Source organism: Larimichthys crocea, chromosome XVII (assembly GCF_000972845.2).
Source record: "Larimichthys crocea isolate SSNF chromosome XVII, L_crocea_2.0, whole genome shotgun sequence".
NCBI lineage: Eukaryota > Metazoa > Chordata > Actinopteri > Sciaenidae > Larimichthys > Larimichthys crocea.
This window is the reverse complement of record NC_040027.1, coordinates 17,627,374-17,699,462: the sequence shown is the minus strand read 5'-3', so window position 1 is coordinate 17,699,462 and position 72,089 is coordinate 17,627,374. Positions and strand designations below refer to the sequence as shown.

General features: G+C 41.8%; 3 protein-coding genes across 5 annotated transcripts in view; all 3 read right to left on the bottom strand.

Annotated features, from left to right (window-relative positions):
* The window catches only part of rgl1 (ral guanine nucleotide dissociation stimulator-like 1), a 22,288-nt gene extending 15,821 nt beyond the window's left edge, over positions 1-6,467 (bottom strand). Inside the window, exon 1 of the mRNA XM_010730185.3 lies at positions 6,309-6,467. Coding sequence (XP_010728487.2) covers positions 6,309-6,467 — 159 coding nt within the window. The remainder of the gene's footprint in view (positions 1-6,308) is intronic.
* Positions 6,468-15,177: 8,710 nt separating this feature from the next.
* colgalt2b (collagen beta(1-O)galactosyltransferase 2b) lies at positions 15,178-37,988 on the bottom strand. Its single transcript, XM_027289914.1, has 12 exons — positions 37,654-37,988; positions 23,720-23,830; positions 23,519-23,636; positions 22,679-22,813; positions 22,391-22,595; positions 21,126-21,245; positions 20,683-20,756; positions 20,332-20,438; positions 19,764-19,896; positions 19,509-19,636; positions 19,191-19,397; positions 15,178-16,136 (listed from the first exon to the last, which is right to left on the bottom strand). The coding sequence occupies exons 1-12, from the start codon at positions 37,887-37,889 to the stop codon at positions 15,863-15,865; spliced, it is 1,848 nt and encodes a 615-aa protein (XP_027145715.1). The 5' UTR covers positions 37,890-37,988; the 3' UTR covers positions 15,178-15,862.
* An 8,739-nt stretch (positions 37,989-46,727) lies between these two features.
* The window catches only part of zgc:92140 (uncharacterized protein C1orf21 homolog), a 29,462-nt gene continuing 4,100 nt past the window's right edge, over positions 46,728-72,089 (bottom strand). For 2 of the 3 annotated variants that reach the window (XM_019270275.2, XM_027289915.1), the window contains 5 exons: positions 61,297-61,426; positions 52,732-52,817; positions 51,200-51,267; positions 49,775-49,835; positions 46,728-48,242 (listed from right to left, as the gene is read on the bottom strand). In XM_019270275.2, coding sequence (XP_019125820.1) covers positions 48,198-48,242; positions 49,775-49,835; positions 51,200-51,267; positions 52,732-52,817; positions 61,297-61,387 — 351 coding nt within the window. In that variant the 5' untranslated portion in view covers positions 61,388-61,426 and the 3' untranslated portion in view covers positions 46,728-48,197. Of the gene's footprint in view, positions 48,243-49,774; positions 49,836-51,199; positions 51,268-52,731; positions 52,818-61,296; positions 61,427-68,997; positions 69,131-72,089 lie in introns of those variants that run through there. The other variant, XM_010730183.3, reaches the window with a different exon arrangement.

Sequence of the window (72,089 nt, the reverse complement as noted above, 5' to 3'; positions counted from 1 at the left end):
AAAGTGTAGGACTCTGTTGAGATAAACTTGAAAGGACATTATCTCTACTGCGGGCGTGAGAGGGTGAGACAGAGACAGACAGCGGGGGAGAGTTCACAGCACAGCCTGAAACTGAGAAGATCCATACTGGCTGAAAGACAAGCGTGATGCAATAAGACCGTCTTGTACTAGTTTTCAGAAATTTTATATTTCAGACCGGAAAGAAACACTCTGGTTTTTATTTTATTGCCGGAGACAAGTAAACAAAGGAGATGAGACTCATCATTTCACCCAGCGAGAGGAGTATCGGCTGTGGCTGGAGCCAAACTCTCCAGTGGAAAGTCATTGCGTAAAAAACAAAAAACAACAAAAAAAAATAAAACGGAGAAGATCTTTCCTGCTACCATATCTGGACCGAATGTGTCAATACTTTCATACTTCCTGTATTATGTATGAATAAGCACACAGTGTGTGTTTCGCCCTGTGTTTGTGTGTGGTTGGTGGGTTTGTGTTTCCGAAGCATACTGCCCAGCAGAGGGCAGAGTTCATAAACCGCCGTGTTTATCCAGAGTCAGCAGAGGTTTTTTAGCCAGATCAGGCCAGTGCATTGAAGTGAAGAGGTTGCATTTACGTCGCAGGGTCAGGATAACTCAATAAAACCGAAGAATGAGACAATTAAAGTAGTTTTAACAGGTCGTTTAAGCAGTAAATCAGTCGTGTTTATCTGATAGTTCTTTAATGAGGCAGCAGATGAGTGTCTGTGGATGCAATAAGAATGAAAACACAGATAGATAAAGGACATGCCAGGTTCTTCTTCTCATAACACACACAGCTGCGTTCGCTTTCTCTCCGTTTCTGCGTCTTCTTCAGTCAACTGAACCCTTTGTTCAAACGGCCACATTAAAGCTCTGTCTGCCGCTCTCCTTCTTTCTCTCACTCCTCTCTTATGTCATGTCTCTGCTCCCTCAGATCTATTGTCCTGGCTGTTGTTGAGCTCTCCCTCTGTCTCTCGCTCTCTCTCTCTCTTTCTCTCTCTGGGTGACATCATTAGTTTCCAGTAAAGTCCAGGGCTGCAGACCGAGACCCCTCCTCCTCCCCCACACTCCAACATTAAACACAGCTGACCCTGCAAACCAAGACATACTTAAAGGAAAAGGTGCTCAAAGTTTTATTAACACCAAGACCAACAAATCCTGTTTACGCACAGAGATGTTTACACTATATGAATTGTTGTAACAGACTTATTTCCTCTTATAACAGCCTCCTATGGGGTCAGATCAGTTGGACCATTGCACTAAAGCATGGGTAATCCCCTCTGGAGGTACAATGGCTGAGTTAAGGTACTTTCAGGTGCCTCTGCTTTTAGAAGAGTTACGATAAATTAGAGTCCCAGTGCACACACACAAACAACTCCACCCTTCATAGGGCCCCATCCCTGACCCCCCCTAGATCTAATCCCTGCTAAGCTTTGAATGAATCAGTCTGGACTGGCTCGGTTGTCTGTCTGACCCCTTGCTAATGAGAGATGGACCATCTGTTGCCCAACAGATACACGCTAACCTAAAGTTGTCACATATGCAACAAAAACAACACTCAGCATCAATGAAACCAGTAGCACGCTGGTGACAACTGCTGCTGTGCAACACTGGGAATCACACCAGTAAAACTACACAGCAGGCCAAAAAAAAAAATCCATGACATCAGAATGTGCAAAATCTCACTTTATTTTTACTTCATATATTTGCATATGCATTTAAGTTCCCGCCACTTCATTCCTGTCACTTATTCTAAATCTGAGGAGTGTCACGCTGCCATCTGCGGTGTTATTCATGTTATACTGAAGTGTGAGGCATGTGCGTTGTAGGAAATGAAACTGCGTAAGTGACCCACGACACAACAACACACATCGAAGCTGCTGCTGCAAAAAAAGAGGCAGTGGCTGTATTGGAGCGCAAAAACAACTGTTGCCATAACACCGACCAAAATATAAGCTCTTTCCTCTGCCACTCTGCCAGTTGTAATATATATCAAAATATATCCTGCTGTACAGATTGTAAAGCCCTCTGAGGCAAATGTACTTTGTGACTTTGGGCTATACAAATAAAATTGATTTGATTTGATTTGTTTAATTTAAACAAATGCAGGATGTATTTCCTGTTCTAAAGTTAGTGTATTTCTTTGTGTTCGACCTCAGTAGAGTTATTATAGTTAGTAATCTGCTGACATACATAATGTTTAAGTGCTGACTGCTCATATTATCAAATGTCACATGGACAACCAGCAGCCACAAACACACACTTTCTTTCACACACACACATCACACAATGTCAGCTTGATCCTAGTCATGCGTCCTGGCTAATACTGCGAGCTCTGGCTGAACGGGAAAAGGAGAAGAGAATTTAGTGTGTATGTGTGTTTTTGTTTGAGAGCACCGTACCACACACACACACACACACACACACAGTCACAGAGCTGCCAAACCATAAAAACCAAATCAAATCAACCCAAAACCAATACCAACCCACCACTAAACGCACACACACACACACACACTGCCCCAAAAAACACACACCCATCTCCATATGGCGCGATGACTTTCTGCCCCAGTTGAGCGAGCAGCTCCTGTTGTGTTGTTGAACTGAGATGGATACTCGGATGACAGGGACAATGCTCACAGTATTGACTTTTCACACCAGCCCCATTATGTGACCTAATTAGGCCCAAGATCACAATATGAAACCTCTGCTGCGCTGCTGGCAACCAGACAACCTGACACGCTTGGGGGTCACCCAAGTGTGTAAACACCATCTCAAAGTGGCGGACTGAATGAAAAGATAACGAAGACCTGGATTTTGATGAAAAGAGAAGTCTGGTTGTTTGTGAATTGTGCAATTTGACACAAAAGCAAGAATAGAAATTACGGGATTGAAGTGCATTACTGTTCCTCCACTTGTGTTTTCTATTGTCAGTGCTTACTGGGTTAATCGTTAAACCTGTTACCTTCCATATACGCCGAGATATGTTGTAGAATTTCATTTCTACTCAGTTTTATATTCATTTACAGGATAAAGCTAAAGAACTAGTTTTAGCTGGTTGAATGAATCACCGCAGTCATCAAAACACAAGACAAGCAAGAATCCAAACTTTGGACGTCACGAAGCATCAGCCTAAAACGTGCACTTTTCTGTTGAAAAAGACAAGAAAGAGGAAGAAGGAGTGCTAACTCAGCTTTCTTCTTTTTTTCAATGGAAAACAAGGCATCATCGAAATTGTCCCTCTTCCTTTGCCCCTTGTTTTCTCTGTTAAACATCACTTCTGCATTTCCAGCAAATGACCCGCTGAGGTTATTGAACTGCCCCGCTGGTTATTATAACCCAACGGGTGTGAGGAAGCAGCTAATATTCCATCTACTGTAGTCTTTTATTGATCAGCCTGCTGCTTAATTTAATTGCCCTATCATTAGCAGAGAGAGAGGAGTGTAAAAGAACACGGCAGACGTCTCAAATGCAGTTATAGCGTAAAATGTACTGCGATAACCCACTGAGATGTGGGTACTTGTAAGCACTCTCACTTCTGTGCAACTGAGTTCAAACCCGGTCAAGTTCTTTTGTTATTCCTTCTTGTGACACATCTGGCACCATTTTTTTTACCATTTTGATCTTCCTGTCAATCTCCACTTTGGTGAACGGTTCTGTGTGTGTGTGTGTCATTGTGGACTGCTGATAATGACTGACACCTCAGCGCTTGTCCCTCATCTCTGATCTGAACTGTGGACCTGACAGCCATCTGTAACCACACAGCAGGGTGATTACAGAGAGGTAATCAGTCCAATCACTGCCTTTATGACTGGCATGGTTTCATAACTTTTTGTAAGTAAGGGAAAGTTTAACTGACAGGTGAGTGAGAGCGCTGCGAGCAATAAACTCGTCCTTCAAGCTAGTGTGTGCTGGCTGATGGACAAAATAACGTTGAGGTTGTGAAATTATGGCTTTTTATCAACAATGAATCAGCTCAGCAGGAGCCGAAGTAGTTGAAAACTTCCAAGATTATCACATTGATGGTTTCGTTTACTCTTACATTACTTTATCGAATTTATATTTGATCTGTATAATCCCCCGTATCGCCCTTTAACCCAGCTGTGATGTCAGTCACTACTTGATACCATAAAAACAGTCACACGGTTCGAGTTTCTGACATAGAAGGATGCATGTAAGCTGAGCCTCACTGGAGCTACAGAGAGTCAGCGTCTGCAAGCTAACCTTCATCTTCATACCCCTTGAAACAATTGGTGGAAACAGTGCTGTGAGGTGGGAAGACACGTCAGCCAGGATGTGATGATGATGATGATCTCGCAAAACAAAACATACATACAAGCATCACACTGTCACAGGCATCTGACAGAAATGTACATATATGAACTATTACTGTAAATTAGGTTAATTTGGTAATTATAATGCGGTTTTGGGGTACTGAACCAACGAATCCATAGCAAAAATTATCATTAGTTGCAAAATAGCTTAAAACAGTCAGTACAGGCAATATTTTTCTATATCGAGTAGTTTTACTTTTAAGTTTTTGTGTCAAATTTCAGGGTCTCTATTTACATAATATGGCAGAAATGGAATACATTATGCATGACTGTGTTTTTATTAGTGTATATTATCACCTAAAAATGACAATCATTATGTTTTTGTCACCTTGAAATTAGCCTCTTCATACCTGAACAGACAAACTCAACACTGGTTCGAGGGGGTGGGGGGCTGTTGTGATTTTTGTGTATTGCTCCTTCATGCTTTGAAGGAGAGGGTGAAATGACTGGGTTGAGGCTAAATGCCACAAATTTTTGCACACTGGACCTTTAATACTTGGAAGTAAACTTTCCTGATTATACTTCCATACTTTTACTCATTTACTATCTTTAATACAGGACTTTTTTTTTTTTCGTAAGTAAAGTCTCTGAACACTTCGTCCACTGCTGAATCAATCCCTTATGGGAATTCTTCAGTACTTATGTTGCTCAGCGTCTTGCTCAAGGGCACTTCAGCAGGTTGGTTTTTCTGATCTCAGTCTCTACTCATTAAATCTCAGCTCGATCAAGCCTCAATCTCGCTTTAGCCTCAATACCGCAAGTGCGCACATGCAAACAATCAGCCACAACTAAGCTGGAATAAGCTCTCGCTGCAGGTTGTTTTCTGGTAATCGTGCTGTTATGAGGAACCTGTGACGTCACGGACGAATCAAATAGAAACAAAGACAAATGTATGCTAACAAATGTAACATTTTTGTCATGTTCTGCTTTTGGCATTTGATTTTCTTTATTTATAAATGTTTTTCTCTTTATTTTAGATAGTGATAGAGAATCGCCCCCTTGTCATGGCCATCGCAGTGGGGTGCACACTCTTCTGGTAAGCTTCCAGCGTGACCTATGTTTTTCTGAAGTAAAGTGACTAATGCCTTTTCTGTGAACTCTGACCAGTCACCAAGGCTGTGCTCACACACACACACATACAGTGACCAATAAGCGGTAGTTACAGTTAATGTGGATTACTGCTTTTCACAAGAGGTCAGCTGTTGTCCTGTCTGTGCTACCAAAGGTTACTGTCTACTTTGCATTATTGCACTATGAGTTATCGCCGTGTTGCATAAAATCTCCTTGAGTCAAAGTCACACTGAGGAACTGAAATTCATCAGAGAAAGAATAGAGAAACGACAAATCAATCAGGGATTGAGCAAACGGATAAGTTGAGGATGTTTTTGATTTACGTACTGCGCTGGCGGTTTATGTAGGAAGTGTAGACCACTGAGTGCAGGATGTGCCACTATCAGTTAGCTGTTCATGTGACCACCACAACAGCTGTGTCCAGAACAGCTTTACTCTTCAGCTGTAGTCAAATACTTTAATGTCTCTCATAATAGCGGGTGTCAACACACATATTTTTCCTTTCCTATCACACTACCCTGTTTCTTACATCACCACAGGCGTCCAACAAACAGACCTTGGAGGAGACACAATCTGCTCCTCGCCGCACATCTTTAACTGTTTATAATTCCAGGCTTATTTTCTCACTGAATTGTTTTCCATTTCACTTCTCCAAACATTTCCAACTTCACTTCCCATCCTTGAATCGAAATCACTGAACCCTTGACACCAAACAACACTTCACACACAGTCCAGACAACAGAAAGCACAGGAAGGTCATTCACGTGGAGGCCAACATCTGCCAGATTGTTTAAACAAAGCTCGAACTACCTGTGCTTCTCAGAAATAAAAACATATTTCAGCAAACAGCAGGAGGGGAACAGACACAATTATTCTGCCATGTACTGACCCAGTGGCGGGGGCTGCTCTCAGGGTAGCGAGGCTGGTACCTCTGCAGAGCGACACCTCCTTCCCCCTCCAGCAGTAAGCTGCAATCCAGGTCTGGACAGTGGTTATGGGGACTCGCAGGCCAGGGCAGCAGGGTTGCCAGAGGGTAGTGGGAGATCATGCTGACTGCCTGGATCAGCGGCAGGGGTGACAGGGATGGCAGGGCATACTCCAGCCTGGACCGCAGTGTGGATGGAGAAGTCTCAAGTGTTGATGATCAAGATGAAGGATGGACTCCTTTAGATCTTGTTTGCCAGATGTTTTAGTCTTCTGTCTCCTGTCTGGTTGTAGACTGATTCTCAGCTCAGAGATGTAATGATGCTCTCAAGTCGTCTCCCTTCCTGTTTCTCTGACTTCTCCCCCCACAAATTCAGTTTCTCTCTTCCCCTCTTCTGTTTTTTCCCTCTCTCTGCTCGTGTGTAACTTGGCTCACCAACAGCTCTCAACCACATGAGTGATTAAAGTCTATTGTCTCTCTCCCTCCTTTCCTTTCTCCCTCCTTCTCTCTCTCTCTCTCTCTCGCCCCCTACATTCATGCCGGCCAGAAAGGGGAGGAGTTATCACTTGATGGCCCAGCCTCCCCCCTCATTTAAAAAGAAAAAAACTACCCACTGACTAAACTGATTGTGGAAGAATGTGAAGAGAAGGAAAGAAGGGCAGGAAAGCTGAGAGAGAGGAGGATGTTATGGAAGAGGTTCTAAGAATTACTAACAATAGCAGATATTTTCCATGATGGATGGACTCTTGACCTCATTTATGTCCTGCTGAATCCCAAACTGCACTCATTAAATCAGATTTCAGATCTTATTCTTATTGTTTTGAATCATTTCCATTGCTCTGTCTTTGCCATAATTTATCCCTATTCCCATTTCAGACCCAGATAATAAATCATTTTCAAATAATAAGTAGTTTAGGCAGTCCAATAATAAAAAATAAAAAAAAGTGATTAACAAGTTCAGATGTTTAGACGTGCGGATGGCTTCGTAAAGTTACTGATTCAGCTCTCCGTTGAGCAGTACGGCTTTGGTGCCATGTGTGACAGCAGGGCAAAGATCAAACCATAATAAATGTGTAACAGTTATGAAGAGCATGAACATGGATGAATGTGTGTGTGTGTGTGTGTGTGTGTGTGTGTGTGTGTGTGTGTGTGTGTGTGTGTGTGATCAAGTTCAGGAATAAGATCCAGTCATGTGTAAAATACGGCCGTTGCAGAGACGAGGATTATCTGGGACCAGGCAGTGCAACAGTCCAACACACACACACACACACACACACACACACACACACACACACACATGCCCATACACACACACACACAGACACACACTGTAGATGTAGATTCAGCAGTTAATGTTGAACAAAGTGTGAAAAAGTTGCTCCCTACAGTTAGAAGCTGCCAGTTGTTGCATCCTGTTTTCTCAGGTAAATAAACAGCCATTGAAAAAACCCCAGTGTCAGAGGAGCATCCGGTGAAGTTGCTTCATCATAGAGGGACGTGAATCAACACACACAAACACACAAACACACACACATACCCCCACACACACACGCACAAATGTGGAAAGTAATGTACTGTAATTATGTAATTATGATGAACCTGACTTACTCATATCTTACTTTTGTCCATTTTATGTTAATCCTACATGCTTAATCCTTCTACTTTACTTCATTTCAAATGGAAATATTGTACCTCTGGAACTACATTTTTTATGCTCTGATAGATTTTACACAAACTACAAATGATAAGATAATAAAATACACCTCAGTGTTAAAAATTAAACCAGCATTTCTCAATCTTTCCAAAAAAGATAAACTTTCACAAATCTATTAGCACTTCCTCTCTAAACTTTTCAGATTACTTTATTTAAACCTTTAAACTGTTCCAAGCCCAAATAGATAAATCCAATATTTCACCAACATATTTGTGTCTTAGAACATTTTCTTCATCTGTCCTTCTTCATTTATCTCCATTCGTCTCACAGCCTCTCAGGTTTACCTTTGACTGCAGTGATTTCGTGGAGGTTGGGAGCCCAAACTAATCTCAACAATCCAACTATATATAAAGTAGTTCCACCTATAATGCTCCTTACACACTGATGTACTGTATTAAGAATGTAACAATGTCATTTTATAATCAGTGGGTCTATTTTCTTCAGGATCTACGTTGAATACACGGCAGAGGAGTCATCCTTCAGTTCTTGGCATCTCAGTGCACAAGAAATAAGACGAGCAGCCTCTGTTGCAAGCCATGATTCAGACCTCCGCACTGACTCAGCATGACAAAATTCCTTTGGAGCAGTGACACACAAAAATGAAACTCCACCTAAAGTATGTTTATATTTAGCACTGACTCATGGATGGAGAGCACGGATAAAAAAAAAACCGCACACATCAAACATTAAAATTCCTCTCTAATCAGACCAGATAAATCAAGTTTAGCTGAAGTGTCTGAAGGAGAAGTCATTTGACCATGACTCTCATGTGTCCCGGTGACTGCTGGTAATGAATGGGAGCATGATAGGCAGGAAGAGGGAGTGAACACGCTGCCTTTTCTTCTTGCTGTCTGGATGGACTTGCAGTGAACCGGCCTCCGCTCTCTGCCTTCCTCTCCCCCTCCTTCCTCCATTTCCTCTCTCTGTTGTTGAGTGTTGTGCTCCTTTTTCTAAGAGACCTTCAGTCACTGCACTTCAACCCAGTTTGGTGGTCCTCACTGGGCTGATATGGTCTGACATGTTGCCAAAGCAGCGACAGATATGAGGAATTGAAATAGAAACTGCCAAAAGGTTGAGTTACCAATATTATTTCTTTCTTTTACCTTGTTTTTCTTTTCACACTAGCACATATATTCCACCCATTTATATAACTTATGCTCATTGTTCAGTAACGTCCACAGTGTTCCCGTCACTTTTCTTACTTGTGTGCTGACGCAGTCACAGTGTGGCCAGCACCAGTTTACACAGCTGGGAAGCTGAAGCTCTCTAAACTCTGACATCTCACACACACACACACTTTTATACACACTACACACTCAAGATCTCTTCAGTCCGGGTCAATACAAACAAAACCTCAGTTTCTTGCTCTCAATTTCCCCCTCAATCCCAAACAGTGGCACACAAAAGGAGAAATCTCCGTTGAACACAATAGTAAATACTGTATAACTGAATCTCATGCTGGTACACGAGAATAAAAAAACACAGTGGTCGTAGAAGTATTCAGATCCTTTCAAAGTAAAAGTAGAAATACTACGACAAAAACATGATTATTCTCACTGATGCACATCGATGGAAACTTCTTCTACTTAAGTACAATTTTAACATAGTTGTACTTCACTTGAGTATTTCTTTTTTATGTTACTTAATACATCTACTCCACTATATTTATGATACTTATAGTTACTTTTTACATTAAAAAAAGTACTACATCACTAATCTACCTGGTAGTATACGAAGTATCTCAAATTGGCTCCACATCAATCAGCTACAACATTAAAATGCTCTTACATGCATTGAAATCAGAAATAATATGATATACCAATAATATAATAACTAATATAATTCAATCTATAACACAATGAAAGAGGCCATTCTGCTGAATGAGTACTTTTGCTTTTTTTGCTTCTTCTTTTTGATTCAAGTCAACAGAGTATTTCTACACTTTGGGTATTTTTTCCACCACAGCTGATGTATTATTGTGCAAGCTGCATTTTTATGTTGTAGCTGATTAAGGTGAAGCTAAAACTACTTTACTGTTTGCTCATTTAGTTTTTTCTCAGGTTTAGTAAGAGAATTAGCATCATTTACTTCATAATAACTATTTGTATTCTGTTCATTCATTTACAACAGGAACTCTATGTTATGGAGCACCTTGCCTGCAAAACAATTAGATAGATATTTACGATTAGCGGAGTGATATGAGCTAAAACAGTGAGGCGTCACATTTGTTGTAAGGGTTCAGTTGTCCTACTGTTGAAGGGGACAGCCACAGCCCTTTAAATAATTGAATTCAGTGAAAGACAAGTCTATAGTTAACACTAAGAATTGCCAATAGTTACAATAATTTAAAAGCAGATTGTGTTTTTTTTTAATGTAAATCTTAATCTGACAAGAAATCAGCTACTATAGCTAAAAGCACAATATTTGCCCCAGAAGTAAACATGAGGTAGATGATGAAGAACGCCATCGAGGCTCAGATTTTACAAATAAGAACATTTTCCTATGAAGTGAGTTTTTTTTCTAGATGATGACACATGCAGTAGCCGAGTTTCCATGTCTCCACACTGCTCTCTGCTGGTTACCATAGGAACACAATGACCTCTTTCTTCATTTTGTTCTTCTTGTTTGATCTTTGTCTGGGGGTTATTTTAGAGCATTACGATAAAGTAAATTGTGTCAGATTAATTAATGTTGTTTGGGATTTTACCCTGACAAAAGCACAGTTAAACAACACGGCCTACTCAGCCTTTTTGTATTGGAAGAATGACCAGCCCCTCGTCCTTTGGCAGGTGGATCTGAGTCATGCATTTTGTCGAAGTGGAAAAAAAAAAAATAATACACACTGCTGCTCCGTTTGCTCCATCGCTAAATTTGATGTAGTATGGCAGCCTTTTATTTGTACAACATTAGACCTTGCCTATTTGCTCTTGGAAATAGATATTGCTTTGGACATTTAAACTACTCTGTGAACTTTTTATTTTAATGGGTTTTTTTTTTACTGTTTTGTTTTATTCGTTTAGTTACTTTTTGCTTGTTTTATTTTGTTTAATTTATCATAGACAGTACAACATCCTCAGTGCTGTACCATTAACTTTAACTAACAGTGCAACACTCGCTGGCCTCGTGCAAACACACACACACACACACACACACTTATTGACTCACTGAGTAGAGGTCTGAGGGAGCTCTTGTTGACACAGAGCAGTTACTCATTATCAGTGTGAGGAAGAGAAAGTGACAAAAGACACTTTCTCTGCATCACTGATCGAGAAAAAAAAGAAAAACAGAACAGAAGGCGGAAGCAGATTCACCGAGTGTGCTATAACAACAATATTTATGTACATTTTTTTCATTTCCTTCTCCTTTTCTGGCTTCCTTTGTCTTTTCGGACACACGTGAGTGCCCATGTGTGACTTATATGTGTGTGGAAATGTGCATATGTGTGAGACCCTTCCCTGTCAAAAGGTTAACGGTAGTGTTAGTCACCAGCCTCTTTCCTGCCCAGCACAGCATCACTGACTCATTTCACCCACTTTCACAATGGCATCTCTTTTGTCACGAAAAGCATCATCAAGTATTACATTATCCTTGCCACATGTTTCCATTCATGACAAAGAATCCGGCTTTTACATGCAATATCTCTGCAGATGTGACTTGTTGAATTATCAGTTAAGATATACAAACATCCACATCCAAACTATGAAGACACTTCATTTAGATTATACCAGCTATTAGATGGAAGTACATGCCAGCTGTACCACAGTGCTTCCCAGCCTGTGAGTTTGGACCCCCATCAACAAAATTTCAAAATAGTTTTACATGTTTGAGAATAAAACATTTTTTATCCAACATAAATGTTTCTATATTCTTGACTTTCAACTTTTAACTTTCAAGTTCAGTCCATTGGTGACATTGCTTAATTTTAGTTGGTCAAAAACATTCAGACTGATGATTCTACTGGATCAAACACTGTAGAGAGACCAAACTGTGGATCTGTTGATTTCTATGATCCATCAGATTGTTTGACATGAGTAGCTCTGTAAAACTGTTTGCATGCTGTATTTCAAAAACTGTTTTGTGACCCCATTAAATGTTTTTTTGTGGGATAGAGGGTGTTACATGTTGTGCAGATTTCTAATCTCTCTGAGGCAAATGTGTTTTGGAGCTATATATATATCATTCATCATTTATCACAGATTTTGAAAGTGATACCCGCTTGCGGTTTCGTGAAGAGCCACTTGTCAGACTGTCAATTGTAGACCCGCATTGTCATCTCTGACACTAATTGACACTGATTGTGGTTAGCTGTGCGTGTATGTGTGTGCCAGTGATTCTGATTGTGCTTCTGGGTGTGCTTCCACTCAGTGGTCTAGTTATGCCACATGCAGCAGACACAGCTGACACTCGTGCCCTCTCTCTTTGTGCAGGGCTTGTATGCATGTTAAAATTGAAGTGAATATCAGAATAATGAAGTCACGGGGGAGTTATTCTTCTGTGTGAAGGCCAAGGTCGGCTCCAGGTGCTGTAGTCTAAAGATAGATATATAAAGATAGAGCCCAGTCCATGCCAGTGGCTCAGAGAGGAGTGTCGTGTGGTGACGTGTTAAGCAGCGGAGGTGCGGAGGATTGTTTTTCCCCTCCCATCCTGTCAGAAGTGACATTGACTGTTTCCTTTCTTTGTAAATAATTGAGTATACGTCACCTGGAGTTTCTCTCACTGTTCACTGGATATCTCCTCTACATATTGTACAGTACAGAACATTTTGTCAAAGCTACGTCTAATAATGCACCTGCAGTTTGATTTGTAGTCACACGACATATGACTTTGACACATAAATGCAGATATCAGAGAGAGAGAGAGAGTTGGACTGATGAATATTTCAGATGCTGTTCCAGTAAACTGAGGCTGTGTGTGCTCTGTTGAATCTATCCTCTTATCTTACTGTACACACACACACACACACACACACACACACACACACACACACGCGAATGCAGGTCAACTATTGAGGCAGACAGTCAGTGTTCCTCTCCGACTCCCATGGCTAGCTTATTATTAATAAAGTATGGGATACTCTGGGTCTGTATTTCATTGCTAATGGTCTTGCTGCAAATCTATAGTGAACACACAATTCCTCAAAGCTAAGTGTGATTTGTTTTTTTTAGCACATTAAAGTCTGAGAATAATGATTCTGGATTAGTTAGGACTATATTTCTCTTACCTGAGTGCAGAATCCGTCCATAAAACACCAGCACTGCTCTGTACAGCAGCCAAATAAAGGAAGCAGAAGAAGAAGAGGAGGAGGATGGAGAAAGAGACTGTGACTGTCCACACAGTAGTTCATCCACAAGCAGCTTTTTTCTTTCTGACTCAGCTTTGTCCGTTCTATTTTAATACAGACTGTATTTGCCCCTGAGGAGGGAGGGTAGGGAATAGAAAATAAGGTTTTATGTTCATACAAATGATGTAGGTATGGACAGTAAGTGAGTTTAGAAAGAGCGAGTATGTGCATGCAGAAAATATATGTGTACGTAATAGATTAAAATATTGTTCTTTGTTGTTTTAGTGCACTAGTTTGCTGCTAAACAATGCAAACCAAAGCAACAATGTGACAGTGTGTGAGTCCATGTACTGCTTAATTTCCCTTCATGAAAATGCAATGTTAATATTTTATTACCTATGATATTATTCAATGTGCCCTGTGATAAACAGGCGACTTGTCCAGGGTGTACCCCAGTCAGCTGGGATGGGCTCCGGCCCCACCGTGACCCTGATGAGGATAAGCGTTTACAGATATTGCTTGGATGGATAATATTATTTATTTTGACCAACAGTGAATCATAATATACACTTGTGTGTATGAGCTGTATTATTTGAGAGGCCTCATACAGCTCTGCCATTCCACACACGACCAGCAGACGGCAGCGTAATCCCTCTCTTGACATTGCAGCATTGTTACCTGAGAAAACAAACCTGCAAGTGAAGCCTCTCTTATGAAAGAACCAACTCGTAGGCATAACAGTAATTAGTTTACTAAGGTCTGCTCAGTGTTGCATGAAGCAGGATTAGTAATAACGTTTTATCTGATCAAATGATACCTGAGAGCGAGTTTGTGCCTCACATCCCAACCCAGCTGCAGGATATTAATATTTAAATAGATTTCCTCTGTGCCTAATAATCCTCTTCACCCTTCCTCTGTTTCTCTCTCTCTCATCCGCTACCTCACCACATCACCTATAACCTCCTCCACCTCCCCCTGGTTACTCGCCTGTTTCCCTCTTCTCCGTCCTTCTCTTTCTGTCAGATCTCGCTGCAGACAGGAACTATAAAACTGTGAGCAGAATTTTACTCAGCCAGTTAGCAGTGGGAGCCAACACACCTACCGGGTATCCTCTACATGATAAAGGCTCAAATCTCGATTTTTATTGGGAGGTCACGGCTCCTTTCATGTTTTACCACCGTTTTGTGAAATGTCACGGGTCTTTTTCAGAAGGTTTAAGGGGGGGAAAAGTCTGTCTTCTATTCTAGGAGGCCGTGTGAACAGCTGGAGTGTGCTTGCTAACCATCCAGTTAAACAATAATACACATTAGTTATTGTGAAATTTGTTCCATTCCCATGCACATTAAGAGTGCTGTGCATTTTTTTGTTGCTTTGCTGTCATGGGTTCGAATCTCACCTGGGATTTCTTATCTTCCTGGGATCTCTCTGCAATGCCAATAATCCTGTAATATTCCAAATTACTGCGCAAAGATGGGTACCATCTGTGTCGTTTCTATGCTGCAGAGTGAGTGAAAACACAGAAATGTAGAAGTTGTTTTATTGGTTCAGCCCTGCGAAGAACAGCCTGTTTCAAGGACATGAATAATTCAATCCAGTTTTTTTTTTCCAAAATATTTAACACATTAAACTCTGAGAGAAATGATCTGAAGTGGACAAGTCATAGATCCTACAGGCTACATGTGATGTACGACTGATGCTTTGAAATGCTAGCAAGACCAGCCTGCTGTTCAAGTGAGATATCTGCAATGACAAAAACACTGAGCCTAATAATCAATGCCCCAGTTGCCCTGCTTTCTGCGTGTGTGTGTGTGTGTGTGTGTGTGTGTGTGTGTCTGACATCATCTGAAGCAATGACACTCCTGAGTATAGTATGTCAGCCTCCCTCCTCCTCCCACACATGTTCAGTTCTGTAAACACAACACGCCATATGTCTATGTACACACACACACACACAGGGCACACACGCACACTTGTTTTCAGACAGCTTTTAGATTTACTTTATTCTTTAGCTGTCCATTAAAAACAATACATCTGTTCGTTTTAAATAACAATAATCTTCTTAAACAATATAAAAATTGATTTGTGAGAATGTTTGTTTTTTTTCTTTCACATCCTGCAAATATTGTTAGCTGTCTTCCATGTGCTGCTTAAGTTTTCTCAGGCTGTAACTGTCTCCACATGCCCAGAGGACGCACAAGAGGAATAAATAAAGCCATTTTCAAAGGCCTAACAGCCCTCGTCCCAGATTCAGCTCTTCTTCTTCCTCTTCTTCCTCTCCTCAGTGTCCCTTCATCAGGCAGCAGAGTAGATCGACATCTTAATTTTGTTTTTTATCCATTTGGACACCAGTGTGTGTTTATATATATAATGTGTGTGAATGAATGTACATCATGTCAGCTTGTAGTTCAAGTGTCTCTCCAAGTGTGTGTACACGTGACGTTCACTGTGTGTACACTGCATCGTAAACACGAGTCCCTCTCTCTCTCTCTCTCTCTCTCTCTCTCCGAGTCTCTGGTCTCTGTATCAGAGTTCATCCCGCGAAGCTCGAGCTGCAGGAGGCGGCGAGTCTCCGGTGACGCTGTTCTGTGCCACAGGGCGGATGCTACCCTGCTGGGCCGTCTTGCGGGCATGCTGCCGGTCCCAGTCTGTGGCCACGGCTTCGTCGTCCCAGATTGTGGAGGTCTCCGTGTCGCTGATGTAGCCTGGCTCTCCGGTGTAGTGGGTGGGGTAGATGAGCAGCGGCTCCACGGAGAAGGCCTTCAGGTCCCGCGGCTCAAAGTGAGACATGTACTCAGTGCTGAGGAGGAGAAGGGAAGAGTTAAAGGAGATGTTATGAACCCTGGAAGCTATTTAATGCTGATTATGACACACGAATGAAACAGCTGATGCCAGTTAGCTAATGAAAGTGCAGTTTTCTGTGACCAATGCTATGCTCCAATTAATTATCAAAATACTTGTCGGTTACTTTTCTGTCAACAGGCTCTCATAATTGTGATCTTCTTTATGCCAAAGGTCACCACAGGGAAGAGGAAGGAAGGCCGAACAAGGACAGAGCGCTCAGTCAGTGCTATTTACATGACTATTCTGCATTTTGCAACGCTTGTGATGCATCAGATCCTGTTAAGTGGAAGTTCTGGTGCTCATACTCAGCACTCATTCAGCACAGACAGCTCATTTACGGGATATCAAACAGGGGAACAGCACATTTCTCTCTATTGCAGCACAATTTAGTCACATTAGGAATTACAATAACCAGAATCACATGATTTACAATAATACTGTTGGAAGAATTTAGTCTTTAGATCCACTTAAGTTTAGCTGAAGCTAATTAAACTAATCCATATAGGCTGGTCATATAGGTCAAATATCTGAAGTTGTAGATAGCTGTCAGATAAATGTAGGACAATGAAAATTGCATTATTTGCCTCTGAAATTAAGAACAATTAGAGCTGAAACAAATTTGATGTTTTCTTTGTCATATATGATGGTAAACTGAAGATTTGTTCCCTTGTTCAGGCAAAACAAGCAATCTGAAGACATCATCCAGACATTATAAAGGTTGTTTTCCACTCTTTTCTGATGATTTATAGACCAAATCATAAGAAAAACAATAGTCAGTTGCCGTCCTAAATAGTATTAATAAGGATTAAAGGACCACTTTGTAAGTTTTAGTGGCATCTCACGGTGTAATCACTGATCGTAACCCTGTCGCCGAATCTTCTTCTTCATAACGTGAAGAAAAAAACTACAGTGACCACGAAAACACAAGTCAATGTTTAGTTTTTGTTCTGGGCTATAGTAGAAACACAGCAGACTCCATGAAAGAGGTATCGTTAGATCAAAAAGTCTCATTCTAAGGAAACATAAACAGAATAATTCTTATTTTCAGATGATTATACAGTAATGAAAACCTAATTATGAATATAATACTTAACTTCTGCCAAATTCTGTAAATAAATCTCACACAATATACCTTTATTATAACTACAGGTACTAGTAAAGTAAAAGCACCTTAAAAGTGAATTTAAGTACAGTAGTTGAGTAAATGTACTCAGTTACTTTACATCACAGTATCCTACAAACAAATGATTTAATCCCAGCAGCATTTTTATGTCATCATATAAACTACCATCATGTTGTGTCACACTTTAAAGAGCTCAACACTCTACTATCAGCCCGTCATGGTCAGCCTGCAGCAGGAGTCGACTGTTTGGGTGACACGTCAGCGGGGTGGAGTCGCACTGGTGCAGACAGAGGTCACCACAGAGGTCAACTCCCTGCTGTCCAATTGCCTGTTTAAAGCCTGTCAGCACTCCACAGGGACGGAGAAACTCTACACCTTTATTAGAGCTCAGATGAGCTGACCTGCTGCTACAAACAAACACACATTTTCCATGAGGTGAGGCCTTTGTCACGTGGTTACTGCCATGTGTTTGTCTTTCGTCTGTTTATGTGCATTCATGAGTTTTTAGGAAGACAGCATGATCTCACCATACAAGCTCAATATGCACAAGTTAAGCACATATCCCCCTCCTGGTCATTTATATAATCTACATGTTTTACATATTTTCCGTGCCACATTTCTGTCCATATTTCCCATTTCTTTCACTTTTAAACAAACTCACCTTCTCTCACTGTTGAACACACACACACAGTGTATTCACTGGTAATCTATACACTGCACACTGGACACGCATCTCCATGTATTTATATAGTAATGCATACACACACTCTCACAGTGTCCATCTCTACCCCACCCCCATTGCTCAGGCCTCTATCAATGGGAATCCTGTCCCCTTCTCCAACCAGCAGGAAGAGCCGTGCTGGCCCACATTCCTCAAAGAGAGAGGAGGAAGGGGGAGGAGAAGCGGGTGACACAGAGAGGGAGTAGGTGTGCTGAAGAGAAAAAAAAAACTAAAATAAAGGTCTGTTGAGGAGAGTGAGGTTAATGTGAAAGAAGTGAAAATGACGAATGAGAGGAGGGGAGAGCCAGGAAAGGTGGAGGTGGAGGGCTGATTTAATAATAAAAAAAAGGTAAAAATGGAAGAGGGAGAGGTGGAGATGGTGGTGGTGGTGGAGGAGAACAGGGCACGGCAGGAATCCCCAAAGGAGAAAAGAAACAGAAAAGCAGGCATTGTGTGAGGCACCGTACCCACTGAACCCCAAGAACAATCCATGCCCTGTGTGTGAGGGAGCATAGAAGAAGAAGAAGAAGAAAAAAGGGGGTGGTGGTGCTGGAAAGAAAAAGAAACAAGGACATAATCAGGGAGAATTAGAGAGGAGAAAAAATGATTGTAACATATAGGGAACATGGGAGTTGAGCTGGATGGAAGTTGTGGTCTACCACCAGAGAACAAACTAGAAAACTGCACACTGTCCCTCAGTCTGAAAGGTCTCCAAAGGGTTTGTGTTTGTGTCTATGTATAGATAATTGCTGCGCAGTAGCTGCTCTGGTCTGCTCTGTTCCCCTCGAGTCTGGTTTTGTGCATGCACAGAATCTATGCATGCCTAAACTTCATTATACTTCAAATTTAGCTCCAACTTTTAAGTCTTCGTGTTTATTCTGGACACGGATTATCTGATATATTCTTATGTACGAATGCACCTGCAATCATCTATTTGTGGTCCTCAGTAAATATTTGTGTCTGTTCATAAACCAAACTGTCCAAAATAGTCTGCGTTTGTGAATATTATACCGAAATACAGTATGTCTTTCTGTAGCTCTGTGGTTTTCTGCTTTACACACCTCAAATAAAACTCCACGTCTCTGTATCTCATCTTCATGTTATCACGTTAAGTGTGAATTTGAAGTGTAAATATTAAGTCAAAGAAAACTGAAGTGAAAACTGACTTTGGATGCTTGTTGAACATGACGGGCAGGAACTCGTCGACAGGCAGCATCCTTTTTAAGGGATCAGCAGCCAGTAACTTCCTGGCTCCTTGCTGCGACAGCGCATATCCAAGTGTCCAATAGGAGTAGTCGGCCTTGACCAGGTTGTTTACACCGTCCACGGACTGCTCCGGCTGCTGCACCTGCATGCGCTTGCGTCCCACATAACTGGAGGATAGACAGAAAGAGTGTGTTGATGAGGCTTCACACAAATAGGTACAAACCTTTAGTGTGTATGTGTATGTGTGTGTGGATGGATGGATGGATGGGTGTTCTTACATGAGGTCCCAGTCCAGCTGGGCTTTGTTTATGTCATCCATTATGGCCTGCATCCGTCGTTTAAACCTGGGCTCAAACCTCACGTCGTCCTCTAAAACAAGAACACTCTTGAGGCCACGCTCCAACACCTGACAGAAAACACAAACACCCATTTCAAAATTAAAGATTAACACAGTTTTTAGTAGACAGACAGACAGACAGACAGTTGAACCTCTTGAACCCGCAATCTTCCCCATTAGAGTGCATTACTCTCACCTGTTTCCATATAGAGTGATGACTAAGAAAGCAACCAATCTCCCCTCTGGTCAGGACGCGACCAGAGTATGGGTCTTTGTAGCGCGGCATCATCTCTATTCCCAACGCCTGCAGCTGGGACGTATTGAGAGCCCTGAGAGAGATGGAGACAGGAATGGAAAAAGCCTCGTCATTATGCAGCTGAGTCTGTCGTCAGTAAAAAAACAGCTTCACAGCAAAACACGGCAAGCGGCGACAAGTAATACATTTTGCCAGACAAACAAAGGCTGGAAGAAGGATTATGACATTCTCCCAAGTGGATTAAAGTAAGCACTGAGGAGGGAAAGCAAGTCAAGTATATTGTGACTGCAACACCAAATCACTGTTTAGACAGGATGTTTGGATATAGATGTCAGAAAAAGTCGCGACAGATGGGAGACAGATGACTGAGCGCCCATCTTTAGCTGACATTCAGCGAGTGCAGTTAAAGTGCATCACGCGTTTCAGGTGCTCTTGTTGTGGTGCAGGATCAAATCGGCTTTCGGTTCAGTTCATCGAGTGCATGCAGGGCCGTGCGTTTGTGACCTACTTGCCGTCCACCGCGTCTGTCAGCGTGGCATATAGACCCAGCGAAGTCATTGTTTTCAACATCCTGGTTCTTCTGTCCAGCCGACGTTTGAGGTTGATCAGGAAAATCTAAGCATTCAAAACAAGAAACAACAAAAAGACAAGAAGACAAAACATTTTAATTTGCTCTGAAACATCATTTCGTATGTTCCTAATGTCTGATAATGATAATGATAAAAAAAACATGGAAGAACAACATGAAAAGTTGTGGAAAGGAGAAAAACTGCTACCAAAATAGGAAGTGGGAGTTGCTGATAAACAGTAAATATACAGTGAGACAGAAAATGAAGAGCTCAGCACATTCATAACTCACTTTATCAAAGCCTATCGTGTCCTGCGGTGATGGTGGGTAGTACAGGTGGTCAGTGGGCTCAATGTCGTGGTCAACTGTTGATAGAGAGAGGAAAGAGGTGAAAGGTTAAGATGGCAAAAACAGGATTATAAAATAACTCACTTTCCTCTGGATCGGGTTAGTTTATTTAATATGGTTTATTTAGAATCTGAGCAGAGGGAAGAGCAGTGAAGGAGGCCAAAGAGGAGGGAAAGTGAGAGCGAGGCGGGGGTTGAAAAAACAGAGACAGGGAGGATGAGACAGTCTGAACGGGTGGGGGGGTTTAAAGAGGGTTGACAGGATGTAATCATGAAGGGTCGCAGAGGTCAAGAAGAAGAAGAAACAAATCTGAGAGGTGAAGTAATCAAGGAGCGACAGATAGTGAAGTCACAACAGCTGGAAAGTGTATGTGTGTGTACACTCACTCAAAGCCTCCGTGATGGTGTGTATGAAACTCTCGCTTTCATCTTCCACGTTCTGCTGAGCTTTGAGAGGGACGGGCAGGAAACCATAGTGCTCTCTATTACACACATACATCTGCACACCTGGAAACACACACACATAAACACACACACATCAACACACATGCACGCAGGGTTCTGTAAATACAACTTCTTGACCCGAACATTTCAAATAAACATGCAGCATTAGGCCCGGGTCCTCATATCTCATCCCACAGACTACATGCTACACAAAAGGTAGGCAAAAACCAATAAGCTGCTTGATGCTCATTAAAGTGTTGTTATGCATAAAGCATAATAGTAAATGGAAATATCCAGCGTTTTTATGTAAAATGTGTTCTGCAACATCATTGAATTATTTAATTTGATTCTGTTTTTTAGTTGTTGACACATTAAATTTGTTGGAATGAAATTAAACTTTTACTTTTGAACATAACATCAGCTCAAATATGTTTATTAAAGCAGGTCTATGTTTTATGTAAGAGTCTGCTTTAGCAAACCACATTTGCTTCAACCCAGAGACTAAATCATCATCAGATGATACCAGATGATTTCTGTATATAAGGCTGTGGCAGTGTTGTACTTGTAAGACCATCAAGACTGAGACAAGACCAAGACTTGGAGGCGTTGAGACCAAGTCAAAGAATAAGACCAGACAACAGCCTACTTAGGTGTCCGAGACAACACAGAGTGAAAATGCAGTTGATTCAGAAACAAGACAGATTATTTCTTATGAGTTCAACATTTGTAAGAAGAAGAATGTGTTATCTTTTCTTCCAGAAGGTAAATAATTACATTTCTTTCATACGTTCTTGTATTGAAGCTATCGTGAGACAGAAGAAATTATGCCTCTTTGTGTCTGAGAGGCTCTTTGTGTTTGTGTATGTGTGAATGTTTTTATGTGTTTACTCTCTAGTTGCCAGGCGAATGCCACACACTCTTGTCATCTATGAAATTGAAAGCTTAATGGTTCTGTTTGTTCCCTACGGATCATTACTCGCATAACACACAAATCAACAAACACTGGTTGGTGGACGCAAACAGTCAGGAGAAACATGTGGATCCATTTTTCCTCTACAGCATTATTATGCAGATTAAAACCAGTTAACTACTAATGAATTAAAGAAGTCACTGGAGGTCCTCAGCTCATCAAAGTGTAGCTGTCATGTGACATCTGCAGCCCTGCTACAAATGTAGTAGTTTGCTGTGAGCTCAGTTCTCAAACTGACCTGCTTGACGTGCCGAGAAAGCAAACACCATGATGTCATCAAACGCCCAGCTGTAGTCTGGGTGAGGAGGGTAGAAAGTCAGGTCCCTGCTAGATTCACGACGCAGGTCTAATAGGAAGGTGCTGTGCACCATGGGAACGGGGAAACAACCGAGCCGCTTCCATTCCCTAATCGGCTGGTAGTCTGGTGTTCGCTTATAGTAACCCTGACAGAGAGGAAGGACAGGCAGGTTTAGACAATGAATGAAGCTGAGTGGATGATGGACGGATGTTTAAGTCCAGACTGTACCTGTGGGGTGATGCCACACCAGAAGTTGGAGTAGAGTGAGCGAGACTCTAACATGGGAGCCACCAGGGTTAAGTTTTCAGCCATCATCAGGCTCAGCACACGGGGGTTGGTCAACAGGTTGTCGCTGTCTACAAACTAAAGGGTCAGAGTGTACAAGTCACTCATCATATGATATAAAATCAGACTAAATGAGGTTTATCTTCAACAAATATGTCCCCAAAATAAGAAAATCACGACCAGATGAATATTTTTGCACTGATATCACAGTCAGAATCATCTCTATGGCATTTAACTAATGACTTTTACAGATGTGAATTCCTGTTTCCAGTTGTAAAACTACTCACAGCATACTGATAGTTCAGGCCGATCACTGACATCATGCTTACATTAAAACAAATGATGGCCAATTAAATGAAATTGGCCATCATCTGTTTTAATTCATGATAAATTCACAAGCTGTGTAGCTTTCAGTTGACTAAATGATAAATGTACTGTACTTTAAAAGCACCTTTCTAGTCTTCCAACCATTCACCCATCAAATCAAATCATCAATTTGGGGTTCAGTTTCTGGAGGAGCTGGAGATCGAACCACCGATCATTTGATTAGTGGACGACCCACTCTACCTCCTGAGTCCTAGTCTAATAACTAGTAACGACTAAGTAAAGACCAGTAACATCCAATAATATAAATGCCAGGTGTCCAGTGTGTCATTGTAAGCAAACTCCTTCCAGTCTCCTTCCAGTCTCTTCCTTATGTGCTACATGAGTGGCAGAGTGTACCATGTGACAGAGCCTTTTCTTTTTCTCATTCATCATAAGATAATAAAGTATTAGTCTCACTAGTATGTAGTCAGCCCATCGTTCTCTGGCAGCTTTCAGTGCCGCCTGCCTCAGCTTCATCACATGGTTGAACCTCGAAGGAGGCCAGTGCTTTGGACCCCACTCATCTGTGTAGGACCTGACACAGAGATGAAAGGTTGTTAATTATATAATAAATCACTGAATCGCTGCTGAATGGTTCCTGTGGAAACCGTGACTCACCTTGGCTCCTCCATGGGTCTCCACTCTACATAGTGGTAGACATGCTGGGCACTCTTCAGCCATTCTCTCAACATGGCAGTAGTGTTGTCCATATTGTGGTCTGTTGCTGCCCTGAAACAACAAAACAGACAAGACAGGATGTCATTCAAGCGAAGCAAACTCTTGCCCTGTCCGGTACGTACACTCATGCTGCCAGTTGAAGTGCATCTGCTAAACACTTGAGATGTAAACAGCTGTCGTGGTGCACATACAAGCCTTTTGGCATGTCAGGATTGTTTTCTGGAAAAATGAAAGGATGTGAAGCTGAAAGGCAGCATGTTTTGGAGGAGGATGTTGAGGCTTCCAGATTCTAATTACTGTCTGACGTTACAACATCCCGCCTCAGCGCTGTAAAGCTTCCTTACTGCCTAATTAACTGCACTGCTGGAGTTCGGACGAAATCTGAGGAGTGCAGACAGACATTAGTCTGAGGCACTCTGGATAATACCAAGCACATGTTAAGATGTTGATTGTAAAGATGAATGCCACTTTTTGAACTATTTCTGTAGGCATGGGAGCAAAATAAATTCCTGAAATTATCTCACTTAATCTGAATGTAAATAGCTATGCACTCAACTTTTATATTTTATATGTATATTGCATAGACACCAGCACACACACACACACACACACTCATACCTGTAAGCAAATGATGTCAGTGTAAAAGTTAGCAGAGTTACAGCTGCTGACTTGTCACTTCTGTGGTTTACAGTGTGCATCACTGTTTCTTCACAGACATTTACACTCTGGGAAGACACTGCGGCTACTGTATGTCTGGGTGAGAGTGTGTGTGTGTGTATACATTTGTCCAAGAGAAATTAAAACCTTTAAAAAGAAAATGCTGTGTATCACTGTACAGTTCACTATCACGTCCACACTCTTGAATTTCAGAAAAATAAATATCACCTGTCTTTGCATTTAAATTGCCCTTTATAGAGGAAAGGTCAACAGATTGTGAGGCAGAGGCCTGTACTTGAATGTGTGCATACAACCACACACACACACTTAGTGAGATGGAGTTTTCCACTGCTTGCTGTAATATTCCTCGCTGTACTCTCTCCAAAATCACAGCTAATTTTGGTCTGGCTGGACAGAGATAGAAACACGCATGCACAGACACACACACTTGTGTCTCCTCGTATTTTCAAGTAAGTACACACTCAACATAGAAGATAACAGTGTCGACACTCTTCATTCACCCACATTTAGCACAAATAGCAATACAGGAACACCTGTTTTCACACAGACAGATGCTTATAACATCACACAAACAGATGCAGAAATCACACACACAAGCACGCACAGTCTTGCATCCCACATACGGATTAGTCAGAAAGAGGTGGAGCACTCTTATGTTTGGAATTTCTATAATCTCCAGTCAGACAGATAAATAGCTCGTCAGACTGAACCAGCAGCCGGAGAGGGTCCTGAAGGTGAAGGAGACACACGGTGGTCAATCATTGTAATAGTGTGTGTGTGTGTGCATGCAGACACTCGCAGATGTGTGATGTTCATTTTTGTGTCCTGGGAATGTTGTTTTTACAACAGTGTGACTGGTGAAGTGGTGGTTTTACCATTTTAAATGCATCTGTTTGAGTGTGTAAAAGGTAAAAAATGTGCATATGCAAGCACACACGTGTGTATTAGGGCATAACTGCCCATAGTAAACAAAGAAGTCGGCCATGATTGTTTTTATTGTGTGCTAGAAACTCTCTGAAACATCTGACTCGTCGGTAATGAGTAGATGTGCACATATTTACAAGCTTTTTCAACCACTAAACTGCACATCGCCGGGAGACATAAATGTGTTCCTACATGCCATTTTCCAATGACAGCTCCAGGCGAGGATTTAAAAGGAGGGAACTTCTGGGAAGTATAGTAAGGAATACATGGTACAACATGTAGGAACATACAGTATGTATATATGGGTATGTTTATGGGTATATATGACAGCAAGGTGGGGTTGAGAATAAAGCAGGTGTGACATGAAGAGGAAAACAAAAGGGAATTTGTGTTTGCATCAATTTATTTTACGGCTTAATATAAACTGAGAATGTGCAGAAATGTTCTCATTGATAAACACTTTGTTGAATTCCTCACGGAGGTCATTAAAACCTTTCCAAACTTATAAATGGTTAGACTAACTTTTTTTTTATGGACGCCACATCGAAATGCCAATGATGTTTTTTATTTGGCTCATGAAATCGGAAAGAATATTAATCTCACTTGTGTCTTTTTTTACAGGGTTGTCTTGGCAGGACATTATAAGCTTCCTGTGTCAAGGTAATTAATAAAGGTTGAATGTTGTCTACAAAATAAAATAAAACTCCACATCTGAGGAATAAAGAAATGTGGAAACGATTGCTCCAAGAAATCAGATTTTGTTGATAAAAAAGGAAGCAATAGCCTGACTTTACTGAGGATGATACATTTATTGTTGGGCTCTAGTTCTTCTTTGACACACCCAGCACCTTTCAAGCAGTCAGTCCACTGTGCGATTTCAACATTAAATCATAGTGCACTTCATGATGTGTATGTGAAAGCACAGACAAGAAAACACACCTGGAATCTTGGATCTGGAGATGGACCATCTCTATCTCATTTCATTTTAGACACATTCCCCTTTCATTAGGAGGATGTGCTTCTTCTCCTCAATTTCCTCTACCTTCATGCAAGTTAAGCCACTGCAGCTGTACTGTACTGTGACCTCAGTGCCAGAGAGACATCACACTTCCTGCCAACTGAGGGATTATTAATATTTTGTCCATCTGACCATGTGGACACATCCGCATCTCTGCACGTGATACAAAAATACAATAATCTCCTTCCATACTTTAATATCTCTCTTTTGATTACCTTATGCTGCAGTTCCTGATTCCTGTTTTGAAGTTTACAGTAAACTGCAGCCTCATTATTCTGCTGCCTGCAGCTTTGTTGGCCTCTCTCTCCTACCCCTTTATTATCAGCATCTGGACAACACATGCTTCCCCAGGTCTCTCCTACACATCACACCACTCCCCTCTCTGTCTCTTTATAGATGTGTATTCATTTCTTCCGTTGGTACCTAATCTGTCCTTTCCCCTACTTCCATGCATCAATCCCCTTTTGTCATCTCTAGATCCTCTTGTGCACATCTCAAAGCATCCACACATGACACCTGCAGCAGCAACCAGTGTACGAAGAAGTAGTAGAAGACAAGAGATGTAAAATGTAGTAATACGAAATGCATCTGCAACACCTAACCGGGTTATTAACCTATTTCACCACTCTCTCTGGCCCTCCCACAATAAGTGGGAGGGAGAGGGCCAGTGTTTCAGATAACAGGGAGTGTGTCGAAGACTGACATCTGGCCTTAAACACAGAGGCTTGTCCCTGAAACCTGCCCTTTTAGGTAAACACAGGTCTGAAAGGCTCCGGCAGGCCAATGTCACCCGACTGTTGATCAAATAAACTATCTAATATCACTGCCAATAATGACTGGGTGATGCATATAATTAAGAAGCAAGAATGCCTCTTTCAGACCTGACCATAGATGCCTTTAAAACATAATAACCATGCTAGTGTGTGTGTGTGTGTGTGTGTGTGTGTCTGTGTGTTGACTTTGCAGTATAGTCTCTCATGTGGAGGCTGACGTGGCTGCAGGCCTCTTGATCGTCTAACGGGGCAAAAGGAGAAAGAGGAGGGGTTAGATGGGTAGTAGAGAGAGAGATGCAGGGAAAACTGAACTGAGGTGGAAGGAGGGGTTGTTGAGGCAGAACCTCCTAAATGAAATTCCTCATGACTCTCAGGGTCAACAAAAGTAGCCGAGGCCGGCAGGCTCGCACTGACGTGTAATATTCAGTATTCATATTCAAAGATATTCATTATGGTTGAATCTTAAAGAAAGCTAGTGTTTAGTCTTGGTATGAGACAGGATGAGTCACTGTGACCTCTGTGTTCTTACTTCTTACTGCACATTTGCATTGAAGGTATGTTATTTCATACTTTTGTGCAAGATGACTGAGCAGTGATTTGTCAGGAGGTTAAAACAAGAGATGCTGCAGTGATATCTGCAAAGACCAGTGGCACAGAGTCACCCCTTCCCTTTGAGTGTGTGTAATTTTTCTTTTTTATGCAATAGGGGTGGTTGCAATAAATTGTAGGACAAATACAAAGACGAACAATAAAGGCAAAGAAGACATGATGAATGAATACAACATGAGTTCAAGCTGGTGGGTATGAAGTAAACAAAGGATCAGAGTCTGGAGGTCCTTTGGGTGTGTTATAAAAAATTGAAACAGGACTCCAAGATGGTAGACATTAATTAAAAACTATTCAACTATACAAACAGCAAATACACCCGGAAAAAAAACAATCACACAAACAAAATTTATGTCGCAATGAAAAGTTGTTTTTCTAGGGAACTTGTTTTGCAATGAGGGCAAGCATTATATTTTATTGGTTTAAAATTTATAATACAAAGATTAACTGGCACTGACTGTCAGCAGGTTTTGCTTAATTCTCGTAAATTTGGGTGGCAGATAGTTGCAGCACCACAGTGAACAATACATGAATGCCTTTCCCTCTGACACATAGCACAAGCAAAGGTTGCTCTGGCCTTGAGCTTTTTGGCCATTTGGTTTCAGGAAAAAAAAACTGCCTGACTGAATGTTACTATATGCTGATGATCTACTTTTCTGTATCTCCAATTTCGTACCTTACTTCCCTGCAGTTCTGGGTCAACTTGGTACCCTCTCTGAATACAAGCACAGTCTTCATAAGAACATATTTGTTCTAAAACACTTCAGTGCCAATGTTCTTTTGACCTTCATGACAATAATAGCTACTGAACTTCTATAATACTTTTTTTTTTAGTTCTCCTCTGGGTGACTAATTACACTATGTAAACATTTAAAGCAAGTTCAGCCATGCAGTCAAAGCAAGTTATTGTGCGAAACACAGACAGAGAAAGCGAGTGAATACTCAAAGAAACAGATGGAAGATTTGATGGAGGAAGTGAATACTCAAAGAAACAGATGGAAGATTTGATGGAGGAACAGAGAGATGTAGGGAAAGAGGGAGGAAATGGGATAGGAATACAGTGGTTAAACAGTGAAACTAATGACACACACAAACATATTGACAGACAGGTACGTCGTGCTAAAATTATAAAATTATATTTCCTCTATTACACCGTGAGTGTTTCTAATGAATACTCCACTGTTCATGAAAACATTGCCATAAACACTTTACCTAACTGATGAACAGTGGACCTGTTTCTTCCCGTCTCTCGCTCTCTTTACTTCTTCCTCTGCTTCACCTAATCTCGTTCCATATACAGCCTTTCCAGCTCTGAGAGTTCATACCAAGATACCACCGTGTTTCAGGATTTGCCAACTCAATCACTGCTGTGCTGCCAGGCTCTGACAATACTGCTGGAAGTGTGCTGGAACACATGGGGCATCTAAGCAAGAATTCACAGTCGAGAGCCAAGTTCAGGACCGACTATTTTCACTCCAGGGGAAAGAGAGAGAGAGAGAGAGAGACAGAGAAAGAGAAAGAGGGGGAGCGTGAAAAAAGGGCTTGGGGATCGGAAAATCAATTCCCTTTGTTTGCTGTATTTAATTGAACAGATATGTCAGGTCCACGGATACAATTTTCCCATGAATACATTCTTGCTATACTGCTGAGAGGATCGGGCTGCACTGTTGGCAGGTACATCATCAGCTGCATCCTCTCAGCTTCACAGTGTTTGTTGGTTGAGTGAGGGGCTGGCAAAGATTAAACTCTGAAGTCATTGCATTTGGAAAATGGACATTGGGCCACATGGTATTTTCTGCTAATAACACCTCATCATTAGGTGTTTAATGTCCTTATTTCCACAGATACCCTGCAGGTATTTCAGCCGAGTAATTGCGTTTAAACGTGTCCTAATATATCTCAAGTCTGACTGAGCGCACATTTCAAAGTGATGTGTCACCAACCATATGCCATGTGCTTCAGTAAAAACAGTAAAATCATGAGGCTGACTGTGATGTACACATGTACTCTAGTTTATTTTAATCTTTAAGCTCTTTTTAAAGTAGAATAAAAAGACAGAGGGCCAGGGGAAGATGGAATAGTATAACAATACAGTAGTTGTTGAGCGATGGACTAACACATTGTTTAACTACATCATAACAGCATCAGTATATAATGTTTTATTTGGTTCTTATTTTATGGAAGTTAGTTCATTTTAAAAAAAAACCTAACCCACAAATTTGGAGTGAAGTTTCACTGTCCAAAGCAACAGAAGCAATGTGTCTCTAATATCACGTGTGTTTGATATGGTGGTAACATACTCCAGATGAAGTTGCATCACTCTGGAAAAGCGATGGCCGACTTTCTCACAGCAGGGCGACGACGAGGCGCTGCCAGATGTGTTCGGACTATTTGAAGCCATCTGAGACGATTGATTATTCGTGTCTGTAAATAAGTGAGTGGATTTGATGTCAAATGCTCTGAAAATGTTCCAAAAGATACAAATATCTGTTTAACTCATTTTTTGTGCTCCAGCCCTGAGAGAAGGCACAAGCATCCTCGTCTGCTGCAGTGAGTTTGTTATCTGGTGTCTGTCTGCAGAATATCTGACCAAATGTTAAAAGACTTTTTTTTTTAGTTTCCCATGAATTAGATGTGACTGCAGAATAGGACTCCCCAGGTGATGAAGACTTGGGAGGTCAGAGATCATTGTGGTGTGTTCCTCTCCACATGGACGTTCTGGCTGACTGTGAACCTTCTGAGGTAATTAGGAAAGTGAATGGAAAACGGGTGTTGAGCCAGAAGAGCCAAGCAGAAACACACACCCATTATGTGTGTAACAGCATTCAAACACACACAAGCATATGTGAGTAGAGACAAACACATATTGCACATTCATAGACATACTCCACCAGAACACAGACGCTAAACAAACACACACACACACACACACACACACACACACACACACACACACACACAAAATGCCGGTACTGTGATCTAATAGACACTGGCAGACAACCAAAGCATGTGCTGCTAATCATTCACAAATGTTTTCTATACATCTCCGAAAATCGTAAAGCTCCTTGTGTGACAGCACCAGGAACAATGTGTGCTCCCACAAAGGAATGATGCCTGAGGTAACACACCTGGCATCACAAAACCTGATCAAACTATGAGTGGTGTCCACAGACTTTCTGCAAAGCTGGTCTAAGAGTTTAAAGGGGCACCTCTAACATGCAAGAACAGATTTATTAGTCAGGTAGCTGTGCAGCACTACTACAGCACGTTCATATTAATGTTTATAATAAACTGATATGTGTAGTACATTTAGTAGTAGTAGTTAGTAGTTTAGTACTAGTAATCTATAGTTAAATCTGAATCTCTGAAGCAGAAGAGAAACATGATCGAGGATATTTAAACCTGCATCAAGTTCAGCTGCTGCCGACTTGCTCCAAACTGCGATCCTTACTCTGTGGTGTTTTATTCAACATTTTATTAATGCTGCTTTGTTGTTTCAGATGCTGTAGATGTCTGTGCAGTGTTTTTTTTATTTCCTTACTGCCACAGGTCAATAGCTGATAGTGGGTTAGTTGCTTCTCTCTGCACATGAAAGGAAATCGAGAACAAAATAAAAATGACACAGGATAAAAGCCATTAGGCAGCATGAAAACTGCCTGCATAAGTGGCACTTGTGATGTACAGATAATAGCAGCCTCACTCTCAGTACTGGACGCTGTGTCCCTTTTTTCCATGTACCCTATTCTTCAGTTTGTTTTGGACTATTTAAAGTAAAAAAATGTACTTTTATAAATCATACATTTAAAAGTACCTGAATAAAAACTATTTCAATTATATTTTTAGCAGATATTATTTAAAAAGGTAAAATTATATTTCTGCTACGGCTAGCAAAAATGTTGACTTACGTTTTTCTATGAGTAATGAGTGTTTGATTCCATTTTCTAAGTAACTTATGCAACACCGATCATAATCAGAGCTGTCTGTCTGGATTTTGCCTAAAGATTAAAACACTTGAGATAACCAGAGGGGGAGCTATGCCAAGTAAACAAACATTTAAGCATCCCAGAGACAAATCCTGATTTAAGGGTTTAAAAAAAAAAAAAGTACAGTTTGGCACCTATTGCAAGACGGGCAGGTTTCTGCAAAGCCCAACACTTCAGTCAGCATAAATCAAAAAGAGTTGAACTCAGCATTCACACCTAATTTTTAATGGTCCATTTATTACTGTACATCTCTGTGCATGTGTCAAAGTGACTTTAATATTTCTTATGTCGTATTATGTCAGATCACACGGGGCTGTGGAGATGGATGGAGTGGAGTGTTTAATAATGTCACATCGATCTCCTCAAGACATGATATAGAAGGTACAGGACACAATTACGTCTGACATGAGCTACAGCACACATGGTAAACATTCACTGATGCATTTAGCATGTACGTATTTGTGCAGCTGTGGAAAATGAACTTAACTTATAGAGTGACATCATACCTTCAGGACTTACAGTTGTTGTATAATCATAAATACAGTTGGTTGTTAAGTTCAGTGGAAAATTCATACCACAAATCCACCCTTTTCCCTGCATTGTCTCTGAGTATAAAGTACAATGATGGTCATAAACATGGAATAAATGGTTATAAATGAGTAAATAAACATGACATTATGAAAGCGAGGCAAGGCAGGCTGATGATGTCAGCACACTGAGATCCCTTTTTATGGTTCAGTCTGTTCAGTCCACAAATCATCCTCATCTCAACCCCGAGCTCAGCACCTGGGAAATCACTCCACCTCCGAATGAACACAGCCGGCAGGCAATAAGAAGCAGGCAGCCAGCGACAAGCAGCGTCAGGAGCAGAATAATAGCATGCCGGGCCTAAACTTTAGAGAAATTGCATTGCGCCTTGAAACAAACACAAACACACTTTGCTACTTATGAAATCTTCTTACCGCTTTTCTAAAAACAGTAACTCATGTGAACTGCAAACTGGCAAACGATAAAAGCTGGATTCTTCATTTAACCTCTCACTCATGGGGAGTCCGTCTAGATCTAAGGGTGTGTAAACCTCAGTATCTCATCCTGCATATTTCTGCTTACCCTCTGTTATGTATTTCATGTTTGTGGCTCTGAGAATGACAGAAGCGCCATAGAAATGCAGTAGACTCTCACATCTATCCATCGCATAAAAACCCATGGCAACCCATTGGCAATGTCACGAGAATGTGACTTTAATATAATATGCTAACTAGTGAGCTGTAAAGGTGTTGACAGGTAGATTATTTTATCTTTCAAGAGAGCCGTGCCAGCTGCCCCTCTTTCCAGTCTTCATGCTAAGATAGGTTAACGTGTTTGCTGGCTCTAACTCACCCTGGACAGACAACAGACAACTGAAGCTTTCCAGTTCATCTGACTTGCATGTGTGTTTGAGTTGACTGAAGAAACCAGAACACCTGGACAAAACTCATGCAAGACCCAGAAACAACAAATCAAGACCCCAGCTGGCCAGAAGCGTCATGCTGCGAGGTGGCATTGCTAACTACTGAGCTGACCTTGGCTTTACAGACAGGAAAGATGTAAATCTCACCTGCCACCCAGAGACTGTGATGAGAGCTGAGACATATTTGTTTGAACTATACGTCTGACGTTTGCCGTTAAACATTTTCCTAACTTATAGAAGCTACTGGGTCCTATTGCAAGCTCAGTCACATTGAGTACAAGGAGTCCGTTACTCGGCTTGGCAACTGAGTTTCTTGAGCTTTCACTGGCCACGTTATTACCCTTTCTGGGGGACAATATGGATTGACTTACACTTCACCATTGTCCTGTTAGAAGAAGAAGAAGCAGCAACAGAACAAAAGGAAAGAGGAGAGTACATGTGGTCAAGCTCCTGCGGGAAAGTGGATTAACCAACCTGCTAAATGCCCTTTGGGTAACTTCCAAGCATTGTTGACCACCATCTCTCTCCACCCGACCATCCCCCCTCTCTCTAAATTCCTGCATTCTTTAACAGTAGTGTGAGAGTCTTTCTCGCCATTCTGCCACTTCTCTGTAAGACCTGCAACCACATGCAGAGGCAAAACCTTTTTTTACTGACCATCCCAACTGTCAGGGTGAGTCAGGGGTTGAAGTAGCAGGGTGGAGGAGATCTGACCTGGATCATCAGTGAACAGGTTCAAACTGGAAAACTTTGGTCCTCCCAACATCTTCAGACCAGTCAAAGCCTGTCTAGATTTTTGGAAATGTGCATAATTTTGTCATCTGGCCTGGTTGTAAAAGCCCCATTATGTAACTTTTCTACCTTAAAATAGCAGCTTCGCCACCATTCTGATGCTACACTGACTTGTAATTGGGTGAATGGCGCCTCTGTCATTCCCACTAAGCCCTCCCAACCAGTTCTCCCTCTATGTAATTTTGAACTCCAGGTATGAACTCCTGCAAGATGTCCAAAACGCTTTATGGCATTAAGTCACATACAAACTATTTCACTTATGAAACTGGATCATATTTTACAGAGGAAATGTTTTCTGGTTTTTCCTCAGATGACCTCCAGCTGCTCTGCCTCAACTCTCTGCGATTTACAGAGTTCCCTCATGGACATAAGCTTTACTTGCTGGTAAAGTAAGTTAAATGCTAAACTAGTAAGCTCAGTCCGTGCTGCCGGGACTGAGAACTCAAAGCACCAGGGGAGTACGCTTTGGAGCTCTGGGAGTGGTCGCCAGTGGGAAGTACTGACGGGGAATGAAGCCAGGTGAGCAGATGATGTAACCGGGCTAAGCAGACATGGCAGAGGCTCAGAGGACATTGACAAGGAAGTTATTAATAGAAAAACAGAGTTGTCAGATAAGTAAATCTTAGGCTGGCCTTGAGTCATTGGTGAGGGCTTCGTGAAATAAAAGACCGAAAGAGCTCAAGCTCTTCCTGTTGGACTAGTAAGTAATACTTGCTGGCTGCTATGTCTTGCGTTGTTGCACTTGTTTGGCTGTTAGAAGAGATGTCTTGTTATTCTTTGATCATAAATAATGTAATCATAACAAGGCCACATATGTACAACAGCTGTGTGTAAGTGAATTGCACTTTGAAAACTGGGGGCAACAAATCGCAGATAATACCGAATCTTAAACTACATGTATGCATAATGCACACATGTAGTTTAAGTTTACAGTCCTTGTTTCAACACCTGCCTGCAGGTAGACTGTCCAGATCATCTCTGATAACTGTGAAATTACAAATTAAGTAAAAGAAGTCTCAGAAACTCAGTATTATGCTGGTAAATACGACCATGAAGCAAGAAATAATAGAATACTCTCGAATTTGTGCACATATTTTCAGTCGATTGTCCTGGATCGATGAGAAAATCAGGTAAAATTTGTGTTTTTGCTTCTGTTCCAGAAAGGTATCTTAGTTTTTAACTTTTAGACCTGCAAAACACCCACCAACTCTTCATCCTCTATAGCTTTTCTTTATGTTTCAACTGTTATGTTATGCTCTACACTTTATCACCAACCTTACTATTATATTTAATCATCTACATCCTTCTTCTCTACCCCTCCTTGCTCTGCCTCCATTGGATTGCAGGTTTGAAATGAGTTGATGGGAGATGAAGAGGAAAAACAGCTCTCTGCTCTGAGGGTGCGGAGCTACTGTAAGAACATTGTGTCCCCTCACAAAAACTTCACAGAGCGACATTGATTGTGTAATCTGTATCTTTTTGTAGTTTACCTAGTTCTTTCCATTATTCTGTCCATGATCTATCCAGACAAACTGTGGGTAGCAGTAAAGCGGCGCGACCCGGCTGCTTTATGGGAGAGACGTGTATCACATAGCCACAAAGACTTTGGGTCGAGTCCAACTAGGGTCCCACGACTCACGTCATCCTCCTCACTGCATTTCATCAAGCTTCTTACTACTCTGTACTGTCAAAGACAAAAATGCAGTCAAATATTTTTTCCAGTCCTTTTTTTTTTTTTTTGCAGAACTGAACTGAAAAAGCTTCTCGGATAAGAACTAAAGCGTCCTAACAGATCTACAACGAAGTCCAGCTGTCACAGATTTAAGTCTTCTGAAAGAAAGATGACCTTCGGAGACAGAGAAATGCTTACTTCTTCTCTTTAGACAAACTCTTTTAAACGGGAGTTGTCCGGATTGTCATGCTACTATAAATTAGTGCTCTAAAACACACTGTAAAATGTTATAATGTGGATTAATGCTGTGAGTGAGAGTTGAATTACATTTTGGCGTTTATTGGGTTTGGTTTGGCTTACATGTTGGACAGTAATAATGACGACAAAGAGCTGCATGAGTTATGCTGAGTAAAACGTCATCTGTTTAACCAGTTTAGCCACAAAAAGCCCATTAAGTTTTTTTTTATACATAGAAAAAACATCAGTTATAAAGTATTTCACATGATTTAAGTATTTCCACTGTTGCCGCTTGTTTCTTTACATTTATGATCGCCACAGAAACAAATCAGCACGACATACAACAGCTTTAACATTTAGTAGTTGTTATTTCCATCTGATTATTTGGACAAAACCTCATAAGACACACACAATTGTCTCCATGTGCGAAACAGGCTCATATATCTTACTGGATTTAAAGTGTAGTGCATCATAAACTCTCACATAAATACCACAAAACTTTGACAGTTGGTGAGTGTGTGGTCAGTAAGGCCACAGCGAAGGAGACACTATAGGCTGTGGCTGCTGAAATAAAATGAATTGCTAGAATAAAACACGTCATGTTATGTGTGTGTCCCGTCTCAGTGACTCATTTTCCTGCTACAAACCTAAGTGGACTGATCAGCCTCAGATACACACTGTGTTTTTTCCTGGCTGCGCTGATTGCAGTGTGTGGAGATGCCACTCATAACTGATGGGGCCCTTCCTCTGTTAGTTAAAGCCATGTTAGCTCAGTCAGGGACAGGGCCCCCCTCTCTCTCTCTCTCTCTCTCTCTTTTCTCTCTGTATTGAGTTTCTCCAATGTGCATGTGTTGGTCTCTGAATTAGAAACAGGCAGTCACTCTGCAAACGAAAAAGCATTCAGCGAGGGAAGGGTGGGAAACAAAAGAGAAGTGTATCTAAGGGAGACGGATGAAGAGGGAGAAGCATTGTAAACATCCACCATCAGAGCTGCTTGTGACTGCTATCACGTCTCACATTCCTCACTTGTGCACTTTGATAATCAACCTGCCTCCTGTCAGAAACCTGTCGTATTCTGTTTGATGTTCTCTGCAGGCTGGTGGATCAAAATCAAACACACACCCATTTTACGCATGACTTCCCAGAACTCATACCCCCCCCAAACACCTCCCCTCCTCAGTCCTGCTGTCAGACCAACTCAATGTCTCCTTTCATCCCTTCACCTGCAGGGTCTCTCTTTGATAACTTCATATTATCTCAGTCTGCTCTGTATGAGACCAAACACACACTACAGTACATACAGGACCCTACCTGAGGTGAGGGCCCCTTTTTTTTCCCCCCCTACCTGCCGTCCCCTGCTGTTTTAAAGCCCCGTTTCCGCAGGTTTGTGCTGAATCAGACTGAGGGTAACCGTGATTAAGGGTTAAAGCCTAACCCAACATGCACAGCAGCTCTTTCATCTTCTCCCACAGTGTGCAATTTGGATGCCGGCAGACACGCGAGGTAAGTACATCGTAAAACACAGCAACAGGTCTGTGAGCCTACACTGACAATGTGTTATTATAATTAACGCGGACGCACGCTGGCTTTTCTGTCCACAATAACATGCACTGTGCGCTGATCTATGAGTGCAATATTTAAAAATGTGGATATGATGGATAAAAAAAGTAGTGACACTTGCAGAAATCTTTGCACAACTTAAGTTTAAAACTGTTGCATCTCCTGTTTGTGCGTCTCTCACCAGATCGCTATGCGCTCCTTCGGGTACTCCAGCCTCTCGATGCAGCCCAGGTAATGTGGCAAGCTGTGTGCCGCGTTACGAGCCACGATGGCAATCATAACCTTTGGCTTCAGCAGGGTAGACTCGGCCTTCACCCGTTCTTGCACCAGCGTCACCAGCTCCGACACACCGCCGGGCACCAGAGCGACCAGCAGCGCCCACAGCACACCGACTCCCACGGACACGACCGCCCTCATCTTCGCTTCCAGATTTACCGCCGTGAGTCCTGAGACTGAGCGAGAGAGCGGTGCAAAGTGAGGGAGGAAGGGAGTGAGCGACGGTGGGAGGGGGAGAGAGGAAGGGAGGTAAAAAAAAAAAGAGGGGTGGGTGGAGAGCTTCCCCCTTTTTACCCTTCCTGCACCCCTGCTGATGGCTGCTGCTGTTGGTGTGGATCCTCTTCCACCTCCTTAATAATGCAGATTATACACACACATGAAAACAAATAAACACACACACACACACACAAAAAAGGCTTATGAACACACCCAGTACTACTGATTCAATGTTTGTACTGTGTGGTTTGTGTGTGTTAGGTGAAGGACACCATGTTCTAAATCATTGCCCATGTCTAGAGTTAGTTGATTCATGTCTGTTAATGCTCCAGCTTCCTGCGCATTTTCTAAATGTTTCCACGCCTTTACAGCTTCTTGGATGCTGCAGAGATGGAGACCATGAAGTCACCAGCTCTGACATCAACCCTCAGACAGACTGCTGCACCTACTTTTTATTTTTTAATTTCTCCTCCTCCAGTGTTATTGTTTTTGTTGAAACACACTGACAAAGCTGCTAAAGTATATCAGAATTACAAAAAGTACAACTTTTGTTTAATCCCCCTTTAATATCTGTAAGCACTAAACGTTTAACACATTACAATCTTATATGTGGCTATAAGGACATAGCCTATTCAAGTGTTGATTAATGCATTTTGTTATAGGTGATGTGTTATATTACAGTATATCATCATACAATGCATGATTATATCAAGCAGCAACCTCCATGTGAAGTCAATCCACTTGAAGATAATCTCCATAAACCCTCATATTAAAATGTCCAACAGAAATAAACACGTTTACAGCCTGGTCTCTATAGCTCAAATTATATAAGGGTTTAAAATTATATATAATTAACAGCACTCACATCACACTCACATTAAACATTTTTTTACACTGTCACTGGTTTATATACCAGAATTGTGTTATGGTATTTTCTAAGGTTACACAAGGTCACGTGTGGGCCTTGAGGTCCTCAGCAGTATTAATTGTTTGGCTTTGGTTGAGAACAGTAGGTGCCAGTCTGTCTCAACACTGTGGTGGCCAGGGTCAAAGAGACCTATTGCTGCCTTCTTAGACATAATAGATAAACAGACATCTGTGTCTCCAGACTAGAATATGCTGACAATAACACCTGCATGAATAGAAACATTCTCTTTGACTAATTCTGGGCGTGTATTATTTGTGGTGTTATCTTGGGGTTTAAAGTTTATCCACCAGGATGAGTTCGGCAGAATGTGAGACTGACTCAGGCACTTCTGATGAATTTTGAGAGTGTCTCTAATTCTCCTTGATCAAGCGTCAATAAATACAACAGCGTAAGACATCAGAGGCTCCTGAACACTTTCTTCACTCCTGACCTCACCACTGACCATTGACTTCAGCAATTTCTGCACAACAAGTTAAAGGTCCAATGTGTAAGATTTAGTGACATGTAGGTGTAGCGCATTGCAAACCCCTTGCCTCACCTTCTCTTTCCTATCATGAAGGAGAAACAACAATTGTTGCTCTCTGGACTCTGTGGAAGAGGACTTGCAGTGACTTTGGGTATAAAAGTTTCAGTCTAAGGTAACAAAAACATAAAAATCTTATTTTTAGATGATGACATGAATATTATATTCCATTTCTGCAATCTATAAATCATTGTAGTAACTAGAGCTCCGACTGGACCTTTAAAGTTGTTGACTACTACACCAATAAATACTGATCTTATATAGAATATGTTAAAACCATTTCTTAAATGTTTATATTGATTATAAAAGATAAATAGAGGGTGGATCCAAATGAACAGCGCCTAAAGGTGTAGAGTTACACTGTATCAAATTTTACAAAAACAACACACGAATCCAGATTTGGTGATTATGCACTTTTCAGAGAAAATGAAGGATTAAGTGTTCCTGGGTTGAGAAGATTCTCCTTATTATGCTAAATAAACCCCTTTAGATTATTTTAAAAATGTATCATCACAAAGCTGAAACTCTGAACTCAGGAAAAGTTTTGGATATGCTGTTTTCGCAGACAATCACAATTTGATATTTATTAATTGCAGGGATGTTTTTATTAAAGAGACGTTCACGTGATCCTGAAAAATCCTAGCTTTGTGCACTTGTGTAATAGATACAGTGAATTAACTTCATGACATTATTTGAGGTGACAATGAAACATAAGACCGTATCATATAAAATACAGCAAAATACTGTAAAATGTACCAACCTTAGACCAATGAGACAAGTCACAAGAAAGATGTGTCTCTTTCCTCCTTGCAGAAGGAAAATAAAAAGGGGAAATATCAGGTATAAAATTGTGCATGAGTGCATTAATGACATCAACAGTATATGTGAAAGGTTTTCATTGAGTGGAATAAAACGCTGAACAATCATGGCACCAAAACAAAACATCTAACTGGTGCGTGACAGGAGAAAACCTGTGCCAAACCGAGCTGACACTGTGACACAAACATTTAAATAAAGTGGCACCAAAACACAAACACTTCAGCAGCTGCACAGAAAATCAGTCAGTCTGTAGCTTTGTAGTCTCTGTAGTCTGTCAGCTGTAAATATGTTGAACTGAGTCCATAAAAAAACAATCCACAAATATATACCTCGAGTTACATGCTATTATAATATCACACTGCATGTTCTTATATGATTACAGTAACCCTACAGTAACCCTTTTTTAATTATAGTGCAGCACAGGCAGACGGGCAAATCCAGTTTGCTTCTGTCCCTGTCTCGACTCAGCTCTGTTTATTTAAGCCAGGACCTCTGCCACCCGGTAATGTTTTCCCTCTTCTCTGAGGTAATGAGACTACTCCTCCATGTTCGGTATTGTTGGATGCTCTTAGTCACTGCGGATGAGGGACAGAAAAACAGAGAGAGAGGAGAGTAGTGATTTCAGTCTGTCTGTGTAATCCCTTAGCTCCCTCTAGTGCTTTCCTACAGACAGTTGGTGAAAGAAAAAAACACCACAAAGGCACAATCGTCTCACACTCACGCTCGTCCAAACCCTGAAACAAGACTGAAAATTCACAAAAGGATGTGCTCGTGGAAGGATTTCTGACATTTTAGATTTTATTCCACCACGCACGGCTGTCTAAAACAAAGATCAGAGATCAGGATCAGCCTGTCTGTGTTATATTATGTGTGATTTGCACAGAGGTACATAAACACAAACTTCTAGGAGCCATATCTTGGTCAAAATGGACTGTGATGGTCTAGCTTTCAAACTGAAATGAGAGGAGCAACAACATTATAACGTTACCTCTTGTGTTAGTCACTCCACTGTGCACAAAAAAAAAACACAACCTCACCCTGCTGGCACATTGTCAGGCTTTGACACCGGGCAGTCTATGAAACATTTTCATCATTGAAATGGCTCGTGTATTCCCTCTTCTGTCATAGCAAAACATCTGCTTTGTAATTTTGGTTGCGTACTTGACACGCAGCCATTTGACTCTCTCTAACTGAACTGAACTATAGATGACAGATAGAGCAGAACTGTATCATTTATTTAGTTATGTTTGGGATAAATGTATGTTTTAAGGACTGCCAAGCTTTTGGTTTGTTAAACCGTGGTTGCAGAGAAAGCGGAGCTTAAATCGCTAGCTTTAAATAGCAGGGTAAATCCTTCATAACTAGGTTCAATAAATAGAAAGAAATGTCATAAAGAAAACTCTAAATATGTTCCACGTTGTAGAGGATTGTGGCACTTCTTCAAAGGTTTATCTATAAAAAAAAAAGTAAAAACGGGGACACGATGATGAGCTCATGCTGTTTTCCAGTATAAAATAAGGCACAATAGAAAACTGGAAAACACTGACATGAGCTATTATAGATACAGCAAATAAAACTGTAGTTTTCTACACAGTAGTGACGCTCAGTGGAAACAAAGAAGAGGAATGGCCTGTACTTTCCATGTAACTCCAGTGGGCTTTATGTGAGTGTGTTTGTGTGATTGTGTGGGTGGATGGGTGAGTGGGTGGTGCAGGACTTATTCTTCTGTCTCCTTAATGGCTGTCTGGGTGATGTGTAGCTCTAGATAGTGCTTGATCAGCCAATGTGTGTGTGTCAGCGTCATGGGAAACTCCAAACCAGCAGATGGTGCTCTTGTTTTATCCTTTAAAATCTCTCTTTCACACACACACACACACACACACTCACACACAAACACACACAGGCTTGTCTTATGGGAACCAGACAGTGCAAGGAGAGAAAACCACTCATCCTGGTCAGATGATTGAGCTTGTTGAAATTGTCTCCTTGAACTGCTGCCACCGCTGCACAGCCACAGTCTTCCTCAGTACCACCAGGCTCAAGTCAACAGTCAGTCTTGCTCCAGGCTCTGAGTGCTTGCTCAGCTTATGTGAATTTGGCAGACTGCTGTAAAATACAATACAAGGGCAGAACCATAAAGCAATCAGCGCTCTCTGGCTGGTCACTTGCAGTGATGCAGGGGAATTCGCAAACAATTTCCAATATAGCAGAGTCGTCATATTGTGCGCTTAATGCATCCAGATCCAGTTTATTGATGAAATATGGTGTTTTTACACTGAACAATTAGCTTCCAAGGATTTAAGTAGGTCACTTCTTGTGGATGTGCAACGTGAATACAAATGCATTCAATTCTACCTTCATAAAGACTTGGCATCCCCCCCATGTGAGTTGCTTCATTGCCAAGGTAATCCCGAGTATGGATCTGCAAGGAGAGGCTTTACATAAAAATGTCTGGGAAGGAGAGAGGTAGAGAGGGAGAGAGGGAGGGAAAAGAGAGACTCAAGAGGCACAGGAATATAGTTGGAGTACTGTATATGAATGGAAAATAATAATACAATAATATACTTCTCCACACACACAGTGGCTGCTGCTGCCACATTTCTAAACAAATGTGCTCAGAGCTGCTCGAGGTAGATTACTCCAAAGTGGGTATTAGGCAGCGAGGAGCTGCTGGAGAGACTTAAAACACTGAGCAAGGGCCTGCTGGGCATGCAGGCAGGAATCCATCATTTTGCCTCTCAGAGTTGACTCATACTCTCTCTCTCTCTGTACGTGGGCAATGTACAAACACACACAATTTAAAACTGTTGTGTGTGTGTGTGTGTGTGAAAGAGAGAGAGAGAGAGACAGGTACGACTGCCAAATTAAAAAATATTTTAATTCATGAAATGGAAAATCTCATTAGCACCGTGTGCTTTAATCACTGCACAATTACATTAATTCAGTGGTTCCACCAACCGGCTTGGAACATTGTACTGCTCCCACATTAGTGCTGTTTTCCTTCTTACTGCACATTCACACCTACAAACACATGCTTCCTAATTTTAAGCACAAAACTTATGAGATTTGGTACTACTGTCTCCAAGTCTCTCTTTTTGAGAAAAAAAAACCCTTTTCTTTCTATGGCAGCGAAATCTAAATCTTTTGTATGCAGGTAAAAAAAACAAACCACAATGACTACGCTCCGGCTAATTCACCCATTCACGCACATTCATGCACTGCGAGGTGCCAACAGCTCGTTAAGTTTTAGGAGCTAACCATTCATACGCATTCACACACTGACGGCAAGGACTTCGGGAGCAATTTGGGATACAGCATCTTGCCCAAGATACTGATACTAATGTTTTTCTTTGAGTGGAAGAATTGGTAATTGTTCTTCATCTTCAAAATTAATATGTATATAATGTATAGCTAAGTAGCCTACAATCTTTTCTGTCATCCTCACTTCAAGGTTTCCGCGCCCTGGCATCATTGCAGAAGGGCCCAATCTGTTATCTAAATATAAAATGCAAAACCAAATTGATTGGCATGTCTTTTAATACATGGAGTAACACAAGATGACAACTAAATCCAAGTTATTAATGTGTTTGCGTCAGTAATGTTTGCAGCCACAGCATAATATTCTCATTTATGACAAACAAGCTACTGGTTTTTCATCAGTAAGACAAATGTTCAGCTCTGACTGTGAATTTGGCTCTGATTTATTCAAAGATTTGGACTTAAATCACAAGAGCAGCCAAGAACACGTTGTACCCTAATAAGGACTTTCACACTTAGGGCTCTATTTCACTCACATACACACACACACACACATACACACCCACGCTAAAATAGTTAAACACACACACACACAAAGCAGGGAGGAGTGGGCTCTTTATTGGTACTTACGTCAGGGTGGAAAGAACATTTTCTTGCCCATATTCCTGTCTGAGGTTAACGGGCAACATCATCTCTTCCTCGCTCTCTCCCTCCCACATTCTCACTTTTGCAACTCCCTTGTCTTAATTTTCTTGCTCTTACCTCGCCCACCTCTCTCTGTCTGCCTTCACCACACATTTATTTCTGTGTGGGAGAGCCTTGCCTGCGAGCACTGGCCCACAGGGATCCTTTCACGCCGCTGATGTGCATAGTGACTGCAGATTGTAACCTTATGTGCCCCTGCAAGCGAGTCATGCGAGGTAAAGGAGGAGTGAGTGTGTTAGAGAGAGAGGGAGTTGGGTATTAAAGACACAGCCAGGCCACTGAGTGTTCCTTTTATAATGTGGTAATCAACTTAACCATTGACACTCACTCAAAGCACTATGGCATCCATCCCACAGGGAGAACATTAGACTGAGTTTAGGAGCGGATATCGATTCAGCAATCTGGAGATTTATATACTAGCACATCATATAGTCATCTGTGAAGAAAAGTTGGAGTTGTTACCAGGATTATGACACAGTTTGTCATTGTAAAAACATAAGTGTCCTTATTTATTATGATAGATGACAACTATTATTTATTCCACTTCCATATTTGTTAGAATTTTATAGATTAAATATCGAACTCATCCAGGAGGAGAGCTGCTTTGATTTCTGTTGTTATCATATCATTGATTTCCTGACAGGAACACTCCCCATAAAGGGTCATAAAACAATACATCATGAATAACAATAACCCACACAGTTTCTGTGTGTTTGTTACGTGTTGTTGTTTTTTTTAAGATGATTTTTTTGGCCTTTTCAAGCTTTATTTTGATAGAGGCAGCTGAAGAGTGACAGGAACGTGGGGATAGTGAGAGAGAGATGGGGAATGACACGCGGGAAAGAGCCACAGGTCAGATTCAAACCCTGAGCTTCCGCAGAAAGGACTGAGCCTTCGTACATGAGGTGGCTGTTCTACCAACTGAGCTAAACACCGCCCTACGTGTTTGGTTTTGATTCGTATTTCTTGAACACATTAAACCTGCAATAACTGATTTTCTTGGCCCCTTTGGGGCAGCAGAAAAACTGGCATACCATCACCTTATAAAGCTGATATAGCAAAAATATTACAATATATATATTGTCATGTTTGTGTTTCCCTGACAAACGTAAATACAATACTCTCTGTCTTTTAGCTCCATTTTGGTCTCCACCAACTGCTGAGAGAAATATGTGTCTCTTTTTTTACTTTTTGAGCTTTTCAACCTTTATTGGATAGTAGCAGCTGAAGAGTGACAGGAAAGTGGGCGGAGAGACAGAGAGGAGAATAACATGCAGCAAAGGGCTGTAGGTCAGAATCAAACTCTGGGCTGCTGCTTCTGCGGCAAGGACAGAGTCTTTATACATGAGCCACTCGCTCCACCAAGAGAGCTACCAGGGCAACCAGTATCCGTCTCTAACATGCCCCACTATGTTCGTGAGTTAGTCACTTACTTGTCTGTCTGGTGTTTAGTTCTACTTTTTCACTGATGAGAGCTGAGAGAGTGAACCAAAACAGTAAAGCTGTAGTGCCAGAAAACCAAAACAAAGAGCTGAAAGATGCTACAAAAGGTCTGTAGCGCTACGGGGGAACTGAATATTCAGGTGAGCTCATCCTACAAGTAACCCCTGTTTTAACAATTAGTAATCTGATTTATTGTTGGTTAGTGCAGCTTTAACTGCAGACTTTTCAAAGCATGCACCACAGCAGCACCCTGACTCTGTTTGTCCTGAAAGGAAAATTAACCTTAATTAGTTTCACTGATAACACCTGTGTTTTTACTATTTCATGTCAAAATGGCCACTGTGAAAAGGGTCTTTTGATGAACAGATCCATTGTAGTTCAAAGTGAGACTGTTATTTTTGCTAAACAGCAGCCACTGCAGCTACAAAGTGACGATTTCCAGGGTTACGAAGGAGACAACACAAAGTCATCAAAGTGACTCGGGATTGTCTGTTACACATTAACTACTAGCTACATTTTTCTAACATTAGTTAGAAATTAGCCACAGTTACATATTAATCAAACAAGATAGATATTAACAGTGTCTTATTCAACTTTTCATCCCTTAGAACAACAAAATGTTATTTCATTCTGGGAGTTGTTTTATTGCATCTCTGCAGTTTTTGATGATTGAACTTGATTTATGTTTATAAGTTGAACCCAGCAAAGAGTTAAGCACATTAAAAAATCCATCTTCTTAAACTGGGTCCTTAATTCTGGGTGAAATTAAAACTTTGCTTACAGGAACAATGCTGCCTACTAGACTGCAGTACTGATATTGTACCAGCAGGTGGCATAACGCAGTCTTCTTGTTGTGAGTGAATGTGTTCTGACTGCATGGCTTTAGGCAGCATGACCACAGGAAAATAGACTGACTTCACACTACTCAGTGCACTGCCAGCATGACAACGCTCCATTACTCAGCTTGTAGCAACACACACACACACACGCACACACACACACACACACACACACACACACGCACACGCGCACACACACACTAAGATGGCTCATGCACACACACACACACACACACACACATTAAGAGCTTCTTTGTTTTTATTTTTAATAGAAAAAAAGTATTCAAAATAATACAACAGGAAGTATCCAGTAAAGATGACAACAAAAGATGTGATCAGGTCTGTGTCTACATGACAACCACGCATCCTCCTCTTGAGCTCAACCCGGTTTCAGTGGACAGATGTATGAATGTGTGTGTGTTGTGTGTGAACGGTGAACCAAAGCAGAAATAGAGGTTTACAGAATACCTCTGATAGATGCACATGACAGTCTGCTGGTGAAATGAAAGGGATAGAATAATGCCTGTGTGTGGTTTATATGTACATGCCGAGGGTGCGTTGGGATGAGAGTGTGTTACGGTATGTACAATAAAAGACTGCATGTACGTGTGTGTGTGTGTGTGTGTGTGTGTGTGTGTGTGTGTGTGCAGTGTGATGGTAGATAATGGAGGATGGATAGGGTTGAGACACAGATGCTCTGAACTAATGCAGCTTCAGTCTGCCTGCCTGCTGCGGTGATGAGGATGATAATGACATTGATGATTGATGACGATACACTATGAAGGAAGCCAAGAGTAAAAACAAACAGAAAAAAGGGAAAAATAACTGAACGAGTGGCTGTGGAACAGAATAAAAAAAGAAAATAAAAAAAAGAAAAGGTTCTTGACTTCAGAAGGCAGGAGGAGTTTAGAGTTTTTTTTAAATCACCGGCTTTCTCCCTACTCTCTTATTAAAATATCACAAATTTTCTCACTCTTTCTTCTCAACCTTCTCCTCACCCATTCTCTCAGCCCCTCATAGCCCCGTGGCCCAAGCTGGCATGGCTGTAGGCAGACGAGCCAAAAAAAGTTCAACGTGGATCCTGGTGGCGTTATGCAAACTCCTCGTTTCTTCTTCACTCGTGTGTCTTTCAGTCCTCCACACACACACACACACACAAACACCAAGACATTCGTCCTCGCTTGGGAGTTTTGTCCAATCACAGGGGTTAAAATATTCACGAGGAACAGACGAAGGGACGAAGAGCTGCTTGAGCAAATGACCCCGAGTGTAGCAGGTCGTTTCACCCTCTATTCGTGAAGAGACGTGCCCATCCGTCGTCACGTCCTCCTCCATCTTTCCCTCCTTTCATCTGTCCGTCCCTTCATCGCTCCGCCACCTCCATCTGTCCGCTCGGGGGGGGCCTTGAAAGGGCGTGAGGCGCTAAGAGAGTAGGGCTGTAGTCTCTGAAGAAAGTGTTCTTTATCCCATTCTCTCCATCTCCCTCTCTTTCTCACATGTATCCCCCACTCTTTCACTTTTGATTAAAATACTATCTTTGCCATACGTTCAAAAACACACAACTGCTCACACCAACACATACAGTGTCCCGTCACAGCGACGCCCCATTGGTAAAACACTGATTCGATTCTCGCACACAAGCGCGCGCACACACACACACACTCACACACACAGACTGTGAGGCTCTCTGTGGGGGGTAAATCTTGGGGGCCTCTGTGCTATGTCCCATCTTCCTCCTCCCCCTCCGAACAGTAGTCTCGCCCCTGCAAAGAAAGAGAGAGACGTGCATAATTTTCATGTTTTTTCTACTCTAATTCATTCCATGCTCAGTAATCACCTCCTTTAAGTGACTCTGAACTGTCTGCATGCAGCACAAGCCCCCCACGCACCTGTTACTCCAGTCGTGTTTAAACAAAGTCTTGTCTATTTGCAGGTACTTGAATAGAAAATGCTAGATGAAGCTGCAAAGTGCTGACAGGTGGGCAGTTATGTTGTTTTGTTTCTTGCATCCTGATGAGGAGCTAACTCGACTGCGTTCCTCTCTCCTCTCTCTAACGCTAAACTCTGTGTCTCTTCGAATAAGGTTTTCAAACGCAGGCTGCCTCAGCCGTACACTGCAAACCAGTGATGAGGAGACACAAAGTGCATTTAGAAAAGTACAGTGACAAAATACTACTCTGAGGAACTTAACGGCATAAAATTCTCAACGTTTCCACAGAAAATATTTTTAATTTTAACTCTCCACTACATTGACATGACAGCTTAGTTACGTGATGATTAATCTGCAGTTGTTTGGATGATAAATTCATTGTTTTTCAAGTGAAATGCCAAAAAAAGTTTGAGGATTTGATGCTTTTCTCGGTTCTTATTTGATAGTAACACCTACTTGCACATCTAGCAGACGCAGTGTGACATTAGTCTTCATTTGGATGCATGTTTCTGGCTAATAAGCTATTAAATCCAATATTCACTCTCCTATTAGCTCTGTTTTCAGGATATTTCAGGAGCATAGTCTAAAATACTTGATAAGCAGAACATCTTTTCGAACATGGAAGATTTCATTTGTGTTGGGATTGTGAATAGGTTTGTCTTGTTTTGGGATGCATGTTCAAAATAAAATCTAAAACAAACAAAGTTTGTCTATTTCGTGCCGGGCAGGAAGTGTACAGTGGGTTTTTAAGAGCTTTGCACTGAAGACTCTTAGAGCGGGGTGGGATTTAAACACCATAAAAAATAAGCTGAAGGGTCAAGAGTCAAGCTGGGTTTAATACCTCACATTATATGTAATAATTACATCCACTGTGAAGGCAACAATGTTGAATAGAGCGGCTTTAAGTTTATTATCCCATCAGTTGACTTTGACCTGTGGCCGAGTATTTCTACTCTGTGATATTGCGACATTCAGCTACAGCACTGCTGAAAAAAAAATGAAATGCATCACATCAGAGCTGAATCCAGCTGTTTTTCTCGCTGTCAGTTCACTTTGCAAACTCATCTATAGTCATACACAACTGGCGTAATTCAAGTGGCAGACTAAGAGGAGTAAGTGCTCGTCACTGCAGTGATGACCTGCATCGCCCCCTCACACATGTTGAGTGTTGAGCTCCTGAGCAGAATCACAATGTGTACTAATGGATGTCGTTGTACAGCCTGTCTCTTTAAATGTTAAGACCCAGCTGTTTCTTTAAATGTTCTGAGACCCAATCTATGCCCTCAAACACACACACACACACGCACACACACACACACATACACACACACCAGTACACACACTTATACACCCCCCCTCCCTCACCTTCTCAATCTTCTCATCCAGCATCCTGAAAAATTCCTGCTGGCTCTCTGACGTGTGAATGCTGAGAGGGAAAGAGAGGAGCGGGGAGGAGGGGGAGAGGAAGTTGGAGGTTGGAGACAAGGAGGAGAGGGGAGGCAACAAATACATCATGAGAATTTTCCATTACACCCCCCACACGGCACAAACACAGCAGTATGCACACGCACACACAATCCTCGCTGCAGTGTGAGAAATCCATGGTTGCGGAGTGTGGTGTTGTGGAGGAATTTAAATAATTATTTAAGTATTAAGTATTAACCCAGTCTCTCATCCAAAGACAAAATATTCTGCAGCCACCAACAGTTAAGATGTATACATATACAGAGATCAAACAAAAACACACGCGCACATATACACACATACACACATACACACATACACACATACACACACACACACACACACACACACACACACACACACACACACACACACACAGAGCGTTTGAGGTTTGCCAAGAGACAGCATTACAAAAACCAGACACAAAATATCACTTGCTTCACACATCATAATATTTGCATACTGATTATAAGTTGCATGTAATGGACGCCGGACATAACGGATTATTAAAGGATCGCTTCCACCAAATTACCACACGTCACAATTACAGCAAATTTATCACCTCATATTGAAATCAGTGTTTGTGACAGCAACTTTTCATTTAGCTTTAATAAACTTTGATTTAAGTGCAATGTAGTTTTAGTCATCTGATTTGTTTGAGTTAAAAATCATCTGAAGATTTAAATCGACTAAAATCGGTTCCTGGGCTTAGTTCATGTAATGATTTTTAAATGTTTCTCTATAGTTTCTAAAAGCATCCTGAGGGAATCGTGTATTTCCATTAATAAGACTAATTTACGATTTAAGATTATCAGCTCAGGTTTCAGTGGCTTCTCTGAAGCTTGTGCTGTTAGCTGATACAAATAACATGAGCTCGATATCTAACCTCCCTAACACACTTAGAGATGAGTTCTGATTGGATCTCTTTCTAATTCGGCCCGTCTACATCTGTGCATTTTAAGAGCGTCTCGTCCGAGATAGAAAGTTCATTCTCAACCTTGGAAATAACAGTTGCTCAAAGTGATATTTGTGGATTGTAAATAGTAATTTGTAGTAACATTGTTTCTTCAAGGACACGTTGCACATTTTTTAATAGAACTTTCGAGTCTTGTAAGGACCAGAAATTCAATACAGTTAATCTCCATTGTCTGGGATGAATAAAGGGAGGATGCCTCAGAAGCTGGTTAATTAAATCCAAAACTATTTGTACTCCTAAAGGTCAACGAGAAAATGTGTTTAACCCTTTAACTTTAGTTATCAGAGCTCTCCTTAGTATATATTTCTTATACAATATCACCGGACATTTGCTGGCTGCTGGCCACTTACTTAGATTTGATGTTTGCTGCAGAGACCTCTTTCTGCGGTTTGCCCCTGTACTGCACATTACTCTTCTCCTGCAAGGCACACACAAACACACCATTAGTTTTCATTATCAGCTGATAAAACGGACAAAAAAAAAACAAAACAAAACAAACAACTCATATCAGCAAACAGCCACGCCACCGAAAGCACACATCAAACCTGCATTATCGAATTACTTCCTCACCCAGCTGGTAGCTGTAGGACACCGGGCACAGATAATGATGAATGTAGGTCTAAATAAAACTGTTGCATCGACTCTGGTTTAAGGTTGGTCACATCACATGAGTTCCCGTCCACGTTCTTGCTTTGTATACGCTTTCCTGCCACAGTAAAATGTTGCCAACCAAAAACGGTGTAACCTGCATCTTTCATGGCTGGCTGCTTGTGTGTGTGAATTCCTCTGCGACAGGAAACACCTTCAGTAATAACAAGTGGTAAGAAACAAATACAGGTCTGACCACATGTAGTGACTGTGCTGGAGGTTAACCTGGCTGTGTAAAAAATGTGGTTTGGGTCTTCCAATAACAGCTAAATAACACGCCGTACCTCCTATTTTAAAACCAGAAATTTTAACTATTTATGCACAAAAAAAAGAAAAAGAAAAGAAAATGGTGTCACTTTTCAACAGAGCTTAATTCCAGCGGCATCTTATCTGATTTCTTCATGCAAAATGTGGCTTCGAGTTACAGAAATGGAGAGAAGAGGTGCTTCCTGGGATGTACTGGAGGCTAAACTCAGTTTACGTGACTCTTTGAAGTGAGTTTACTCATCTATTTTCAGATCAGCTGAGAGGAATCAAAAACTGCAACCTCTGTATTTACTACAACACCTCTGGTTGCTTCCCCTTGTAGCTGTAGCCTGTTACTGTGATAAGGCTGCTATTTATAACACCAAATCATTGACAGTGTGAGACTACTTCTCTTTTTTAAAAATCAAGATTTATAGATACATTAGTTATTGTTTCACCACTTGCAAGGACGCCAGAAAGGCTGACCTGATTTATTGAATAAGCAAACAGGCTCTCACTTCACACTTTTGATTGTGTTGAGGATGAAATATAGAAATATGTGCAAGCTTTATAAAAATGGAGGTTAAATGTTGGCTGGTTGGATAGTCAGGTTATTTTGGAAAGTTTAGTGATACAAAAAAAATAACTTCTTCAGTGACGATACAGCTTTTCTTTCCGCCGTCTAACATCGCAGGTTTTGCAGAAGGGAGTCAAACCAACCAAGTAATGAGCGCTCACATTCCACACACGCCAACATGTTGTTTGTACCTGCGTGTGAGGCGCCTCTTTGTGTGTTTTTGGACTCGTGGCAAGAACACAATAAGTGTGCATGTGTGAGGCTGACGGATGGAGCTGCCTCTGGACACAAACACGAGGCCTGTTCGCCTGAGCTGATAAACTGTCAAGGAAAAGGGTCTGAGTCTGTGTGTGGATGACGGGCTGTCAGTGGATGGGTTAGTGTTACTGTGTATGTGTGCGTGTCTCTCACCAAGTTCTCCTGGTTGCGTGCGTTCACCCTGTTTTCTTCCCCTCTCATGTACTTCACCTCCTCCACTCCCTTCATCTTGTATTCATCTGAGGAGAGAGAGAGAGAGAGACATGGTTATAGTAGGTAGAGAGAGAGAGGCAGCAGGGAAATAAACAACAACATGAAGAAACATTGGCCAGATTCCTTTCATTCGTCCTGGTCAATATGATCTGCAAGACTAAAATAATTGACCTGTGTCAAATCGGCTTCACTGCATCCTCACTCCATTATGTCAACATTTCCAATGGCCGTGCCATCGATTTTAGTTATAATTTGTCCGAGGTAATCTGATAACTACAACCTGATACAGTGTTTTAGAGAGTAGACATGACAGCTGAGGGATAAGTAGGGAGGAAACTAGTCATCTCCTTTCCATTTCAGCTACAGCGACTCATCTGAGGAAAGAGGGGAAAAAAAGAAAAGCTGAGGGGATCGTTGAAGTTGAACAGCTTCGAGGCTACGTGGACTGCTGAGACAGTTAAGACGAGGTCAGTGAAGAATGGAAACACTTCCGCAAAACTGCACGACGGTGCCGCCGCCACGCCCCGCACTGAATCTTAAAATCACTGCCAAAAGGTAGAAACTAGGGCAACAATCTGAATGTGTTGACTGAACAGCGCTGTGCAGCTCATACTGATTTCAACACACTATTTGAATTCAAAATAATTCAAATGAATTCAAAATAATTCAAATAGAAGTCCAACAAATCAATCTATTCACAGTCCAGTCTTAAAGTCCAGGATCTCTGAGTGGTTATACCCAGTTAATCAGGACAAATTATATTAAATATCAGGCTCCTCTAAAAAAAAAAATAAAAAAAAAAAAAAAATACTTATTTGTATTCATTTGGAGTCTCAATATTTTTTCTATAGTTTCCACCAGGTTAAAATTAGAAGGGCCATTTTTTTTCTTCTTTAATCTATTTAGGGTTGCAACTAATGATTATGTCCTCTACTGATTAAATTTTGTTAATGAACCAGATGAAGAAAAGTTCCACAGATCAAAGATGACATCTTCAAATTGCTCAATTTGTCCAAACAGCAGGAGAAAACCCAAATATATTTACAATAGCGATGCAATTATTAGATGACAGACATCAAATTAATTGCTTTCCTTATTTCTTATTTCTAGTTTTTCAGTTGTGAGAATTTGCTGCTCTTATTGAAGTGTTGGTCAGAGGAATCAAGGCATTTAACAAGGTCGCTTTAAGCTTGAAGAAACTGTGATGATCATCATTCCTGCATAATATAGACTTGAGAGTTTATTCTGAGCATTAAAGTCTGTGTAAAGACAATTCTGAGGTTTCTTTCAAAATACATTACATATGTGGGGAAAAAGTTGCTGAAAACATGACTTGAAATGTGAAATGTGGAGATTTTGTGGGCGGTCCTAAAGGGTGGCTCGATGACACGCTGAGGCCACCCTGCGCATACGTCTGCACCCCTAGCAGAGAGATAGAGATTAATTCATCTCGCTCAGAGTGTTTCAAAGTAGTCATGTCATTTTCTGAACTCATCTGACACGTTTCAGTCGCTTCAAAATTTCTGCTTGGAAATCGCTTCTGTCCTGGAGCTGAGAATACTGCTCATTTTTACCCGATTTTAACACCTAGTTTTCATAAATTTGTCGATATTTTTAATCATTCAGATTTGCCTGGGTGGTTAAAAACACTTGCTTTCTTTCTTTGGTCTGACAAACTCATAACACATATTTATTCCTACTTTACACAGACTTTAAATAAATAGAAATTATTGTATGTATTCATCATTTTGAGCAAAGTACATGTAGTGTCACATCTATGATGATTGCAGGATTGAAATGAACCTACAAATCAAAATGAAACGGTGGAAAGTTGTGTAATAAACGGGGAATTTTGAAGGCAGCCTAATCATTTCTGAAAGACCCAAAACAGTAATAATAATAATATCACAATAAATCTGACAGTGATGTAATATGAGATGAAGTCTAAAAACTCTTCGTACAGCACCTTTACATAAGACCAAACCAATCCTAACCTTGAGCAGAACAATTCAAGCATGCTGGCATTTCTGCTGACTACATGGTTGTCGGACATTTAACTGATAAAGCAGCTGAGACGCTGACACACACCCACACACACGCTCAGACACAGGCACTGCACACACACACACACACCTCTTGGCCTTATCTGTTGCACTCCTTGTATTTTGCCCTCACTCTATCAGCAGTCTGTATGTTTATCCATGTGTCTATCTTTGCCACTCTTTGCTCAGCTGAAGGGTTCACTCCTCCCTCTGCTCCACTGCTCACAATCCACCTCACATCTGGATCACCTGTGCGTTTGAGCACATGGTGCGTGTGTGTGTGTGTTTGCATGTGATCACCTGTGTTTCTACATCTCAACACGTGCGTAACTGAAATCATTTCAAAGATAGAGGGAGAGAGAGAAGAAGAAGAAACAAATGCCGACTACTTTTCTGCTGTTCTGTTTGTCTCAGGAATGTAAACGAGTCTGAGCGAAGCAGCTCCTGTCTGAACATGCCGACACACAAACGGTTTTATAACACTGCACAGGCTCACCGACCTAAGATCTGCTCTGTAAACATGCAGCACATACGGTGCTGCTGCAGGAAACAGAATAAAGAGCCATTTCCTGCATGTTACAGAGGCCATCCACATGCAAGCTCTATAATCTGTACTGTAGATCCAGATGAATAGCAGGCTGTAAAATTAGCCCTTGCTGTGGGCTACGTTGGCTAAATAAATCCAAATGAATATTTTCGCACCGCAGTTAAGAAAACTGTCATTTTATAATTTGGGTGAGCTGGAGCCTGACGGGCTAAACACACACACACACACACACACACACACACAGACAGACAGACAGAATGTTCTGCTCCTGTTACAGGATAGTCACTGAGCTTAATGTGACGAGTGTAGATGGATCAAAGTGACCCAGCTTACACCAATCAAGACTCATCACATCACAGACTTCGCTGCAATTTAGATAGGAGCAAAAAATGGTCATGCTCTGTGGGTGTGGGTGTGTGTGTGTGTATGTGTGTTATTGTCACAAGAAAAGACAGGGGTGTTTCGTCACGCCGATGCCGGGCTCGCTTTGGGAGAGAGGGAGGGCAACAGTCAGAGAGAGGAAGATGAAAGGGAAGAGCTATTTTGAGAAGCCGTGATTTTGTCATGTGGACGTCTTTCTCGTCTCTGATTAGAGACCAGAGCTCCGTGCTGACCTTAAGGTACCAACGGTCACAGTGTGTGCACGAGGCCCTGCGTGTGCACAAAGTGTGTTTCTATTTAAGATGGCGCTTGTGCCTTTGAATCAGCACGTTTGTCGCTTTATGCAAGTGTGGAGTTCGTATTGGTGTGCGTAATTAAATAGGAATCTTCTGACTGTGTGTGTGTGTGTGTGTGTGTGTGTGTGTGTGTGTGTGTATTTGTGCTCTAACAGCTCTCGCCGTCCCGCCTGCCCTGTGGCTATGTCACTCTGTCCTTCCTGCTGTGTGTCCTCCCTCTCAGTCATTCTGGCTCCAGGCCATCCCTAGCCGGGCCGTGACATTTACACCTACACACACATGCACACAATCAGTGTGTGTTAGAAAGAAATACAGACGGACTGTGCTTAATATTCTGAACAGAAATAAAATGTCATGGCTTTTGCTGGTGGGGATAAAATTATGAAAAGCAGGAACATACTGATCAGAAAAGACATTTTGAAATTTTCAGTCTGTTACTGAAGTGCCACCTCTAACTAAAATGAATTTAATATTGAGTTTGACCCCCGGGAGCTCCTCAATAACCTCCTGACGCCCTCAGACAACAGAAAAATATGTGATACATAATTAAATAATCAGAGCCATTGAGAATCTCACTTTTGGTTCGTACTGGCAGAATATTCACACATCTTTCACCATCACAGTCTTTTCCTAGACCTATAATATTGAAAATGATACATTACAGACACATACTGTATAAACAGACTGCAGCCCACGTTGGCCACGCAGCAGCAGTTACTCATTAGTCTGATGCTGCTGAAATCAGTGGATGGACCAGTCGCACAGCAGACACATCACACAGGCTTCACTTAGGTAAGGTCCTGCTAAGTCCACCTGTTTTCCCCGGCATTGCCAAGTCTAAAAGTCTGCTGTGCAATCACTCCATTACCGTACTTTGTATGCTGCCTTAGACTACAGACAGTCAGACTGATTTACCAGGCTGATGCTCTAACACAGACGTCTGACGTCTTCCACTTAAATTCCTCAGTGACACACGACGATTGTCTAAATGAGAAGAGAGCCAAACATTATTGTCGTGTCTGGAATTAGAGGCATTTTTGAGAATTCCTCGGAGAACACTAAACCTAAATGACAAACCGAACCAAATGTGAAATATGTCTGAGTAAAATAAACAAATAAAGACGAGAGAATGTGTAAACATCTGGGGTTCGCTGGAACTATAAAAAATATCAAAAATGGAAACACGAAGAAAAGCTGAAGGATTACACACATTCAGCCACAAACTCACACGGTTATACCGATGACGTCAGACAAACTATTTCATCTTATTATGTGGAAAAAGGGAAACAATTCCTATAAGGCCAGTACACAGAAACAGACATATCCGGTATGCTGGGTTCACGATAACATGCACCAGTGCTATGCTCTTAAAGAATACATACACACAAACAGACATACACTGCACATGAGGGATGTGTACGCCCACAGTGTTTATATGTAATGTGCTGCATATGCACAAGGGTACAACAAGGTTATTGGACTAATACTTTAAAGGTTTTTAAGTCGTCTCTTCTGGCTGAAGCTGGTACATGTTTGTTCTGAATCAGCAGTACATATATATCAAACTTTATTTAACAAGGGGTTAATTCACTGAGCATGAATGTTGTTTTCCAGGAACGCCCTGCTGCGCAGTCACACCTGGAAGCTGCCCAGTACCTCCACAGTTAACCTCAGTTCACCACTGAAGCAGCTCCACTGCAGCAGATCTTGTCAAAGAGCACTTCAGCAGTGATAATAAAAAGGGATGTGCGAGTGCAGGTCTGACACTTTTTGCTGCCGTGTTCATCGTACCAGTCACTGAACCGGCGACCTTCCTTTCCGTCGCCAGCGTGGTTTCTCCATTTCAGCGTACGGCTCTCAAGAGGAACTGTGTACAGAAACTGTATTTGTTGTGAGTTTGTGATTTATGTTTAGTGTTCTCGGAGGAATTCTCTGAAATGCGTCCACACAAAAAGTTCATTCAAGGATGTAGCTGCTCTCATTGAACTGTGTATGCGAAAATATTTCCAAGGACTGAGCGCCGACTTAGCAGCCTGATAAAGAAATACATACTACTGACACTTGATCAGTAGAACCATACAACAAACCTGAGTTCTCTTCACACTATTTTCTCTGCATCTGACACAACTCAGAGGGACATTAGCGTCAGAAGGACGAAACCCTCAAACCACTCAGCTGCTCCACCGCCTCAGAACAACACAGATTCCTAAAACAAACAGTGAAACCTGCACGACACCATGTCGTGTATACATGTTAGGGTGCCACAAACACATTCATATACACGCACACACACATACACACTATCTCCACTCCCAATCTCCTCCGACCGTGATTATTACAGACATCAATAGTATGATGTTGTGGAGAGTGTTGCTATTTTCCCTCGCCGTCCTTCAGTGTTTGTGTAATGGAGCTCAGACCTTTCCGGTTATTGTGTGAGAGCGACCGAGAGAGGGGTGGGGTGAGTGGTCGGAGTCTGACAGAGTGGGCAGCCAGAATATCTGGGACACACACACACACACACACATATATGCACAAATACACACACGGACAGACTGACTGGCAGACAATCTGTTGGAGGCGGAGAAGAGGTCTCGCTAAATGCACATAGACACACTCACGTCTACTGGGGGTAAATACATGTGTGTAGGCGGTCCGACTGACGAGGGCCCACCAGACTTTTTCCGCCTCGATCATGAGAAGCACACCGGATGTAGTGAGGCAGTTTGACTGGAAAGGGCCACGAGTTAAGTAGGAAAGAATGACTTCACGTGACAATGACTGAAATACTGTACAGGAAGAGGATACAGAAAGCGAGACGTGAAGGAGAAACAGATAAGAGGGGTGAAGAAATGATGTTGTGGTGTGGGATAAGACTAATCCACTATTCAGGTCGCTTGGTCTTCCACCACACACACACACACACACACACACACACACACACACACACACACACACACACACACACACACACACACACACAAACTCAAACAGTAGTCTGGCCGAGCCACCGCCACTCTGGATTCCCCTTTAATGAACTGACAGCGAGACTTGGAGGGAGGGGGGGGTAAAGATGGAAGGAAGAGGGAGGAAAGAGGAGGGGAGGCGAAAGGACAAAAGGTTTTGACCTAATGTTGTGCCAGAGAAGAGAGGAAAAGAGCTGGGGAGAAGAAACACTGGGAGATGAAGGCAGGAAGAGGAGGGAGAGAGGAGGGGTGCCAGAGACCCAAAATAGAGAGACAGAGAGAAAGAGGAAGGGAAGAATGAGGCCTTGAGCAGGGGAAGACAATCTAACAGACAGAGAAGTTGTCGAGTGAGAAAAAAAAAAAAAAAAAAAAAAAAAAGAGAGAGAGAAGAGCTGCGGCGGGCGTCAACACGCGTCATTCTGTCTTCCTCTCTCAAGGAAAAACGCTCCACTCCTCCCCATCTCTGCCTCTCATCTCATGCCTCGGTCTGTTGCTCCTTAAAAGACGATGAGGGAAACAAGATGTGAGAGCGGAGAGAGAGAGAGAGAGTTCACGGAGGTGAGGGCGGAGGGGAGGGGAGGGCTGGATGAGGGGAACGTGTCGGAGATAGAGAATAGAGGGGATGAGGAGGAGCGGCGAGTCAAAGAGAGGTCGTAGATAGAGGGGTGAGAAGCTGGAGACAAGGGGACGGAGACGGGTCAGAGGGAGCGAGGGATGACGGAGAGAGAGAGACCTCCTATGGTTTGTCATCTGCCACGTCCATCCGCCCACGTGCAGTTGCTCCTAATTCTTAATCGCTGTTAATCCCTCTACCACCAATCATTTCTCTCTCTTTCTCTGGCTTTCACTCTTATTTCTGTCCCTCGCCGCACAACAGCCTGTGAGCTATTAATAAAGCTTGAGCTGCTACTGACAATTATACACATTACAGATTAATCTGTTGATTATTTTTTTCAGTTAATCAACTCACGCGGGGAGTAATATTTTGATCGAGGACACTTGACATGTTGACAAGAGGAGTCAGAGATTGAACCACCAATCCTGTCCTATAATTTATGGATGACCCACTTTTCCACCCGAGAGACAGCTGCATTAAATGTCACATATTCGGTTTAAACTAATCTAAATCCCTGCAGTAAAGACAGAGGAAAGAGAGAATGTTTGGCATATTTTCAAATGATTGATCAATTATTAAAATCATTGTTGATTTATTGTCTCTCCATCTAATCCAGTAAATAATCCAGAGGTTCCCCGACCTTTTTTTTTTCAATACCGTGACCCTTTAAAAACAAAAGCAGTGTCTACTTGTCACAGGTTGCGTAATCTGATTTGTGAGTAGTCCAACAGTGATGTTTTTTCCTTTTTTCCCCTTGTGAGTAGTCCAACAGTGATGTTTTTTCCTTTTTTCCCCCCGTGTTCAGTGCCCTGAAACTATTCACTATCCAGTATTTCACAATACAAAAACAAAGATTAGGAAAAAAATGATTTTTGTCTGGCATAAATGTGTGTTTTTGTCCTTTTTTTCCCCTAATAGGCACAATGTTGGGGCACTCAAATGTGATGGATTATAGAAAAGTTAAAATCATAGCTCCATTAAAAACTACATTTTCCCTAATGCAACTCAATAGAATTTAGCACACCTCCCTTTCCACACCTCCAGTTCTCAACACAGACTGACTGTTAAAATTTTGAAGCATCACGCCCAAACTGAGATAAATTAAAAGTCTTTTTTTTTTTTCAAACTTCCTGGAAAACTTCCTCGAGAGGCCCCCCCCCCCAAAAAAAACTTTATTTTTTCTCAGTCTGAGCAGTTCTCTTTGGTGGAGTGTCCCTTTAACTATACCTGTGCAATCTCAACTCATCATTTCTGCTTTCTTTTCCGTCACTTCCTTTTCTGCTTTCTCTCTTCAGTCTCACTTCTCCTCTCCCAGTGCTTTCCAAAGCACTCCGAACGTCAAAGATACTGAGCACAGCACCTGAGCGAGCACAGAATTAAAAACACTGCAGTCTCCACTAACTGGTTACTTCCTCTCTCTCACATGAACGGTCGACGCGGATTACCCCAATAAAACCATCGTGTTGACAGTTATTGTCTGGAATGGAGAACTTAACACTCGACCAGAGGACCGTGAGCTATAACAAAGAGAATATATTGTGAGAGCAGACGGGGAAATGGGTCTGCACCGAGCAATTAACGGAGTGAAATGGAGCTGTGAAGCCGTTTTTGACATCTGTGTGTATGTGAGTCAGTGTGTGTGTGTGTGTGTACTGACCGGTGAAGAGGTCTCCGTTGCTGTAGGCCTTGCCGCGTCCCTCCTCATCGTTGGGCACGGCCGACACCTGCTTGGCTGAGGTGCAGCCCATGGCCTCACACTCTGAAACCTCTCCTCATCGCACTCTCACCTGAACGAGGACAGAGACAAACATTGTAAAAATGAAACAACGTCGCTGCTCTGACGTTTTTATAGTGCGCTTTATGGATGGTCGCCCCTCAAACGTACTGTACTGTTTGTTCAGATACGGTGACCGTCACTCACGCTAACTAACCCCTTCTTCTTTATCTCAAACAAACTGGGTCAATCAATCAACGTAAAACGCTTCACGCAGCTTTTGAGATTCGCTTCTCCTTCAAAAGAGGACGTCCTCATCTGAAAATTCACAGCGGGGAGTTTAATACTTCACTTATTTGTTATTTAAAATACACTTTATACAGCTACACTGTACTACATCCTGTATATGATTATGTTTCACTTCACGGTAGAGTCAAGGGTCTAGGTATCTTTATTATCCCCGAGGGGCAATTTATGTGCAGCAGCAGAACATTACAAACATAAAAAAACATAACATAAAAAATATAAACGAAAGTAACAAACAACCAGTAAATGATACAATAAATACATGCTACATTTCGCTGTTAAAAAGGCCTATGGCAGCTGGATCAATGGAGGGCCTTCTTCGGGGTCCTAGTCTTGTACAAACTTGACTATATTCTGTAGTTTGTTTTTATTTTTAAAAGTGAAGGACACATAACAGCTCACAACACTGTGTCTATCAGTGTTGTAGTCAAGACCAGCTAAACCGAAACCAAAGCAAGAACAAGACCAGATTGTATCGAGGCCCGAGATAAGACTTTGTAGGGATCGGGACAAAGTCAAGACCAAGACCAGACATTATATAGCGTACTTAGGCAGCTAACATGTGGCTAATATTCATCACATTCACAATTCATATCTCTTTGGGTGAGGCACACACCTCACAGCCTTCTCAGTAAGCGTGTCTGTGTGTTTTCTTTTGGACGCTGTTTTGCAGATATCCTCTTTGACGTTTAGGAAGTCGAACTTTTTATTACAGGAGGTTTGGCTGACAATCATTTTCTAGCACTGCGTGTGAAGTAGAGCGACTAACAGCCCCGAACTGTGACAAAAATGTAAAATTAGAAAGGAGTCAAGTTATTAGTGTCATTTGAAGCAAGCAGGAAGTTTTACATATGTTCATATTCGTTTCTTTTCTCAATGACCTGCTTCATAAAATACTGAGTTTCATTTTTTTGGACAAACTTTGCAGCTCGTGGTCTTGTGGTTTAACCTAGACCTGTCCTCTTTAGTTTTCTGTGCCAGACTGTGAAATAACTTTTTTTAAATGTAAATGTATTTTCAGTTAATTCAAACTAGACAAACATTAAGTGAATAATATGGAAACACTGGTGACACCCATGCATGTTGGTGGTCTTGACTGGTCCTGAAATAAAATCCTCTTTGTTTGAGAATCAGTCGATTCCAAAAGACCAAGACCAATCTCGAGTACTACAACACACCTGTCTATCTCACACCTGGTGTTCAGAGACACAATGTAGGTTGAGTCATAACACATCGGTAGAAAGTGAAGTGAACATTTATATTAAAATGTTGCAGCTTATTACCTCAACCTCAGAAGAGCTTCTTTTTGGGCCTAAACATAACAACTGTCATTATATGTGGAGAGCAGGAACAGCAGGGTAGCCCAGTGGGTTTAAAGTAGGGCTGCAAATAAATGAGTGTTTTGATTATATTCATGTTAGATAAATGTATTGCATCATAAACACCACTGATTATTTTTCTGATTCTGATCAAATTAATTGTTCTAAAATGTCAAAACAGAACGTTTAATTCCCGCCACAAACTGTCAGAGCAATAAAACAAACACCGCTGTTATTTTTTTGTTTTTTATGTCTGAAAAACTGCATAAAAGGGATTCGCCTGCACAATTACTTAAAGCGGTATAGTCGTAATTTATTTTTTTGGGTTGTTTGGAGAAGATGGAATCATCTTCTGGCCAACACTCACACTCCTTTGATCTCAGTTTTCATCTTCACCAACTCCTAAGAGACCCTTCACATTGCACTTAATTATATGAATTATTGTTAATATATAAAAAAAAATGATCAGTGCAGCTTTAAAAACAATAAATAAATCTTTATTCCGTCAGCCACCTAATGATATCAACATCGCTCTGAAACCTTGCGTCGGCCTGTATCAGCCCAGTGAAACAGCTCCCTCTTCACATCACGAGCGTGGGAATAAAATAGATTTAACACTTCATTATTATTTAAAAAAAAAAAAAAGAGGAAAGAAAAACCCTCCGATGCAGAGAGACAGCTGACACCGAGCTGTGAACGTCTCTGTCAGTCAATCGCATGCACTGTCAGACACATTACACTATAGATAGTCTCCATGTCACTCACACATGCCATATGCTGTCATTGACAGAGCCCGTCTGACTGCTGCCAAACACACACACACACATACATATATATATATACACATATACAGGCAGCCGAGTATTACCAATCACAGAAATTAAATCTGCGACACAAGTGAGAGGAGGAAGATGAAGAGAGCAGCAGGATAGACAGGGAAGAAATAGAGGGAGTACGTAAGCAGAGGGGGGACATGGATGATTGAATGGATGGAAAATAGGTGGGATAGAAAGAGGCCAGAGAGAAAGACGAGTGCAGAGCTTCAAAAGAGCACCGCCTGCCCCCTCCTCCCTCCTTCAGTGATCCTCAGAGCGTTTGAAGTTGACAGGAGGCCGGTGTTTACTCCTGTGTTTAGGCTGCGGGCCGACCAGCCTCCATCTCTCTGGACGGGGCACAAAGCGCCAGGTGTACCGGCTACAGGGGAGTGGTTACCCGTGTGATAGGAGTTAACTGTATGGACAGGCTGTGGCCATACTGTTACTGTTGTTGTGGTTTGTAAGGGTGATTCCAGTTTAGCAACACTTTTTTTAAATTGTAGTTTTATTATTACTAATCCTCTCTAGATTAAAAAAAGAGACGTGCAAAGGAGGAGGAAACACGTTCGGTGATTACAGGTTTCAAAATAAATCCCCAGGGCTACAATGGATGAGTCATATACTAAGATTTCAGGTGTGCTCACTTTCTGTTTTACTTTTCTTTTAAAGCGATATGGAACTGCTGGATGGTTGACAACCAGTCACAAATGAAGTCAAACTTTAACTACTTCAATACGCTTATAAAAAGTTTTAATGAAAAGGTGGAATCTGTCTTTATACAAGAAGGTTAACACACTTTTTTGAGGAGGTCAGTCTAATTTTGTGAAACAAATTAAAGAAGAAATTATCCCCAGAGAAGGAGGAATCTTTGAAAATGATACATGAAAGTCAGAATATGTTAGCACTGGATACATTCGCCCTTTTTTTTTTTGCTTTAATTACAGCATGCACTCCAACTGGCATGGACTCTGCAGGTTTGTGCAAAACCTGATGACTCATGTTGTCCCAGCGTGGTCTGACAATGTTCCAGAGAGCTTCTTGTGATGTCACAGAATGCTTGGCTTTCTCAATCTTAAAGTTCCCCCTGCAAATGTTTAGTGGCAATGAGGTGACCGTGGAGGAAAGTCAATGACAGTCAGGATTCCTTGGTCCTCTTTGGCCTTTGAGGGTGTAGCATGCTTGTGAAGAATGGAGGGCTGCTTCTTTGGTCAGGGTGGAGTCAGTTCAACTCCCAACACTTAAATATTCCCACCGTGTTTCACTGTGGGTTTGCTAACCTGCGTCTCCCTACCCTCTGTTACTGTAATCTCAAACTTTCATTCATCTACTGTGAAACGATGTGCAGTGTCTTAGTCTACCACGAGTGTTTGGCCTCGTTTCACTTCCTGAGAAGTGGTTACAAACTGCTACTTGCCCTCTGAGACACTACAAGTCTTCTTTTGACAGGCCTTTTTGCAGACTGTAGTCTTGTGTTCTGTATTTAGAAAGTTCTGCATCTGTGATGAAGCTGCTTTTCTTTTCGTTGGGGAACTAAGCTTGATGTATTGATCGTCTGATGGTGTGGTCATTTTGGGTCTGCCTGACCGTGCTTCGGATACAACTAATCCAGTTTCTGCAAAGCGTTTTATCAGATCTGTGCTGTACCCCCTTGAGAAAGTTTCTCTTTGCTTAGAATAACAATTTGACTTCATTCACCTAATTCTGAATCCTCAAAACTGCAGATATTCAACACAAAACACATAACAAAACAATTGTGATATTCCTTAAATAGAGAAATAAATGTATCAAACATGTAATGAGACATCATTATAAATGATGACAACATTCTGAACTCGCCTGGTAGCTTGTGACTCACAATTGAGGCATTGGAGCTACAAGAATAAAACACTGACGTCGTATACGTGATGTCACCCACAGGTTTCTGAAGAGACGTTTTAAAGCTCAAAATATGTGCTACTCACCTGTTTATCAGAGCGGCCACACTGTTAATTATGCAGAACATTAAGACTTTTTTTTTTTTTACAGCGTACTGTACAGTTTGAACGCGCATTGTGTTCTGCGTCCTGATTGGCTAAGGGAGAACTGTACAAAATGCGTTCGGCTAGACAGATTTACATAAATGTTCAATCGCTAGCAGTGTGACTATGAAGTGCTGTATGTTTGCAGTCAGAGGAACTGTGAAATACACGTGAGTTACTGGTAATAATTTCTTATGTGTCAAACCTCGTAGATTGATCATTAAAATTAAATTTGTTAAAAATGTTTGGATTTGAAAACAGGTTTTGATCTTTGGTTTCATTTACTAATACAGTATTGTACTTATTTTTGTGAAATCTGCGAAAGTTTGAACTTTGAGAGTGTTTAAATAAGAGAGACATGTGAGAATGTTAATGCATGTCTGAGAAAAGTGTATAAAAGTGTGTGGTTAGGGGTTTTATGGCCTTAAAACATGTATAATAATTGTAAAAAATAAAGCTGACAACGTATCCCTGCAATAAACGAGGGACCACTGTATTTCTGCTGTGAAGTTCAACATTTTAACATAGCGGCTCATGGAGACAGGCTCAAGTGGCCGTTCGAGGAACTGCAGTTTTTGGCATTTTGCATTAGTGGCCGTTCGAGGAACTGCAGTTTTTGGCATTTTGCATTAACCACGGATGTTGCCGCTTGGAATAAAAGGAAGCCACATCCGTTCTACAATGTAGATTTAGTTTTAAATAATGAGCTCTATGGTGAGTACACAACCAACAGCCAAAACTAGACTCAAGTTTAAATCAATTATCTTTTAAATCCTGCGATGCATGTGTGAGACGCGTCTGTTTGGTACAGGATGAGGGAATTTGTAAATTAATCTTTTTTCTTTTTTTTTTCAGCTCTCCAGATAGAACGACATTAATCTCCAGAGCCTGGGCAAAGCTTCCACATGAATTTCTCAAAGGGCCCACAGGTGAGAGGAGACTAAACCCGGGGAGAGAGAATCAACACACACACACATAAACTAGGATGTGTGTGTGTGTGTGTTGTCACCTGTGGCCCGAGCTGTGTGTGTGTGTGTCCTGATCTAGAGAGCAGCTTATCAGCCCATTCCAGGCAGCACGGGACACCTCTTACTACGAGGGCCCCTCTGGAACAACTCAATTATGGCACACACACACACACACACACACAGACACAGACACAGACACAGACACAGACACAGACACACACACACACACACACACACACACACAGTCTTAATGCAGTCTCAGGCACGTCGTCCCAAAGAGACTCTAGCGGCAAAGTTTAAAAAAATTATCTCATCCGGCATAATCTGTCTCTTGACAGCGTCGCTTAAATGAAAAATCTTCACTGAGGCGGACGACAAGATTTGTGTGTGTGTGTGTGTGTGTGTGTTTGTGTGTGTGTGTGTGTGTGCGGAAACACTGCCGCGGGGGCGCATGTTACCTGTCAGAGAATCACAGCACAGTGAAGCAGAAGCCAGAGAGGGTTACACAGACAGAGAAAGACAGAGAAAAAGCTCAGACAGCCGGAGAGAGAGGGGAGATAAGAGAGGGTACAGCTGAGTTTCTCTTAACTCGGGGCTATTAGCGTGAACTGAAGTGAATATTAGATTAAAAAAAGCACAGAGACTCCCTTCTGAAGCCACCAAAGGAAGTGCACTGAGAAATGTGAGCGGCCTTGATAGATTTTAAGTTTCAAAGGGTCTCCAGTGTGTGGGCAGCATCTGTTTGAAGGGCTTTGATTTGTGTGTATTGAAACATCAAATTGTGAGTAGGAGCCAGCTAAAAATAGACCTTGCAGCCCCAGAGCTATTGTTGTGTGCAGGGATAATGCTAGGCTGCGTGAATCTGTAAGCCAAGCTGCTATTACTTGGGTTATACATATAAGCTACAGCTAGTAGGCAGACTATTACAAAGCCAAATACACCTAAAAAATAAATAACGGCGGAGGCCTGTAATAAGGCAGAAGGGGCAGCTTCAGATCAGCGGTGAAATCAAAGAATCGAAGATGAAGAAGTCAAAGATGCTGGTCAAAAAATCTGACAGTTTTCCAGGGCTGGGGTGCTTGCTTTGATGAGGAGGCACACTGTTGATTATGGTATTATGTTTTAATCAGAAAGTATTCTCAAAACCATCCATTCATTTTCATAAAAGACACGGTGCTTATGTTGTCTCAAATGCAGCGATAAAGCAGGGATTCCCGTCCTCGAGGGTCACAAAGGAATAGGAGTAATGGCACAAAATTGTGCATGGTCTTTTTTTTTCTGCCTTCTCTCAGATTTTGTTTTCTTTCTTTTCTTTTGACAGACAATATCTGATTTTCTCCCTTTAAGCCTCTTCAAATGAAAAAGTCAGAGAAGGGAAAATTACTTTTTGATTGAACGTCTCACAACTCAAAGTCTTGCCTTGAATAGACGGCGCTTTGCATGAAAAAGGCTGGAAACCACTGCAGTAAAGGAGACTAAAGGCTGATGAATATTCTAGTGTGCCAATGCTTAACACTCTTTTGCATCCTCTCACTCTTTTGCATGCGTTTCGCTGTACAAATAAGATCGGCGCGCGCACTTTTTAAAGCATTGGCGAGTTAGCGCTGAGCTCTAACCCATCGGTGCCACATGCAAAACCACATTGGGGCGTTGCACCGTGTTGATTTAACCCACAGGACAGCTGGACCGCTCTGAGCTCGCCTACTCCTTCAGACGCTGAAGTGTGTCAATGGGACAGGCTTAGTCTGACGAGTCAGCTAAAGACCCTCACACTGACCGAATGTCACACACACACACACACACAAGATGAGCCAACATGATCTGATAAACATCGTCTAAAGAGTTCTTAATACCCGACTGGCACACAACCACCTCAGGATCCACGCAATTCGCTCCAGATGCTTAACATTCATCACAGGCGCGCTGTCCAAAGCAAAGTAGTAGTCTAATTTAGAGATATAAATAATGCCATGATGTCAGCCTGCAGGTCTTACGTAATTTCTAGCTAAACTTACACCAGATTTGGCAGCCTTCTCTCAGTGTTTTACCCCCATGAGCAATTTTAAAAACGTCAAAACAATAATATAAGCCAAAGGGCTCCGAAACTCTCTTAAAACGCATGTGAAGTCCAAAAGGAATTCTTAACACATGGCAAAGGACCAAGCCCTTAAAGTGAATACGATTTGGCAAACAGTCAGGCTTGCCCATGCCTGCATACCTGGAGGTGGGACGTGCCCTTCTCTGGGTCCGAGTGTGAATAAGCCTTCTTTACAAGTCAGTTTGTCAAAGGAGGAACTCAAAAGGACTGCGCTCGGGAGATGCGAGCGTACATGCTTGCATAAACACACAAAGTGCAGACAGGCTGAGCAGTGTGTGGCGCAAAGGTTTCTCAAACACAGGGTTGTGCCAGAGGCAGAGCGAGCGAGACCACAGAGCCTGAAAAACTGGCTGAGCAAAGGTGAACGAGAGAGGAGCACCCAGAGGATGTTCTGAGGTGTGTGCGTAACAGGTTTTTTATGGATTTCAGATTGCCTCATGTGTTTATCATTCCCATCATAAAGCTACTGCCTGACTATGATTCAGCTTTGTGGTAAGAAATGAGACTTGAAAGGCTGGGATTGGGAAGTGATGACTTCAGCCACAGGGAGACTCGGCTGCAGGGCAGGTCTCTCGACGTAGTCACCTGTGACAGAGCAGAGATTCATCCTCCTGCTTCATCATGCTGAGCCATGCTCTGCAGGTCTACGCTGCTCAGCATCAAACTGAAGCGAACAGAGCCGGTCAGTGCGTTGCAATATGCTCGTGGTGCTCTCGTTACAGTGGCACAGTTTGGCCAGACTGTTTATTCCAACATGCGCGTGTGTAGGATTGGAAATATAATTTCAGAGTTTATGTTTAGAAAGCCACCTGAACACTTGACTCATCTCACGATCAGCTCAAAGTTAGTGGATGACTAAACAAAGGTCACAGTCTATAAATGAGACAGTGAGATTTAAAATAGTGCCTACGGCCTTCTTCTCTTGTGGTTAATGTTTAATTCGATTAAAATGTATAATGTTTTTATGATGTTAGTGGAGGGTGTAGATTCTTTCAGGTGAGGTGCACCGTCTCCGGTATGAAACCAATGAACAAGGTTGGGCGATATGAACATATATTAAGTGTGGTATACTGCCACAACGATAACACAGAGGTTTTAATATCTCTCTGGGTGTGTTCAACGTGCAAATTAATGATCATTACCAACTGCATGTTTTCTCTGGAAATGTTTTGTCAACAATATTTTCCTGCATTCTGCTACATGTCGATGTTGCCATGGGTATTCTCAGCACTTTAGAGGGATATTATATGTTAGCTAAACTTCTTTCCTTAGAATAAGAGCAACTCCGGAGTAAATGATATGGATCAAATCCTCAATCACAGTCCTTGTTGTCATGTATCATGATATCAATATATATATATCATGATATACAAAGGTTTGTCAGAGATCCGATGATATTTCAGTGACAGTAAATATATCTATATGTAATATATTATATCATCTAACTCTCGTGCAACCGCAGAAAAGCAGAAAACTGACCTGAAGTAGCTTCACGACACTCTGCTGGCCAATCACTGCTGTGTGCTGCAGTGTGTCCAGCGTGTCTTTGCCTTTCTCTGTGACAGAGCAGAGTCTCAGTACAACTCCTGGGCCAACGCGCCATAATATTTACTCTAGCCAGGCAGCGAATGCTGCACCTCTCCTCTTGTCCCTGTTTAAGCACTCCATCAGTCTGACAGGCCTGGGAAGCCACGCCAAAACACTGGTGGACAGTAAAGGTTGCTGTCAGAGTGGTCTGCTGCTGCTGCTGCTGCTGCTGCTGCTTTAAGTGTACATCCCCATCCACCCCGTCGCCTCTCTCCTCTTTCTCTCCGTCGCTGTCTGCTGTTGTGCAAGTGGCGTGTTTTTCCTCTTTTTTAATGTTGTAACGAGGGTGACGATGAAGTGGTCAGGGAGGGAGGGATGGGGGTATAGAAACAAGAGAGGGGGCGAGAGAAGGAGGTCGATACAGGAGCTCCTCTGTTCTGTGGCTGTAGCCCGACCGTGTGACTGACAATGAGAGACACGCTGTGTATAGCTAAGCCATGTGCGTGGTAAAGAAACAAGAGCAGCTTTTAGACGAGTTGTTACATACATATACTTTGGCAGGAGGCCTATGTTTTTCCTCCAGGCTCATAAAAAACCTGAGCTGAAATTGAGAGGTCTGCATGTCTCCTTGGAGAGATGGACAGGATGAAACAAAGAAGTGAAAACAGAAAGTCTTGGACAAGAACATTAAAGATTACTAAGAGGCTTCAGACACCGGCACAGTAGTCTAATTGAAATCTGAGCTACATTTGGTGGCGGTAGAACCAAACCATAAAAAAAAAAAAACGGATTGTTTCACCTCATCCAGACCAGGCTGTGGGATAAAATGTCTCCTCCGAGGCCTATTACTGGCCTCTGTTTGAACCAATGGCTTCTCAAGAGCGAGACAGAGTCACAGCGAGAGCAGAAAGAAAATAGCCATGGCCGTTTTATTCCCTTGGATACTACTCTGTTCTGCTTCTTCCAGTTGTGGCTGAGGTAAAAGCAGGTCAGAGCCCGGAGGTGATTTGTGGGTGAAGAGAAGGATCAAAAGGGTGGAAAGGTAGCTGGAGAAATGTTTAGAAATATTATAAACGTCATCCTCTGGTGAAAATGAAAAACATGAAAAACAAGTCTGCAGAAAAAGCTGATTTTTCTGTCCGGGCTGCAGTTTTTTCACAAGTAAAAAGGAACGGACTGCTGCTAATTGCCGAGGGCAGAACTATAAAAAGGTATTCAGCTTCGCGGTTCATGTTTTTACTATCATTGCTTTTATGTATTCAAATTTGAGTATGTGCTTGTTCATCATATTCACCAACAGGCAGCAGCACATGGCCGATAGAGCAACCCAACTCCAACTCCAACACAACAAGCCACACAAGGTCAAACATGTTTATGTTTTCTCTTCCAAATCCATCTGAATCGCTAACCACCCAACCCACAAACGGCAAAATATCACCAGCATTAATATTCATTAGAAATTACCACAACTAAAAGAAAAATAAATATCAGCCTCTGTGTAAGTGGCGAGGATAATTGGCAAAACCTTTACGGATGCGAATGAAACGCAGCGAGATGTTTCGAGTCCTTCGCCAATGAGCCGCAGGTGAGCCTGTGTTTCACGGCTGAGCGTGGTAGGACATCCACAATGTTATTCTTTCACATGCAAACGAGCGCTTTTCCTCATCCGTTACACCGAAAGCACG

What these genes read in the sequence shown, in the direction of transcription:
- colgalt2b (XM_027289914.1), bottom strand. Translation starts at nt 37,889, where the DNA reads ATGAGGGCGGTCGTGTCCGTGGGAGTCGGTGTGCTGTGGGCGCTGCTG. An exon ending in AGACCCATGGAGGAGCCAAG is followed by an intron (nt 23,637 to 23,719) that starts GTGAGTCACGGT and finishes TCTCTGTGTCAG; the next exon opens with GTCCTACACAGATGAGTGGG. An exon ending in ACACGATAGGCTTTGATAAA is followed by an intron (nt 20,439 to 20,682) that starts GTGAGTTATGAA and finishes TTGAATGCTTAG; the next exon opens with ATTTTCCTGATCAACCTCAA.